The sequence below is a fragment of the Schistocerca nitens genome, chromosome 7 (assembly GCF_023898315.1).
Source record: "Schistocerca nitens isolate TAMUIC-IGC-003100 chromosome 7, iqSchNite1.1, whole genome shotgun sequence".
NCBI lineage: Eukaryota > Metazoa > Arthropoda > Insecta > Orthoptera > Acrididae > Schistocerca > Schistocerca nitens.
In genome coordinates this window covers 500,519,121-500,591,209 of record NC_064620.1, presented here as the reverse complement: position 1 = coordinate 500,591,209, position 72,089 = coordinate 500,519,121, and positions in this window count along the sequence as shown.

Genomic DNA, 72,089 nt, shown 5'->3' with positions numbered 1-72,089 from the left:
AATCTTTTATTTAGCTGGCAGTAGTGGCGCTTGCTCTATTGCAGTAGTGGGAGTAACCAAGATTTTTGTGAGGTAAGTGATTTGTGAAAAGTACAGGTTAATGTTAGTCAGGGCCATTCCCTTGTAGAGATTATTGAAAGTCAGATTGCGTTGCGCTAAAAATATTGTGTGTCAGTTTAAGCACAGTCTCGTGTATAATTGTTCATAGGGGATGTTTCACACACTCATACCAAGTGGGAGCCTGAAAAAAACAGGACGTTAAGATAAACGAACACTGAAAAACAGAACGTTTGGCAACATCTATAAATACACTCCTGGAAATTGAAATAAGAACACCGTGAATTCATTGTCCCAGGAAGGGGAAACTTTATTGACACATTCCTGGGGTCAGATACATCACATGATCACACTGACAGAACCACAGGCACATAGACACAGGCAACAGAGCATGCACAATGTCGGCACTAGTACAGTGTATATCCACCTTTCGCAGCAATGCAGGCTGCTATTCTCCCATGGAGACGATCGTAGAGATGCTGGATGTAGTCCTGTGGAACGGCTTGCCATGCCATTTCCACCTGGCGCCTCAGTTGGACCAGCGTTCGTGCTGGACGTGCAGACCGCGTGAGACGACGCTTCATCCAGTCCCAAACATGCTCAACGGGGGACAGATCCGGAGATCTTGCTGGCCAGGGTAGTTGACTTACACCTTCTAGAGCACGTTGGGTGGCACGGGATACATGCGGACGTGCATTGTCCTGTTGGAACAGCAAGTTCCCTTGCCGGTCTAGGAATGGTAGAACGATGGGTTCGATGACGGTTTGGATGTACCGTGCACTATTCAGTGTCCCCTCGACGATCACCAGTGGTGTACGGCCAGTGTAGGAGATCGCTCCCCACACCATGATGCCGGGTGTTGGCCCTGTGTGCCTCGGTCGTATGCAGTCCTGATTGTGGCGCTCACCTGCACGGCGCCAAACACGCATACGACCATCATTGGCACCAAGGCAGAAGCGACTCTCATCGCTGAAGACGACACGTCTCCATTCGTCCCTCCATTCACGCCTGTCGCGACACCACTGGAGGCGGGCTGCACGATGTTGGGGCGTGAGCGGAAGACGGCCTAACGGTGTGCGGGACCGTAGCCCAGCTTCATGGAGACGGTTGCGAATGGTCCTCGCCGATACCCCAGGAGCAACAGTGTCCCTAATTTGCTGGGAAGTGGCGGTGCGGTCCCCTACGGCACTGCGTAGGATCCTACGGTCTTGGCGTGCATCCGTGCGTCGCTGCGGTCCGGTCCCAGGTCGACGGGCACGTGCACCATCCGCCGACCACTGGCGACAACATTGATGTACTGTGGAGACCTCACGCCCCACATGTTGAGCAATTCGGCAGTACGTCCACCCGGCCTCCCGCATGCCCACTATACGCCCTCGCTCAAAGTCCGTCAACTGCACATACGGTTCACGTCCACGCTGTCGCGGCATGCTACCAGTGTTAAAGACTGCGATGGAGCTCCGTATGCCACGGCAAACTGGCTGACACTGACGGCGGCGGTGCACAAATGCTGCGCAGCTAGCGCCATTCGACGGCCAACACCGCGGTTCCTGGTGTGTCCGCTGTGCCGTGCGTGTGATCATTGCTTGTACAGCCCTCTCGCAGTGTCCGGAGCAAGTATGGTGGGTCTGACACACCGGTGTCAATGTGTTCTTTTTTCCATTTCCAGGAGTGTAATCCTGGTAAATCCCAGACTCTCGTAAAATGCTGTCATTTACAATGCAAACCAACGTGGTCTTTAGAACCCCAAATTCAGTACCGACTTTAGTGAGAATTTGTTCTAATGTTAGTTTTGGTAGGCCTTAACGTGTTCCACAACGTGTTTATAGACTGTTTCCAAAGAGTTACGAAAGTTTATGTGCTAAGAGCATGTTGACCTAAATCATTGTTGTTAATGGGTATGAGCTGTTTGGCACATATATGCATTATCATGATCCCAGATGCCTACGGGAATTATTTTAATTCCGAATTTCTGTTACTGTATTCAGACGGTCAAGATTCATTGTTACACTTCGTTGTGAATTGCTCCATTATCTTATAAATTTCTAAATATGTGATTCAGGGAGCTCTGTAATTCCCATGAACTTTCTAATAAAATAGCGAAGAGAGATCACCTAGTTCAAAGAAATCGTAGTGAGGACATTTAATCATCGTTTGTGATCTTTCTATGACCATTATTCTGGACATCTGCCCTACCGTTTATTAGGGACTCTAAGATGTGGGGCTGTGTGAGGACTGTACCATGGCCCACATTTTCGGAATATTCAAGTATAAGAGTGTAATGCGAGAAATATTTCTAGAAAATTTCACTTCTCAATTTAATTGTTATTTCTGATTTATAAATACGAATACGACAGACAATAGACTGCGTATTTCAGGAAAAGTGATCTTAATTTAATGTGTAATTGACGACTATAACTGCAGTGCGACCGTGGTTGCGCTAGCGTTGTGACATACCTCTTCAGGGAGCGAGGCACCGCACCAATGCGACATGGCGATGTTCATGCTCGGGTCGCAGATCATCTCGTCATCCTAGTCCTCATAGAAGGGCTGCCTACGCCTGAGGAACACCCAGAGGCAGCATCCTCCGTTCTTGCACAGCAAACTCCGGACCAAGCTCCGAAACATCTGTTAAAAGCAAAGGACTTTGTCACATACTGTTTAACGGCGAACGACGCGTAGATATCGGTAGCAAAGCAAGAGTATTTGAGATACAGGAAGACAACAATTTCCGAAGCTATTGTGATTAACCTGTGATTACTTTTTGTCATTCGGCGTTAGTAGTAACTTGGGTAAATGAAGCGATTCATAATATTTTTTCGAAGTTCTGCCCTTTTCTTCGACTATTTATGTAGTCAGCGTAAACAGAGAGACAACCGTAATGCCTAGACTTGAGTGGAACGTGTTTCAAGCAAAGCACTGTTCGTCACAGACAGCTTTACTTTAATTAGGATATTTCAGTGCCTGTGTTATTCCGATTACGAAGCATTACTGCTTCTACTACACCCGTTGTGAAATATATTAAATGTATTTGCAATTGCGAATGATAACAACCATTAGCTGTAGAACAGATTACTACAATGAGAATTTGTGCTGGACCGAGACTCGAACCCAGATTTCCCGCCTGTCACGAGCGGTCGCCGTACCATTCGGCTATCCGCACACGACACAGGCATTGCAAGATCGTGTTACTATGCCGATACGGGGCAAGCGACTTTCAAAGTACAACGTCTGACCAGTGTGGGAATATACATAATACATCTAGGAATCCAGGTCGTAGACACGTGGTTTATGACATCTGGAAGTTTGGATATGGCCGTGAGTGGTACACGGATAGCCCAATGTAAGGCGACCTCTCGCGATAAACGAGATATTCGGTTCGAATCCTGGTCCGGCACAGATTTTCATTGACTTCATATTCTATATTCTGTAGCTGAAGGTTGTCATCATCGCAACTGGGAATACATTTCATATATTACTTTTAATTATGCGTCTAGGCTTTAACATTACCAATCATGACATATATAGCTTTTACTTCAAGTGCCACCGGATGCCAACTCTTCTAGACTCTAGCGACGAAAGCCTTGGTATCAGCCAATTTCGTCGAAGTTGTATCAGACGAATAGGTCTGGTGTCGTATATCCGTTGCTTCATTCTCATAGCGAGATTGTAGATAATTGACTTCGTATTTTTTGCTACCAGGTATACACTAACAACAGTGCCACGCAGCTCTTTTTCTTCAATTCAATATTTTCTCCTGCTGCGAACAATTTTTGCCGAGTAACTTAATTCTTTCTTGAATATAAACTGTAATGTTTGGGGTGCGGCGTTCCCATATTCAAATTACTACAGCAGTATGGTATCGATACTTTCTCTGTAATTTAGTTGCTACCATACTGCTTACATCCAAAACAGATCACAATTACAGTTATTAAATAGAGATGAAGTAAATAAAACTATTTTCTATGAGTTTCCTCCCCTAAGGAGATAAGAAATCAACCTATTTTTTTATAGACACAGCTTTCTGTTCTGATGTTGCTACAAAGGTACTAATTTCTTATTTTTCTCTTTGTTGTAAAACAATGTGCTTTGTCGCTTTTTTAGCGCACGGTTCTTCCAAGACTCTGTACGGTTTGAAAAATGATTATTTCGCTTCTAGGTTTCAACCATTCATTTCCACTTCCTCTACGTAGGTAATACACGGGAGGATGAACGTAGCCAATGAGATAAATGTCTTCAGTGCTACTTTTTTGCTAAAATTAAAGTTGGATTAGTATAGTATTACCTTGCGACCTGGAAGGCAGCGGATCCAGGTCCAACCTTGGAACACGCGACGTTCACACGTCTTTTCTGAAAGTGTTTGTGTGGAGTATAGACATGTATGGAAGTGAAACATGGACGATAAATAATTTAGACAAGACGAGAATAGAACCTTTCGACATGTGGGGCTACAGAAGAATGTTGAAGATTAAATGGGTAGATCACGTAACTAATGAGAAGGTATTGAATAGAATTGGGGGAAGAGGAATTTTTGGCATAAATTAGCTAGAAGAAGGGATCGGTTGGTAGGCCATGTTCTGAGACATCAAGGGATCATCAATTTAGTATTGGAGTGAAGCAGGGAGGGTAAAAATCGTAGAAGGAGATCAAGGCATGAAAACACTAAACAGATTCAGAAGGATGTACGTTGCAGTAGTTACTCGGAGATAAACAAGCTTGCACAGGATAGAGTAGCATGGTAGCATGGAGAGGTGCATGAAACCAGTCTCTCGAATGAAGACGACAACAACAACAACAACAATAACTGTGGTTGCGTGAGTTTTCATTTATCTTCGAAGACAGAGTCGTATTATTGTAGCATATCCGTAATCATGCAGGATTTAAGTTCGTTCCGGGAAGTGATTTCGATTCATCACCAAAAAAATGGTTCAAATGGCTCTGAGCACTATGGGACTTAACTTCTAAGGTCATCAGTCCCATGTAACTTAGAACTACTTAAACGTAACTAACCTAAGGACATCACACACATCCATGCCCGAGGCAGGATGCGACCGTATCGGTCACGCGGTTCTAGATTGTAGCGCCTAGAACCGCTCGGCCACCCCCGGCAGGCGATAAACAAAAGAATTACTTCTTGAACACATCGAATCGAAGTAATGTACGGAAATGCATACAAAATTTAAAAAATAAACGCTTCACTGTGGACAGCGTTTTCGAGTTTTACGTTTTCATTTCAATTTTCTAAGATGCCATAATATTACAGTAGTGAGAGTTACATTTTCCATTAGCCTCCTTAAAATATTACAGCTGCCATAATACTACAAGAGTGGGAGTTAGATATAGTCATTACTTTCATTAGTTTACTTAAAATACAAGTACACTGCACGGGAAAGGCTTTGAAGCATTATCTGCGAGAATTTTAGTGCACCGATACAGGTTTGTTGCACTGCGTACCGTATATTGTTGTCCTAAAATTAAGTTTTCATTTATTCAATTTATAACTATTATAATTTTACTACATTATAAGATGCGAATGTTCACATCGAAGTAAAAACCTGGTGAGAAAAAAAAATTGTACAAGTACTTACTGCGAAGTACTTAACGCGAACACGTGATGATGAAGAGATACGAAATGGCATACGTGCGTAACGTACATAAATATTAGGAAAAATATGGACGGAAATGTAATATACTTCAGCAAACTTTACAAAGCTATATCTCTCATCCTGGCGGATTACAGCTCCCACCTCCGACAGTAAAGGAGTCCCTCGTGATCACGGAAACAGAGGAATCGTCTTACATGCTGGGTCCTGGGAATTGAAGATTATCTAACACTCTATAATGTCATTACAGCATCATGATATTTCTTTTAAACATGCGCATTTAGAAAGGAATGGGACACTACCTCAACATCTGCCTCTGCTAACACAAAGCACGATGACATTTTCATAAGTTGTTTCCGAACAAAATCTACAATGCAACCATTATAGTTCAGTACAATTTCGTACATCTTACGATACACAAGTTCGCATCTACATGAGAGAGGGTAACGGGACTGGTTTCGTCTTAGCTACCGCATCTCTTTACTCCTTTGCTTAGTCAACGGCTCCAATCATGCTGATTGGCGGTCACAAAACCTAAAACGTATCGCAACTAGCAACATGCGCCGGGAATTATCACTCAGTGCTATTTTAAATAGTAAGTACGCAATAGCTAAATTTTCGCTGATCCATATACTCCTGCTTTGTGCCTGTTTCGTCTGAGTTAAATCGTAAATTATCTACGTGCGATCTGAAGAAGCGTATTCAGAACTACGTGTCGTGCGATACCAATTTAGGACTGATGGCATTGGTCGCCTGCTATCAAACTATATTATACTTCACATCTGACAATGAATACACTGTCGACAGTTTAAATAGACAAACGAGAAATGTTGATGTTTACCTCGCACCAGAAGAGCCTTCACTGGCAAGACAAGAAGAAATTTGCTACGAGCAAACGGCTTTCTTCTTAATGAAGCCTCACACTATTTCTAGGCAACGACACACGTCGTTTCCTACCAGTGCCCATTGCTGGGATCTTCGATCGTCAACGATGGTTAGCACATGGAAAGAGACTGTAGCTTTAACTAAGATATAAAATTTTAATCGAACTATTCGAACGAAAATTCTGACACTTTTCAGCACTGCGCAGTTAGTAATTCACCTGTAAAATTACTCAGTAGGTACGTGCGTAAGGTGCAGACAGCGTAACAATCCATAGCGGCCACCATCTGTACAAAATGTGCAACTCGTCTCACACCAAGACCGACTGACTGCAAAACAACAATTTCTGTATGAGGTCTCTGGTGACAGACAATGAGCGCACATTCTTATTTTGCTGATAGATGCTGAGAATTAGAAGCACTCCGTTCCGGACCGAGACAGCGCTGAACATTGGTGACCGATGGTGAGCACTGTTCAGAAGTCAAGCCGATCGACTGAGGCTCTGGATAGTAGACTTACCATGACTAGTTTTGCGGGAGGCTACTTGGGCAGTAACATGGACTTTCAAAACGGTATAGATTCTTCTCCCCTTGTGTTCGTAAAAACAAATTTAAGAGAGCTGGTACCGGAATTTAAATGAAATTTTAACGGAAATATGTCATGTAGTCAGATTATGAGAAACATAGTGAAAACACGAGCACCAAACAATACCCAAGTACTCAGATGTGTTTTCAATCACGCAAACAGTAAAATTAAGGTGTTTACTTTACTATAAAACCATTGTGGATATTGGATGGTTATCAAACATAAGTACTGTTCGGTGCTAAGAATTCATATTAATACACGACAGTAACCACACTCTGAAAAGCAAATGCACATTCTAAAGTCGGTCATAAGTTTTCCCCATGGATATGTTATGATGTCGTAGATGTGCATTAAGTTTTACTGGGCTCATCGTTAGAAAGTCGACGTTTCTGTCCTCTGTACACAGACATGGAGAGATATATTATTTACAAGCATTATAGTGCCGTCTGTTAGTTAGGAATTCCATAGTTCATTCGAATATTACTATCGCTAATTCGACAGCCATTGTTCGGCTCAATTTTACTTAGAATATCTTCCGGTAGTGGGGATCTAGATCATCAACACAAACTCCAATATTTACAATATTTTAATACCGGTGGACTTTTTTCACTAACTCCAAAGTCGTCGACACCTTCGAATGACATGTTACAGAATTTGAAGGACATATGATAGTGTTGCACTTACATAGCCTGGGACCTCTATAAAATTTTTACCTTGGGTATTTGTGTTGTCATTTGTACTGAAGAATCTCGCTTCCTTGGAAACCCACTCCCAAATGAAATAAATTTTTTGTATCCTTCCTGTGAACTGAGTAACGTTTCATTTCACATCGATGGTTTCTTCCTATAAGCGAGTTCGCTTCATGACCATAAAACTAGCTTTTGATGTTTTCGAATCGGCGTAAATGCGTAAGTGATTTTTGATTTTGAAAAATAAACAGATTAATTTTCAAAACTACGAGTACTTTTGCAAAACTTTTCTATTGAATATTCAGAAGCTGCAATAACAGAGTAGCCCTGTGCGTTACATTCTTCCTTTCCTGTTTGTTAGTATGCCCACAATAGTAGTACAATACACCGAAAAAAAAATACTGAGTAACTGCTTTCTAGAAGTACTGCAAGTGTGTCTCGGCCATAGGTACTACCTCAGTTATATGACTGTCCTAAAATACAGTTTCATTTTATTCCTAAATTATTGTAATTTGATGTGGTACAGTAGGAATGTTTATAGTGATGGAGCTCGTCTGATACAAAAATGGTGAAAGTGGGGTTTGAAGTGAATAACAAGTTGTGGCGAGATGATTAAGATAAACGAAATAACATACCTACGTAACATATAGAAATACAAGGAAAACTAAGGTAGCAAATGTAATGTACTTATGTAAAGCCTCGGAAACGAAAGCCCGGTGGAAATACAAACTCAAAATGCACTCGTAAAGGAGGCTCTTCTCCTCAACAGAACTCTGAAATCGCCCTTTTTCATGAGATATGGTCGCAGCTTGAAAGTAGTAACAGCTCAAGATATTCTTCTAAATATGTGCAGTAGGAAATAAACAAATCACTCCGTCAACACCTGCCTCTGCTGCCACAAAGTGTGACTACGACTTTTCACAGCGTACCCGAAGAGAATATAGAATGCCACTAACGCAGTACGCTTAACAATAGACGTGATCGCAGTGATGTAAGAGGGAGCGTCAGGATTAGCTTCGACTCCGCTACCACATCTGTTTACTCTATTTCTTAGTCCACAGCTAAAGTCTTGCTAACTGATGTCACTATACATCCATTGCGTCGTAAGCCGTGACATGTGACGTGAATGCGTGGTGTGCCCTATGAATCTTACTCCACGCAGAACTATAACATTATACTGAACTGTCACCGAATACTATTTTAAGAGGTAAGTAAGTAATAGTTAAATTTGCACTGATCTATGTACGCCTCCTTTGTACCTATTTCCTGAGAATTGCATTGAAATTAACTACATGCGATCTTCAGAAGAATATACACAACTGCGTATCGTGCGTATCGATGTCGGACTGATGTCGCTTGTATCTGAGATGCAACAGTGAAAATTGCTATCGACAGCTTAGGCAGACAATGAAACTAGAAGTATTTGATGCTTACCGTGCGGAACAAGAGTCTTCACCGGCAAGGCAGGAAGAAAATTTGCTACGAGCAAATCGCTTTCTTCGTTAGCAAGCCTCAGACTGTTTCTAGGCAACGTCGCAGGTCGTTTACTGCCAATGCATATTGTTGGTGCCTTCGCTTATCTGATCGGGAATGGAGGGATTGTCTTTTTAGTTCAGTTGTTACAGACAATTCACCGACGTTACTGTTTAGGACAGCAATGTAGATCGCAACAAGTAGTTAGATCGTCAAAGGCAATTTCCAACACATTCGTATTTCCGAATCAGTTTTGCACTTATTTACAGACATAGTGAATGCACTTAATGCGATCACATTAACTGACACGTCAGGCTTGGAAGTTTTCCCCATTGGTAGCCAATCCATTGGTTTCAAATTTCAGGCTTAGCGCCCATATCATCTTTTTCGTCTAATGCTGTAGACATTTATGTTCCTGAAACACAAGGGAAATGTCCGAGAAAATAGATGAACTAAATTTATTAGAAAGCTGTTGTTATACACTCCTGGAAATGGAAAAAAGAACACATTGACACCGGTGTGTCAGACCCACCATACTTGCTCCGGACACTGCGAGAGGGCTGTACAAGCAATGATCACACGCACGGCACAGCGGACACACCAGGAACCGCGGTGTTGGCCGTCGAATGGCGCTAGCTGCGCAGCATTTGTGCACCGCCGCCGTCAGTGTCAGCCAGTTTGCCGTGGCATACGGAGCTCCATCGCAGTCTTTAACACTGGTAGCATGCCGCGACAGCGTGGACGTAAACCGTATGTGCAGTTGACGGACTTTGAGCGACGGCGTATAGTGGGCATGCGGGAGGCCGGGTGGACGTACCGCCGAATTGCTCAACACGTGGGGCGGGAGGTCTCCACAGTACATCGATGTTGTCGCCAGTGGTCGGCGGAAGGTGCACGTGCCCGTCGACCTGGGACCGGACCGCAGCGACGCACGGATGCACGCCAAGACCGTAGGATCCTACGCAGTGCCGTAGGGGACCGCACCGCCACTTCCCGGCAAATTTGGGACACTGTTGCTCCTGGGGTATCGGCGAGGACCATTCGCAACCGTCTCCATGAAGCTGGGCTACGGTCCCGCACACCGTTAGGCCGTCTTCCGCTCACGCCCCAACATCGTGCAGCCCGCCTCCAGTGGTGTCGCGACAGGCGTGAATGGAGGGACGAATGGAGACGTGTCGTCTTCAGCGATGAGAGTCGCTTCTGCCTTGGTGCCAATGATGGTCGTATGCGTGTTTGGCGCCGTGCAGGTGAGCGCCACAATCAGGACTGCATACGACCGAGGCACACAGGGCCAACACTGGGCATCATGGTGTGGGGAGCGATCTCCTACACTGGCCGTACACCACTGGTGATCGTCGAGGGGACACTGAATAGTGCACGGTACATCCAAACCGTCATCGAACCCATCGTTCTACCATTCCTAGACCGGCAAGGGAACTTGCTGTTCCAACAGGACAATGCACGTCCGCATGTATCCCGTGCCACCCAACGTGCTCTAGAAGGTGTAAGTCAACTACCCTGGCCAGCAAGATCTCCGGATCTGTCCCCCATTGATCGTGTTTGGGACTGGATGAAGCGTCGTCTCACGCGGTCTGCACGTCCAGCACGAACGCTGGTCCAACTGAGGCGCCAGGTGGAAATGGCATGGCAAGCCGTTCCACAGGACTACATCCAGCATCTCTACGATCGTCTCCATGGGAGAATAGCAGCCTGCATTGCTGCGAAAGGTGGATATACACTGTACTAGTGCCGACATTGTGCATGCTCTGTTGCCTGTGTCTATGTGCCTGTGGTTCTGTCAGTGTGATCATGTGATGTATCTGACCCCAGGAATGTGTCAATAAAGTTTCCCCTTCCTGGGACAATGAATTCACGGTGTTCTTATTTCAATTTCCAGGAGTGTATTTCACGAACGTCAGTATCTCACGTAACATAGTCCTCCACAACTTCAATAGCAGGCGCTGCCTACAGAGTTCACTCGGTGTTCTCAGCCGTAATATAAATACAGTTTACGTGGCTTTGGGGACAATGGTTAAACGAAAATACTAACAATTTTTAGCGGTAAGTACCTCATACTCACCAGAACTTGCCGTTTTATCTTCAAATATAATACCTTTTTTCGTCTTCGTAACATATGCCTTTATTTTGTTTATGCGCTTCGCTGTACGATGTGCTCAACGGGGTAGTGGAAATAAACGTGCAAACGAGGTTCTCAGCATATTAATGCCTAATATATAGAAAGCAACTGCGAATACACGTAATAAATCTACGTGTCTGACATTTTGAAAGAAAATGATGAATCGGGGAAGGTGGAATAAATATCCATCTACCCCTCGCCAAACACATACTCACATAATGACTCTTTCTAAAGTTTAGGGAACTGATCAGTAAGCCTAGCAATAATTGTAAATTTTGTACGGTGTGAGTGATTGGAATGTTCAGGTTCAAGTTGGTTTAATTCTTTTCTTCAAAATACTAACTCTTTTATTTCAAAAACTGTCTTTAAAGGAAACGAAATATATTCGTCTGTTCAGCTTCCTCAGTATTTAAAAATGAATCTTCAGCAATTTATGGAATACAAGATAATAATACAAATTTAATAAAACAAATTTATAATTCCTTCATTACTGATGTTTCAAAAAGTACTGCTGTGACATGTATGGAATTGAGCCCTGTTACAACTTCTTCCAAAAGTGTGCAACAACAAAGACTGTAGTCACCGCAGTCATCAACCTCAACCTCCCTTTGGCCAGCCACATCAGCGGTTTCTGAATGACAAATAGGGCAGTTGATCACAAATTGTCTTCTCACAACTTCCGTGCACTCATCGAAGTACATTAGGGTTCACAACTCCTAGCAGGCGACCATTAGCAAGCTGTGTCACTTGATGTTAGGCACCGCTGTTGCCAATGAGGAGGCAGCAAAAACAAATGTTTAAAGCGGACATCTACGGCGTGACGCCCGCAGACGGGCGATGCTCGTTCACAGCTGGTGATGGAAGAGAACACGTGTTGTCACTCCACAGCAGACAGCAGGCGGCTTCGTCTAGGAGGATGGGGACGTAGCTGGAGTTCCAGTGCACCGGAACATTGGCGACTTCTGTGTCGGATCCCCTATATCGCCTAAACTGTAAGCGGTGGCGGTGGGGGTAGAGAGGGAGTACCCTATGGAAACTACGGTCCCCACAATTTAGAATAAACAAAAAACACTAATCAACATATTTTATTGATCTGTTTTTTCGGGTAATGTTTTTGGAGGATACGATATATTAGCTTCAGTCTTGCTTATTGGTGTTCATTGCTCTCCAGACTTCCTTATCCCTCGAGAGTGTCGTTCCTTTTCTTTCTGGATCCACTTTCTTTCTTTTTCGGACCTCGGTCTTTCCTGAAATCCTGCATTTGTGTTGCTTCTCTTAAAAGTATCCTGTTATTTATTGTGTTATTTCTAATTTCTGTGTTTTTCATGTCTTTCACAGTTTCTGTGAACCATACGGGTTTGTATTCGTAGTTATTTAGTAAGTTGAAAATCTGCTTTGTTAATTTGTTACTATCCATTCGGTGCATATGTACATAAAACTTCTTTTCTGTATTGCATTAGATGGCTTTTCCATTTCAATATACAGCCGTCTCTTTGATCTTAATTTGTATTTAATATTAATATTATTTCTAGGTCTCAGCAGTTCCTTTACAATTTCTCCTACAACTTTCTCCAGTTATTCGAGAGCTCCAACTCTTATTCGTTCAGGGGTTTTTGTTGCATGCAGTGCTTCAGGCTTTACCACTGTTTCGTATTGACTTAGTTTGCGCTTCCAGGAACAATTATTTGATTCGTATTTCTTTTGTCATTTGGAATATCTTTCCCGTTTTATGTACTCTGTTTTCTACGGCTACCTTGTCCTTTGCGTTGCTTGTTACAGATTCTCCAAGGTATTTAAAACAGTTAGTTTTAGATATTGTGTTGTTAAGGATTTTCAGATTTGGAGGGACTTCATTGATATTTGTTATGAAATGAGTATTTTCAAACGATGTTTCCGACCTATTGTGTCTCCTTGTTCCCGTAGTTTGTGTGATACATTCTTTGCCACTATCCAGTGAGTCAGCAATTAGTGTCATATCATCTGCAAACTATGGAGTATCCACTGTGATTATACTTGGGATTCTTCGTAGTTGAACACCCTTAGTAGGACGAATTCCTTCATTCTTTCACAGCTTCTCTAACGCGTAGCCGGATGCTGTGGCCGAGCGGTTCTAGGCGCTTCAGTCTGGAACCACGCGATCGCTACGGGGGGCAAGTTCGGAACTTGCCTCGGGCATGGATGTGTGTGATGTCTTTAGGTCAGTTAGGTTTAAGTAGTTCTAAGTTCTAGGGCACTGACGAGCTCAGATGTTAAGTGTCATAGTCCTCAGAGTAATCTGAACCTTTTTTTCTAGCGCGCAGTTAAGAAAGAACGGTGGTAAACCATCCCCCTATATTAATCTTGATTCTATTTCAAAAGGTTTTTGAAAGTTCCCCCACAGATCCTATTTGCGTGAATTTGTTTGGTAAAGTTCCTTTAAATATTTCTGTAGTTTTGTTTTGGAATTCATATTTCATTGTAACATTGGGTAGCATATTTCTATCATTTGAGTCACATTCCTTTTTAAAATCTGCAAGAATTATCAAGTATTTCAGGTTTCTCATTTGCCCCATTTCATTTGCCTTCTCTAGACGATGTGTTTGTCTATTATTCCTTAATCTAGCTCGATGTTGTCCTAGGTTTGGGTCGGATATACTTTCAGCAACTTTTAAAAGTGCCATATACATGATATTATGTGTCAGTGGCGAGAGGGAGATACCCCTATAAAAGTTACGATCAATTTTCTTTCCACTTTTATGCAGTGGCAGTATTAATATCGATGTCCATTCTCATGGTAAGCTGTTTATCAAAATTTCATTTCTGATTTCTGTTAGGCATAGAATAAAGATGTCGCTTTAGTTTTTCCATGATTCAGCAACTATACTGCTTCCTCCAGGTGTTTTGTTATTTTTAAATTGCTTTTATGATTTCTCCGATCTCCTCTAATGTAGCATCGAGTCTGATTGTTCTAGGATTATATTATCAAAACGAAAATGTACTTTCGTTGGGTCGCAGTTGGGTAGTTCTTTGAGGTAGTCTGCAAGTATTCTGCCTTTCTCAATGTCACTATACAGGCAGTTGTATCTGTGAATTGTAAACTTGGCGGTGTGTACATCTTTAAATTGCTTTCCAATGTTTTATAAAAATTCGTTTTGTTGTTGTTCTGCTTAACCCTGCAGTAGGCGCGTGCTGTATCGATAAGGGGTCAGGCGTGTGGGGGACTCCTGTCGCCATTTGTTTATCTTAATTACTTATTGAAATGAGTATCAAATGTTCTTTAGTTGCTTGTATGTATAGGAATGGAAATAAAACAAATATTACCAAAAGAAGAATTTCAATAATTTCTCCCAGAGACAGTCAACACATACGGTAAGCAAATGAGGCAAACACATCGACCTTTTACGTTTATAACACCATTTTCTAGTTGACTTGTCTTTCTGCCTTCCAAACTCGTAGCAACGTTCTTTGGAGCCTTCTCTGAAATTGTGTTGTGGTGTAACTGTTGAATTCATGCCCAGCAGAATACATAGACGCCGACGTAATTCAATGGGAATTTCAGGGACAGCATATCTGTACTGAATTTGAGGTTTCATTATTTCCCAGGCCAACTTCAGCAGAAACTCCGTTCTTTTCAATGACTGAGGTGTTGTAGTATTTGCTCGGTATATGCACAGTGCGTTCATAGCAGAAAAATTAAGGAAATTATACAAAACAATCATAGGGCACCTATGAGTGCTTCGCGACACATCATTGTTTTTTAATTAGTTGATCAAGTAAATCAACTCCAACCTTTGTCATACTGTAAACAGTTAAAATTACTGGTTTCAGTGAATCTCTTGTATCTTATTATTGGTATTATCATGACGTAATGTATATATCAAGAGAACAGCTTGATTAATTATAGGGCAGTATGAAACTAGCGTACAATTCTCTTGGAAGCCAGACAAAGAAGGATATTGAGGTCTTTGCTTATTAGGTAAAAACTCCTTGGGGATTTCCTTCTTGTTTCCCCGGAGCGTTCTTACATATGTCAGTCCCCAGTCTTCTAGTAGCTTATTAGCCAGTGGTATACTGCCGAAGCAGTTGTCACCAGTAACGTCGTAGTGAGTCACGCTGACAGGTTCCACTAATCTTATTGCTACATCTGTAGAATTACTGTGCTTGGAAGGACCCTCTGGCTGAGTGCCAGCATAAGTTTCGAAGTTGGAAGAATGGGCAGTTCTAGCATATAACAAAGAAAATGTCTTAATGCAGTATTTGGCGGGCTTTTTAGGAAGATACTGTCTCAACTGGCATTTTCCTCGAAAAGAAAGTAACTGTTAGTCGACAGTCAAATATTCACTTGGAACAAAGTGTTCTGAAAAATTATGAACGACAGTCTAAAAAATGTCTCTAATTGGTGCTAATTTATCAATTTATTCTCGAATGCTCCTGTCCCTTACGTCATCAAAACGTAAACATCTCAGAAGAAATTTAAATCTTTTTTCACTCATGGGAAGGCAACAGGATTCTAAACCGTCTTCTCTAGAGTTATCCCAGAGCATACTAGAGGCCTTTTTCTTTCCTTTTTTTTTTTTTTTTTTTTTTTTTTTTTGCTAGAACTTCTTAGGTTTTCTGTTAGGTAGAGTATGACTTAAACTCCATTTATTTCAGTCTCATCAGTGAGTCTAGCATATTTATGTCTCTGAAATTTGTTTTTCAAATTTCTTTCATATATATTTGTACAGTTAACTATAATTTTGTAGGTTTTGATATCTATGAATAGATCTAGTAACTTATCTTCAGAAAGTATTGATGATGTTTGCATCGAGGGTCAGGTAGATGAGTTATTATACTCTCTGACCTTGTTCTCACCTTTCTTTTAGGGAAAGACGTAGACCATTTTGTTTTACTGTCCTTTTCTAGATACTAGGAAACACTAGACTCACCGTTCTCATTACCGTATTCACCAGCTAATTGTTCAGTTTCAGTATCATGATGACTTTCCGTTATTTGATCATCTTCATTTGAATCAGACTCTTCACAAGCAAATACGATATTTTCATCACTCTCTGCACCTTCTTCGAGCCACCTCATCCACACTTCAGGGTCGGAAGACACATCCACTCTTCTTTTCTTCGGATCTGACATCACTAAAATAAAAAAAATGTTTATGAGTAGCAGTTTCTGTAAATTATAGTACATGTTGAAGACTGCATAAATGATCACTTTAGTTAACATAGTTATTTTATTCAGATTAATAAAAAATTTAAATATTGTTCTTACAACGAATTTAGTATGAAAAATGTCTAAAAAAAGAAAAAAACCTACCTTAAGAAATTGTTACGTAGATAGGCGCGTGTTGGGCAGTTGTACCCCAACTCACTTCACCGTCCTGGTGTTCTCCGTTTAGCTGTCCAACTGACGTTAGCTGCAAACGAATGTTGAGCAATGCACCCTTAGAAAGGTACTGAGTGTGGAAACGCTGCAACTTTAAGCGTAACGGAAATAATCGCAATGTAAAACCGATGGGTAACAAGTGTACCCCACCCTCCCACTCCACGGAAGTGTGACTCTGTTGATGTTAGATGATTTTTTTTATGTTCTGCTGTGATCTTTTTGAGACCTTATAATGCATGTTTCCATGCTTATATGTAATTTTTCCGGTTCCTATCACTTTTGTTTACGTTCCAGACACTCAAAGCTTGTTGCCTGTTTATAGTTAACGTCTCACTATCATCATGCCAAGAAGTATGTATCCATTCTTTAATACGGGATAACGTCTTATGCAGCCTCAATAATGTCTTTTGTGGAGATGTTCCCAAAATTTAGGTATTCTTTTCCCAAACTGCGTTTATCAATAATCTTCTCAGGTAACTTCTGTATGCACATACATAAATATTCAGCTTCAAAAATTTAAAATATAACGCTCTAAGTACTTGGGCTTAACCTTAACACTACCTAGCTACTAAAAGTGTGGGAGGAATTCATATTACCACTGAGTAGTTTACGAAAGCATTTAAGTTAGGTTTATAGAGTGACAATACTTGTTGAACTGCATTGCATTTAACCTGTGTATTATTTTTGTTTGGGGAATTATCTACAAAGAAGGTGAATCGAGTCCTAAGCCTAGAATCTAAGCGTGCCCTAAAAGTTTCGGCAAGAGCTTTCCCATTACATTGTCGTCACCTCATCTTACCACGCCACAGTTGTTTACACAATGCCCATACCCTGATTTCAGTGACATTGGCCTTCTCCCAACAATACAACGCAGCTCCATCCTTTCACGAGTTTCTTGTAAATTATTTTCGACGAGCTTCTAATCGGCACATTTCCGTGCAGCATCCCTCTGATGCGCAAGTAGGCCTATTAACGACCGTAAATGCCTGATGGGGGGTTGGGTTTAAAGGTAATCACAAGACTACCAGGTGTTGTCTCGTGCTCTTCGTGCACCACACTATTAATGGCATACCGCAACCACAAAAAAGGACTATCGAATGTAGTAAAGGCGCTATGATGGAACACAATCAAAATAACTCCCAAGTTGTATTTCCAACACCACCATTTCAAAAGAGAAACTGCGAAATACATTGGATATAAACTTCTGTGGATTATGGGAAATGAAAGCGCACAAGGGCTGTAGATCCCAAATATCCCTTACGAGCAAATGATTCACCCTTGCGAGGTAGTATTGCTTGTCTGTATCAACCAGTAGGAACGTGTATAAGCATATACGCACCGAAAGACGTACCAGTTATTATTTTCATCATGGCAACGACAACAGCAACACTTATGAAGTTGTCATAAAGAGTCATGGGCTGCTATTATGTTGACAGTGGTTTATGTTGCGATGGATATGTTAATGTGCTCTTTGTCATCTTGTACCATGTTACCGCACTCATGCACTAGTGTGCTAGTCGTAGAAATAAAGTCAATTGTTGGTAGTGTAGCTATTTACAACGACTACGTTCGGCTGGTAGAATTAGCCCTATAAGCTATTAGAGCTTATAATGTAGCTGAAGTTATATTAGAATATGAGAGACTCGTTTCTGAATCATGGATCAAATAGTTATACTACAAACTTTGTTATATGAAATTGTTAATGTTCTACCACTCTAATGATCCTATGAAACAGTATTTAAACTGTTGGATTATTAGAATATGGTACGTCATTTGCACATATAAGCTTGTCATTAATTTATTGTCGTACATATTGACTAGTTGCCTGACAAACGGTGCGACGTACCTCACTGTGGTGGGCGCCACCTATGGTACGCGGGGTGCAGCAAATTTGACAACCGTGCGCCAAGAATAACAGTGGTAGTGGCGGACATATGGTGCCATAAGTAGTTTTACTTATATTCGAAACAGGCTTATGTCTGTTGAAGTTTATTTTATTGGTCTTGACGCTAAGACATTTTCCATTTATTAGTGTGTATGTAAGTAATATGTTATCACTTACCTAATTTTGAAGTTTATCACTGGTATAGATGTTATTTGGTCTTTTTAGGATTTCTGAAGAAGGCTATATTATTACAGCAGAAACCAAGGACAAGGTTTAAAATAACCAAAACTTAGTGCAACTGTGGGCTATTTTCCATTCGAGACGTACCAGTTACCCTCTCTAGAGCGTGGCAATTTCTGCAGATGCTCGTTAACCGTATCAGACGACACATCCCTTGCAGCGTATTCAATGCAGGTGTGCTAATAAAGTAAATTCTACACCATAGTAATAATGACATAATCTGTTACTCCATCCGTTTTCAAATGAAATTCTCTCCAATTTTAATCATCGTTTTGAAAACGCCCACTGGAGTTAGATGATAATATTTCAATACTAAGGAAACACAATCAGCCAACAGTACGACCTTATCTCCTCGGATCCCGCCACCCACCCGACACAATACGTTTCCCTTCAACAACAGGCTTCGCTGTCTCCCCATTCGTTACCCTTTCCTTAACCGAAATTTTCTCATGGTCTACAGGATGCTGCGCGACAATATCTTTAAAGAGAAGTAGAAAACCACTATGAATGACACAGTTTTGATTAAATGATTGTTCTCGTGAGCCCTTTCGCAGGAGGGTATTATCTCGCTGCCTGTTTGTCTTATTTCCCACGCAGCCGGGCACGGCAGGGCTGCTCTCTGTCGCTCGTAGTTTGGCCAGAGATCGCGGGTGGCCGAGTTTCAGTCTCACCAGCGCCACTCAGAACCCAGCTAGGGTGGCGCGACGTCGAAGCAGTTTGTCGGATGCACCGAAAGCTCCTGACATCTCTGGAGTGTAGCACCGCCACCGCAGTTTCGGTAAAGATTATGATTTCTATGTTGTTGTTCACGGTTGGTGGCCGTTAGTGTGTCACAGGGGCTTAATCATTATAGAGTTACTCTTGTATGTATTTGATTAGATATAGATTCTGATGGTATTTATTGTTATGGGACACCAAGTTTTACACAGAGATTATTGCTGAACAAAATACTGTGGGTTTCTTATTACTGTGAACATTTCTGGTCATGTCATTGGGTTCGTGTGTACTATATCTTATTAAAATAAATACTTTATTAAAATAAGTGTACGCCAGCATAACCTCAGGACCTAGTCTCTCTCCACCCAAAACCTACGACTTAGTATCTTCACGAAGTAGAGAAATAAATGAGCACCATAGGCTTGTTGCTTACAATATTCTGAATATCGGTATAGATTCTCCATCAAATTTTACAATATATTCGTAAGATCTTGTTCGTTGTGTTAGTCTTCATTTTTTGTTATTACTTTCATTTCGAATGTAGTTACCTAGGAGCACCACTCAGCAGAATACGACGAAAGTATGTTAGTGTATTTGTTGGAAAGAGTGTCCTCAGAGCACAGTTGCCTAATTGCTACATGACTTTGGTACAGTGCCCTTTCCTTAGTTCGTGAAATTCGACCATTACACTTACTTGGGACGTGTAATACATAGGCCGAGGTGCCCTCCACTGAATATCCGCCAATTAGGATACTCCAGTTCCCACTGTCTCCGTCAACCCTGCGTATTTGTGGCCCACCTTTGTGTGCTCTCTTGCCCTAACAACGTAGGTATACATGACTTTCAGAAATTCCCGTTACAGACTTCTAGGACATGTCGACGGGAATGAGTACATAATATTTTGAATGCGAACCTATGCCCAGAAACATACCGTTTACGTGCGACAGCCGTTTGAAGACATGTATGCTAGGTAGGTAGGTAACAGGGTAGACATGGTGGGGAGTGTTTACGTCTGATCGGATGATGTCACTTGTCGTCTGTCTTACCTCTGTGACATGGTTCGGACATCATTCACTTTTCTGTGGGTGTTATAACGACGTGGTGGAGTACATGTTCGCAGAATGCACCGCACCATCCTTCTGAACGGCGAAGCACACAATAATGTAACAGCTGCTTGTCGTTTTCGTCAATATATTTCTTCACAGCACACGACTCCATCGTATAACACTTTCGCCACAATTACGCAAGGACTACGAGAGAGGGTACCTTCATTGTCAGCAGACGTGACTGTCGTGCACCAAGGAGATGCCGCCCGCCCGAATTGGAAGAGGCCGTCCTGCATCAAATCCAAGAGAACCCTCCACGAGTATACAAGCACTTTCTTTACATCTAAATATTCATCTACACCGACAATCTGCGAGTGCCTGCAGATGTTTCATCCTACCACCTTCACAATGACTTCTTATTATTCTTCTCTCAAACAGCGAGGTGTTATTTCCCATATTTTATTATGAAGATCGATTCGCCCTATATAGGCCAGCGTCAGCAAAATATTTCGCATTCTGAGGAGAAAGTTGATAACATATATTTCGTAACAAGATACCGCTACATCGACAAACAGGTTAGCTTTAATGATTACCACCCAAAATCCTATATCATGTCCGTGAGACTTCCACCCGAAGTTTTCGGTAACACAAAACGTGCTGATCTCGATCGAACTTTTTCGAACGTGGTAGGGATCCCACACGGTGCAGCAGCACTCCCAAAGAGGATGGGCAAGCGTAGCACAGGAATCTTCACTAATAGATCCGAAGCATCTTCTAAGTGTTTTTCACAATAAATCGCACTCTTTGGTTCGTCCTCTCCATAGCGTTTTCTACATGTTTTTTTCCAGTCAAAATTGTGGTTAATTCTAATTCCAAAGTATTTAATTGAATTCATGGCCTTCAGATATGATTGAGTTATCGTGTAGCCGTAGTCTAGCACATTCCTTCACACTTTTCGTTATTAAGGGTCCACTGCCAGTTTTCGCACCATACAGATAACCTATTTTAAACGATTTGGAACTAGTTTTGATCTTCTGATGACTTTACTAGACGATAAACTTCAGCAACACCTGCAAACAACCTAAGACAGCTGCCCAGATTGTCTCCTAAGCCGATTACACCTATAAGGAACAGCAGAGGCCCTACAACACTACTTTTCGGAACGCCAGAAACAGCTTTCGTTATACTCAATGACTTTCCGTCAGTTACTAAGAACTGTGACTTCTGTGATAGAAAATCACGAATTCAGTCGCATATCTGGAACTATTTTCCACAAGCACGCGAATTTGATTAGAAGCCCCATGTGAGATATGGAGTCAAAAGCGATCTGGACATCTAGAAATACCGAATCAATACGAAATCCGTTGTCAATACAACTCAAAACTTCTTGTGAGTGGCCGGCCGGAGTGGCCGAGCGGTTCTAGGCGCTTCAGCCTGGAACCGCGTGACCGCTACGGTCGCAGGTTCGAATCCTGCCTCGGGCATGGATGTGTGTGATGTCCGTAGGTTAGTTAGGTTTAAGTAGTTCTAAGTTCTAGGGGACTGATGAGCTCAGAAGTTAAGTCCCATAGTGCTCAGAGCCATTTGAACAATTTTTTTCGTGTGAGTGAAGAGACCGTTGTGCTTTAAAGGAAGACATTTTCTAAATCAGTGTTGACTGTTTGCCAATAGACCATTACCCGCGAGGTAATTCATAATGGTCGAAATCCCGCTGCATATCGACGTTAATGATATGGGCCTATATTTAGTGGATGCCTTTCTCGAATATTGACGCGACCTGTGTAACTTTCCAGTCATTACGTGCGGAACTTCCGTCGAGCGAGCGGTTGTATATGTTGGAGCTTCACTACTCCGAGGACATCTACTACTCTTGTTACTCTTGTTGTCGGATGTCTTCATTCGAATTCTGGAATATTAACTACTTCTTCTCTTGCAAGGAATTTCGGAAGTCTGTGTTTAGCAACTCTGCTTTAGCATCTCTGTCATCCATAGTATTTCCATTACTGACGCGCAGAGAAGACCTTGATTGTGTTTTGCCGCCATCATACTTTACATGCGACAAGAATGTCCTTGGCTGTTACCTAGTAAGTGATGTACTAGGTCACGGCTAATCAGTTACGTGGAAAGTGGTCGCGTTAGCAACGTGTCTTCAAATGGTTGGTGCAAGGAAACTGTGCAATTCTAAGGTTTGTAACGGGAATCTCCGAGCAACTTGTATAAGTGAAAGCAGCTAGACGATCCAGAATTCCTACACTCCTGGAAATGAAAAAAGAACACATTGATACCGGTGTGTCAGACCCACCATACTTGCTACGGACACTGCGAGAGGGCTGTACAAGCAATGATCACACGCACGGCACAGCGGACACACCAGGAACCGCGGTGTTGGCCGTCGAATGGCGCTAGCTGCGCAGCATTTGTGCACCGCCGCCGTCAGTGTCAGCCAGTTTGCCGTGGCATACGGAGCTACATCGCAGTCTTTAACACTGGTAGCATGCCGCGACAGCGTGGACGTGAACCGTATGTGCAGTTGACGGACTTTGAGCGAGGGCGTATAGTGGGCATGCGGGAGGCCGGGTGGACGTACCGCCGAATTGCTCAACACGTGGGGCGTGAGGTCTCCACAGTACATCGATGTTGTCGCCAGTGGTCGGCGGAAGGTGCACGTGCCCGTCGACCTGGGACCGGACCGCAGCGACGCACGGATGCACGCCAAGACCGTAGGATCCTACGCAGTGCCGTAGGGGACCGCACCGCCACTTCCCAGCAAATTAGGGACACTGTTGCTCCTGGGGTATCGGCGAGGACCATTCGCAACCGTCTCCATGAAGCTGGGCTACGGTCCCGCACACCGTTAGGCCGTCTTCCGCTCACGCCCCAACATCGTGCAGCCCGCCTCCAGTGGTGTCGCGACAGGCGTGAATGGAGGGACGAATGGAGACGTGTCGTCTTCAGCGATGAGAGTCGCTTCTGCCTTGGTGCCAATGATGGTCGTATGCGTGTTTGGCGCCGTGCAGGTGAGCGCCACAATCAGGACTGCATACGACCGAGGCACACAGGGCCAACACCCGGCATCATGGTGTGGGGAGCGATCTCCTACACTGGCCGTACACCACTGGTGATCGTCGAGGGGACACTGAATAGTGCACGGTACATCCAAACCGTCATCGAACCCATCGTTCTACCATTCCTAGACCGGCAAGGGAACTTGCTGTTCCAACAGGACAATGCACGTCCGCACGTATCCCGTGCCACCCAACGTGCTCTACAAGGTGTAAGTCAACTACCCTGGCCAGCAAGATCTCCGGATCTGTCCCCCATTGAGCATGTTTGGGACTGGATGAAGCGTCGTCACACGGTGTTCTTATTTCAATTTCCAGGAGTGTATTTCAGCGTTGTTTCTGTACGATTCCCTCTGATTGCCCTCCATTACAGAGTCGGCATGCTTTGCAGACTGACCCTTCTTTGGCCCAGGGCTCTGAACCTGGAAAATCACGGACTGATAAGGATGCGGTAAAAGATTCGCCTACGTCACAGACTGTTACTCCTCGCAGTCGAATATATATATATATATATATATATATATATATATATATATATATATATATATATATATATACTGTCCCTAATTTGCTGGGAAGTGGCGGTGCGGTCCCCTACGGCACTGCGTAGGATCCTACGGTCTTGGCGTGCATCCGTGCGTCGCTGCGGTCCGGTCCCAGGTCGACGGGCACGTGCACCTTCCGCCGACCACTGGCGACAACATCGATGTACTGTGGAGACCTCACGCCCCACGTGTTGAGCAATTCGGCGGTACGTCCACCCGGCCTCCCGCATGCCCACTATACGCCCTCGCTCAAAGTCCGTCAACTGCACATACGGTTCACGTCCACGCTGTCGCGGCATGCTACCAGTGTTAAAGACTGCGATGTAGCTCCGTATGCCACGGCAAACTGGCTGACACTGACGGCGGCGGTGCACAAATGCTGCGCAGCTAGCGCCATTCGACGGCCAACACCGCGGTTCCTGGTGTGTCCGCTGTGCCGTGCGTGTGATCATTGCTTGTACAGCCCTCTCGCAGTGTCCGTAGCAAGTATGGTGGGTCTGACACACCGGTGTCAATGTGTTCTTTTTTCCATTTTATGTGTGTGTGTGTGTGTGTGTGTGTGTGTGTGTGTGTGTGTGTGTGTGTAAATCAACGAAGTGTAAAGTGTCAGTTGCATCTAGTACTGGCCCCTGGCTATCGGATTCGTTATTAGACCCTTCAATTGATTGTGGCGGCAGCCATCAGAAAAGTCATTCTGCTCTGCTGCTTTTTGTGTGTCTTTCTTCTCCTTTAATTGATGGCTCAAGCATACACAGTGATCAGCCAGAACATCATGATCACCGACCTAATATTTCTATAAACCCTTCCAGGCAATAGCAGCGTCACCTGGCGTGGAACGACTGCTAGTCAGACATAAGCACGGGGCATGTCGTATCAGTGAGCATGCTATCTGCGTGTGGAATGGAGAAGGCGTGCGATCTGAATTTGAGGAGAGCTGATTCTGATGGACCGGAAACTCGGCACTAGCATTTTGGAAACCGCAAGACTTGTCGGGTGTTCGAGGAGTACTTCGGTGAGTGTCTTCAACATGTGCTAAAACCACGTCCAAACATCTTGAGGTTGGGCGGTCATCCCTCATTACAGATGTCGGACGTGGTAGACTGGGCGGCCGGTAAAACACAGGCGGCGTACTTTACTAACGTCAGACTTTAATGCTGGGCAGAACGCAAGTGTTTCTGAACGCGAAGTGCACCGATTACTCCAAACAATGGACCTAAGCAGATGACGACCCATGCATGTGCCAATCTTAACAACGCGACATCGGCAACTACGACTGAATTGGGCACGTGACCATTGGCACTGAACGTTAGTGCAGTGGCAGAGCGTTGAATGGTCTGACGACTCTCGATGCCTTCTTTATCATGCCGAATACATCGCCTTCCGGTGCCACAGGTCCTTGAAGACCTAGACCGCTGGGCAGAGACAAGCTGTTGACAGCTCTGTTGTGCTCTTTGGAACAGTCACGTCGGCGTTGACGTTTGCTGCATCAGTTTATGTATGACTACTGTGCGGGTATAGTGTTTCAGCAACAAGTTTTATTTACCACTTGCCCATTCCCCGGATTTCGAACCGTTTGTAGTGTGATGCCTGAATTTTCGACGGGAACTGTCTTAGACTCTTCTTTGAAGGAGTCATCCCCATAGCTGAGGTATAGGTTCTTCAGTCTGACAGAGTGAGACACTGTAGGTTTCTTGTCCACACCTTGGTTGTCCTATACTGCCCTCTGGTGCTAGTCACACAATGTAACGTTCGCGCTTTTATAAGCTGGAGATTATTTAGCTTTACGTCGAAGTCCTCGGGCTCTATTTTTGGGTGGTGATTTTAGCTAAGTTCTGAGTTCTATTGACCAGTCTCCCCATTTTAATTATTGTCAGGATATAAGAGAGCTGATACGCTCTAGGAACTTGAAGGGTGTGTGGGAGTATAAACATACGACGTTGGTTAAATTTACGAATTGTTCTGCAACTTCTAGTAACTAGAATTATTGATCTTGCTTGTCGGATTAGATGGGCGATCGCCTTCTTGCAACCGATTTTAACCCTGCTAGATATTGTGAGCACCTTTGGCCGCCACTCTCCAACCTCATGGTCAGCCAATGAAACTATTCCGTTCCCTGAGGATGTAACACGTCATTCCGTTGATAGAACATCCTTTCTATTATGTGACACTCTATGTGTGGGAGCGTAGGCCTCGACCCGCTGGGAAGTACTCTGTGATTCTGGAACGGTGGAATGCCGTGGCTAATCTGAAGGTCCCTCAATGTTAGGAATTTTCGGGGAACTCATGAATGTTTATGATTCTCTCTACCGCGACTTGTACTACGGGTGCGAATCGCACCTCACTGCGGATTGCAGGTGTACAATGCATTAAAACAAAGTTTTTATAGTTGAAGCGGCGCCCGATGGAAGGTTTGTGTGTGCGATCGAAATTAAGATCACTAGTAGTGGAGTCACTGACTTCGTTATACCATCCGCTTCGACATCAAGTTCGGCTTCAAATTACTTCTCTTACAGCAGCTGATAGCCGCCAACTTACATCGCAAGCTGACGTAGTTGATCTCTTACCTCAGTGCTAAGTGTCTCTTTACGAAGTGGATACATCTAGCCCCTTTCCTTTCGATTCGGCTATTAGGACCGTAGGTGGTTCCAACACGCGTGGGCTGAACACCGATACCTTGGCCGCCTCTCGATGAGTTGGTGTGTATGATTTCATTATCACTTCTAGTTTTATGCCAGTTTTTGGCCACTCTTGGCGCCACTTTTACATCCGTGTGGAATGAGTTGATAAAGGGAGGAGTTGTTCCCGTGAGGGAAGTCGCGTTGATACCTAATCATCCTGGTCGTTTATACCGTTGATAATTTTCACCGTCTCACTTTACTGAACTCTGTTTACGAGACAGTGGAGACGTCGGTAAACCGCTAGATGTCTGCCACTGTTCTCCGCAAGAGACATAGTTGCCTTCGTCGTCGATTCCTTTTTACCTTTGTGGCCGAATACCGCCATGTACCGTTGAATTACGAATACACCTCTGTTGAAATGCCATCATTAATGATCAGTGCCATGTCTCGGGACACGACTTAACGAGGGCGAGAGTAATCTTCTCAATTTACTGAGTTTCGGTGGAGCAGTAATCATGTGGACGACTGCTGTGGATCGACAAACGTCTCTAGGAGTTGTTATCGATCCTTGTCCGCTCGAAACCTGGCTCTCAATACAAAATCGTTTACTGATCAGGGGATAATACTGAAACATGAACGACACACCCTTACTTATTGAGAAAGTGCGAATTATGTATACGTATGTATTGTGCAAGGCATATTACACAGCACAACTTTTCCCGCTAAGGAACACCAGCAGTTGTGCGGGTGTCATTTTGTGGAAGCGTCATATCTTTAAGTTGCGACAAGAGATTGTGACGAAGCTACTTTCTGCCGATGGATTGGTCCTTTCTGACATTAAGAGGAAGGCGTTCGTCTTATATGTTCGGCACACCATTTTGACAGTCGCTCAGGACTTGAAAAACATTTACGCCTAGGGTGTTCATGTCAGGGCCCATTCACATCAATCACCCCAACATGCTATCTTAGTTATTCTGTACCATCCAACAGAGAAAAATTACGAACTACAGAAGCTCCACTAACTTCATTCGATAAAGAACTCAGTAATTTTTTTACCGCATCTCTCTCCTTCCATGTATCGAAAACAGATACATGGAAACCTTCCTCGTTGTTTGAAACATTGTTCTTTTCTGCTGTAACACGCTTTGTGCACTGTCATACATTCATACATTTTGTTTTTTTCGCCACGACTTCCAGGTCTGTGCCAGGTTCTAAACTGCCATTAACACATTCTGATCCATGTCCTCTCTCAGAAAACTAGACGTCGCACAGTGTGAAATCATTTTGTTTCTGCTGCTACCGTAACATACCACACACACTCTGGATGACTTTAAATAAATTCCAGTTACAACATAAGGAAACTGGAAGAGTTTTGCAGCACTGTGCAGAGTTTCCACACGACAGTCTGAAGGTGATTGACGAGCTCTACATTTAGACTCATCTGTCACAGTGACAGGATAACGTATGGCTTTGCATTCCATTTCGACTGATTCCTCATACTGCAGTCAAGTATACGATCACTGTTTCACTGCTAGCTATCCCCAGAAAGTGTTAACCCTCCACAAGACTCTTTGTCCAACTCAAACAAGAGTTTTCGGTCAATTATTATGTGGTAACCAACAGCATAAAAATTACCCATTTCTTGTTCTTCTTTACTGTTGATGTTAAATAATCCCTCGCAGAACTGCGGGTGAGTTCTCTACGATACTGTGGCTTTCGTCTGGTCCCTGCTGGAGCGTCCTATTTGATGTTAAACAAAAGTGTTTTCCATCCCCGGACGAGAGGCGTTAGGAACCTGTCTAGTCCGTGACAGCGGCGCCTCTTAGAAGTTAGGGGCGGCAGCGCCACTGTAGATGACCAAGATACGTTTGGGGAGAGCCGCCCTTTTATCTCCTAGTTAACTATATCTGCTTTTCTGTTGGCAAAGCGTGATTGCATCAAGGCGGGCGGCGGCCAGTACGAGCCACGAGGCTGTCGGCAGAGTAGCTACATCATGTATGTTGATTTTAGGTCGTTTTTGATTGTACATGGAGGAGAACACACATTCAATTGCTGTCTTTCAGTACGACGGTTTTCCCCAGCATATGTGATCTATTATAGCCCGTTTAGTACGACTGCTGGTTTTTTCGCGACAATTTCGAAGAGTAATTGTAGCTTTGACGCATTTTTTCCATCAGCTGTGATAGCATGTATTGGCTTCAGTTAGCTTGGCTGGAGGGTGATTTTAGTAGGTATGTGTCGTGAACTCTAATGTCAAACAGCGAAAGATGCTATATGCTTGCAGGTAATACCCTTTTTTTAATCTCCTCTTTGTCCAACACCAGCATCTAGTCAGCTGAACATATTTCCACCAAAAAGGATAAAGATTGTACCTTACACACCAGCCTTTCCCCCCCTAGCTTGTAGGAGTAGGGTGTAGTTAGACTGTTTCTGTCGCTGGTTTCGAGTGGCACTTCGAGATTTTTTACCCAGCAGGATAACACCAGCTGTATGGTATTGTCAGTTTTTGTGGAGTATTTCAGTCCTTGTGCAGTGCTATGCATGTAGTCTGTTGTGTAATTAGGACCAAGTTTCTTTCCACGAACAATACGAGACTGGAATAGAAGGGTGAATCGATAGAGGTACTCAAGATACCCTCTGCCACACACCGTCAGGTGTCTTGCGGAGTATGGATGTAGATGTAGATGCAGATATAAAAGTTTCCTTATTAATTACGTAATTAGGATTGATATTTGCGTCAGTTTCGAGCAGTACTGCAAAATTTTTTTCCAATCACAGTAAGACCAGTTGTATGGTACAGTTAGTTATTGCCATTTTAAGCCGTTCTTGTGCATCACTACATATAATTGTGCAATGAGGACAGATATTTCTGATTAATTACGTAATTAGGATGGAAATTTGCGTCAGTTTCCCGAGCAAAATTAATAACTGTAGGAGGATACAAGATGACTTGGACAGGATTTGTGATTGGTGTAAAGAATGGCAGCTAACTCCAAATATAGATAAATGTAAATTAATGCAGATGAATAGGAAAAAGAATCCCGTAATGTTTGAATACTCCATTGGTAGTGTAGCGCTTGACACAGTCTTGTCGATTAAATATTTGTGCGTAACATTGCAGAGCGATACGAAGTGGGACAAGCATGTAATGGAAGTTGTGGTTCATTGGTAGAATTTTGGGAAGATGTGGTTCATCTGTAAAGGAGACCGCTTACAAAACACTAATACGACCTATTCTTGAGTACTGCTCAAGCGTTTGGGATCCCTGTCAGGTCGGATTAAGGGAGGACATAGAAGCAATTCAGAGGCGGGATGCTAGATTTGTTACTGGTAGGTTTGATCATCCCGCGAGTGTTACGGGAATGCTTCATGAACTCGGGTGGGAGTCTCTACAGGAAAGGAAGCATTATTTTTTTTAATCGCTACCGAGCAAATTTAGAGAACCAGCATTTGAGGCTACTGCAATACAGTTTTACTGCCGCCAACTTATATTTCGCAGAAAGACCACAATGATAAGATAAGAGAGAGTAGGGCTCGTACAGAGGCATATAAACAGTCATTTTTGCCTCGTTCTGTTTGGGAGTGGAACAGGGAGAGAAGATGCTAGTTGAGGTACGAGGTACCCTCCGCCACGCTCCGTATGGTGGATTGCGGAGTATGTATGTAGATGTAATGAAATACCCTAACCTAACCCTCCTCTCCCGCATCTGGTCAGTTTCCATGTGTTACGGGATGCACTTAGGCTTTCCATCCATTAGAATCAGGGTTAAAGTCGCTGATAAGTTGCGTTTTTTACGTGCATTGAGTGTTTGTGCACGGAATTATTTTCGGATGTTTAAACGTTGTGCGCGTGCTTGCATGCATTATTTCGGTGTTCTGCGAGTAGTTTGCACGTCTTTATGCTGTGTAATGGATTATTTCGATAATTTACGAGTTGTCTGCATCTCTGTACATTAGTGTACTGAATTATTTACAAGTAGTTTCCTAAACTGTATATTGCGACCCCAAGCATCTCAGGTTGAGTATGTTGTATCAACATAATAAATAAACTAGGTCAAATCCGTCGCTAACACTAAATAAAATGATCCGAAAATAAATAAAGTACACTCGCTCCTCTTTCCAGCAGCCCAGAACAGGCTGATTCCTTTTCCACTCCAGAATGCTGGCAGGGTAAGTGTTTTGTATCGGCATAATAAATAAATTGGGTGAAATGCGTCCCTAAATATATTGTTCAAAAGTAAATAAAGTACACCCGTTCCTGTCTCCAACAGTCCAGAACAGGCAGATTCCTTTTCTGCCTAATTAGCCCCCTCTAGACTGCTGGTAGGGTGTGTTTTGTATCAGCGTAATAAATAAACTAGGTGAAATCCGTGTTCAAATAAATTGTTCAAAAAATAACTAAAGTACACTCCTTTCTCTCTCCAGCAGCCGAGAACAGGCTGATTCCTTTTCCCAGACCCCCGCGGGAGGGGGGGGGGAGGGGTGCGGAGGCTGGGCCAGACGTGCAGCTGTGAAATGTGACATCATCATGATGCTGTGTTCCCACGGACAAAACTGCACAATTATGTGACCTATCAGGCGCCCTCTAGCGATGAACTCGCGAAGTAGGTCAGTTCTTTGGTCTGGTGGATCAGAGGCAGTTGTCTCTTGTGTGGTGGGAGCTTATTTGTAGGTTTTAGAAATGACAGACAATTCCAACGGAACAGATGTTTCCATGCACTGTGTAATGCATCTTTAATGCAAAACATTTATTTGCAGGACCCTATTCTTCCTCTTCATATGTTCAAGCATTAATCCTCGCTTACATTCTTCACGCAGTGAGCTGTGGATGCACTCCTCGGGTGATTGAGGTCATGTCATACCGCTATCAAAACTCCGCCTGTCTGGCACCAACATCTCGCTAATTGAACACCGACTGCTCAATAAGCACTGACATCTCAGCCGCTTTAGGTGGCAATAACAATCTAAGCCGCTACTCCTGTTGGTAGATAATAAATTTAAACAAATTTCAACAAATTTAAATAAATTTAAACAAATTTATACGAAATTAAACAAATTTATAAAAATTTCAACAAATTATATTCGTATTGAATGACATCATGAGCAGCCTGTAGTGGGGGCAACGCCATACCAACTCCCGTCAGCTGCGGGAGTAAGCTCTTAGAGCAAAATTCCCTCCAAAATTCGAAATTACCGCCCGGTTTCCAAGAGGCTGACGCACCATAATGCAAAAAGTCGGAAAGGGGGACCCGTAGAAGCACGTAATTCAATTTATGAAAATGTTATTCTTCTCACCATTAACCTTTTTTCCATGTGGTAGAGGGGTGTAAGTTGTTGTTTGAAGGCTTCTATTTGGGCAATCATGGCCCATTAATATTACTTAGCTGTAATTCGATAGGCGAATGGCTGCCGCCGAAGTGGTTGCCATTAGCTTTGATAGATGGCGCCTAAGACGTTTGTGTACGCGAGCTGATCACAGGGTTTCAGTTTATGATGGATAATGTTGGTTATATTTAATTTGGTGCTATTCTTTTAGAGATTTGGTAGGTTAAAAGGTTTATTCATGAAGGAACTCCCCCCCCCCCCCTATTGATTATTTTATATTGACATATGGCTTGAGTTGTGCTTAGTGCCACTACAGGCTATAGGTATAGTATGGCAATGCAAAAATTTTGGAGTTTTTAAAAATTAAAAAAAAAAAAATCCCTTAGTGTTAATGTGTACGGAAGTACCATTCCGGTTGCTAGTCGTAATTACACCATGTTAGGTGTTATATGATGAGTATACTATTATTAAATTTCATGTGAACGCATGGAGCACATGACCATGCAGCGCCCCTTACCGAGGGCGCTCCGCTGCTAGTTGACTTGTTTAGCGTCAGTATACGCTCTGCATCAAGACTGCATGTGTCGTAGTTATAATCATATGTTAAGCTCTACGCCTCGTTGGTTAGGAAGGAGTTGACGTTTGTGGTAGGTAACTCATATGACCCGATCTCATTTTCTGTAACGTTGACAAGTGTTGAGTGTGCTGTTCACTTATGTTTTGTACTTTTTTTGTAACTGGTGTCTGAAGATGGGTGTAATCGCGAAACACGTAACGTTGAGACGTTTTGAGTGTGCTATTCACTTATCTTCTGTACTTTTTTGTAACATATGTCCGAAGGTAGGTGTAATCCACAATCGCGTAACATGTTCTAATAAAAGACTCAATTGAACATCTCATGATTTTATTGCGATTGTACAGCATTGGTTGCCAATTATTAACATAAAAATGATCGCAGGCCTTAGACGGGATCCTGTATATCTCCCACAGCATTTGCCAACAAGAAGCTTAGGACACCTTCACCTCATTTTACGTCGCCAAATAACTCAAATACCCTTGAAACTGTCAATCAGCCGCCGATTTCACTCTTGTATCTGTGCGCTTGAAGAAGATCAGCATAAATGTGATGAAACTATATTTCAAGCCTCGTGAACTCTGTGCTTCGTGAACTCCGTGCTTCGTGAACTCTAATTTGTGAACGTGCAGAAGAATAAAAACAAACTTGTAATAATCACTTACTTTGATCAAGGTAATATTTACGCACTAATAAATTAAATTGTTTGAATATAATATTAAAGCTGTTCTATTGTATGAGCTGCATTGCTTGATAGTAAATGCAGTAACTAGGTCAACACCATGGCTACCCGGCTAGCAAACGGATATTTTAAATGTTATCTACAGTGAAAGATTGGTAATGCTTGACATTAACGGTACAGAGTAGTAACCGTGATATCTATGATTATTTGGTATTCAAAAGATTCACTGTTGCGTAAGACAATTAACGTTCTCCTGGCTTGTCTGTTAATTGGTGTTTACAAAAAGTTAGTCAAAGTGGCAAAATTCAAGAGTTAGTAATTTAATAATTTACTAACTAGATTGCACCGCATGTACTGTAAAACTGGATATTAATGGTGACATTCCAGTTTCCAACGTTGACACATCTCATTTAATCAGAGTGAGTAGCAGCGTCGTCTCTGTTCCCTAATCTAGTGTGCGAGCAACGAAGACAAGAGTATTAGCACAGCAGCCGTTATCACTAAGTTGGCCATAGCGATGACACTGTGGTGAAGTAACTATCAAGGGTCTTCCCCGCGACTGTTTTCGGTTACGGAAATTTTCATATAAAGTTACAACTATCTGTCGAAACCGTGCAAGCGCGCCACGCCATGTGCCCATGACCACAACACAGGCGAAGATATAGTTTACGCGTTACAGTTATATTTTTTCATTTTTGAAAGGGGGTTCAACAAGTACTGTCCTTATTTTTGTCAAAGGTAAATCATTTCTGTCGGTGTCCTGTGTACTAATAACACAAGCTAAGCATCAGAATATATTCGCTCATTGAACAACAACAGTGGCACAGTGTCAGAAGAGAGTAAATAATTCGGGAGTGCTAAAGAGTCAGTTCTGCTTATGTAAGAATGGCAGGTGCTGCAATCACAGTGCGTCGTTCCAACTGGAACCGTGCTGCAAAGTTGAAACACACGAGGCAGTACGATAGTTGTGGGAAACATGTCTATATCGCACACAGATTCACCGTGATATTCCGACGGTTTATCGACCAAGTGCTATGTCGCGAACGGACGCAATGAAATGGTGCCAACAGTTCAAAATGTTTCAAATGGCTCTGACCACTATGGGACTCAACTGCTGAGGTCATAAGTCCCCTAGAACTTAGAACTACTTAAACCTAACTAACCTAAGGACAACACACATATCCATGCCCGAGGCAGGATTCGAACCTGCGACCGTAGCGGTCGCGCGGTTCCAGACTGTAGCGCCAGAAACGATCGGCCACCAGCGGCCGGCGTGCCAACAGTTTGACCTAAGCCTCGCAGGAGTGTGCGATGGTGAAGCACATGTTTTGCTTAAGCTGGAAGAGCATATGAGAGGACAGGAATGTTCCAACGTTGAGGACCATGCAACTTCAATTCTCGAATTGCTTATTGTCCAAACAGCGAAATTCTATCATCGAGGAACTGATTGATTGGTGTAATGATCCGACAGCAGTTAACAGAAACTTGGGGACTATGTTGAGAAATAGCATCATGTGTTTGTGTCACTTCTAAGTCTAGTGAAGCATTCAAAATATGATACTTGTCTTGTCTTAATAATGTGTAACTTGCTTCTTGGAACCGCTCATCGATCGTTAGAGAATAGGTTACAACTCATTGTTGCGGGCGTATTATATTGCTGCAAATAACACAAAAGAGGGAAACAACAAGGCGACAGGTACGGATTGAGGGAGTAATGCGACAGAAACTGATGCCAGAGCGTCTTAGATCCCGTAGTAACTAACACATTCAAATTTTCAAACGTGGTGATTTATACACACATCAAAATAACGCTTTGGATCACCCCTGTTCCCAGAACTCTTGAAGATAGACGTTCACTGTGAATATTGTATAACAGAGATAGTTCTTTTGACTGTTCAGGGATGTCACTAAACCCGCCGAAAGATGTAAACAACAATGCATGAGCAGTGCCTATTAGACGGAGGGGGGTCCGACAGCCGATCAGTTCCAAGAATTCCACCAGGAAGGAGGTACACGGGTCGTGTTGTCTGTCGTTCAACCCTGCCTAGACCATTGATACTGCTGTTCGATCGCGTCCGCATTGTTACTTTGTGCCAGGAAGGGCTCTCAACAAGGGAAGTATCCAGGCGCCTCGGAGTGAACTAAAGGCATAGAGGAGAAACGGAGAGACAGGAACTGTCGATGACATGCCTCGTTCTGGTCGCCCAAGGGCTACTACTGCAGTGGATGACCGCTACCTACGGATTATGGCTCGGAGGAAACCTGATAGCAACGCCACCATGTTGAATAATGTTTTTTGTGCAGACACAGGACGTCGTGTTACGACCCAAACTGTGCGCAATAGGCTGCATGATGCGCACCTTCACTCCCGACGTCCATGGCGAGGTCCATTTTTGCAACCCCGACACCATACAGCGCGGTGCACACGGGCCCAACAACATGCCGAATGGACCGCTCAGGATTGGCGTCACGTTCCCTTCACCGATGAGTGCCGCATGTGCCTTCAACCAGACAATCGTCGGAGACGTGTTTGGAGGCAAGCCGGTCAGGCTGAACGCCTACACACAATGACTAGCGAGTGTAGCAAGGTGGCGGTTCCCTGATGTTTTGTGGTGGCATTATATAGGACGGGCGTACGCCGCTTGTGGTCATGGAAGGCGCCGTAACGACTGTACGATACGTGAATGACATCCACCGACCGACAGTGCAACCGTATCGGCAGCATATTGGCGAGGCCTTCGTCTTCATGGACAATTCGCGCCCCCATCGTGCACATCTTGTGAATGACTTCCTTCAGGATAACGACATCGCTCGACTAGAGTTGCCAGCATGTTCTCCAGGCATGAACCCTATCGAAGATGCCTGGGATGGACTGAAAAGGGATGTTTATGGCTGACATGACCCACCAACCAGTCTCAGGGATCTACACGAAATCGCCGTTGAGGAGTGGGACAAACTGCACCAACAGTGTCATGATGAACTTCTGGATAGTATGCCACGACGAATACAGGCATGCATCAATGCAAGAGGACGTGCTACTGGCCATTAAAATTACCGGTGTGTATAGCAATCTGGACTACGACCTCTGAAGATCTCGCTGTATGGTCGTTCAAATGTTTCAAATGGTTCAAATGGCTCTTAGCACTATTGGACTTAACATCTGAGGTTATCAGTCCCCTAGAACATCGAACTACGTAAACGTAACTAACCTAAGGACATCACGCACATCCATGTCCGAGACAGGATTCGAACCTGCGACCGTAGCCGTTGCGCGGTTCCAGACGGGAGCGCCTAGATCCGCTCGGTCACAACGGCCGGCTAGCTGTATGTGTGGTTTTCATGAGCAATGAAAAGGTCGGAAATGATGTTTATGTTGACCTCTACTCCAATTTTCTGTAGAGGTTCCGGGATTGTCGGAACCGAGGTGATGCAAAATCTTTTTTGCTGTGGGTAGAAATGCGTCAATCGACATAAACCTGTGAGAGCACTAAAGGCTACTTGTTACAAGGAATGTTAACGAGGGTACAAAATTACCTGAGAAGTCAGCTTCAAATGTTCATTTATGAGCGTGAAGACGTGTGGAAAAAAAAAAAAAAAAGAGATAGATAGAGGTAGAGCGATGTGAGCGAACACCCTGCATATTTCAAGTAATGAAAATAAAGCTACGACCCTCGATATCAGCGAAGTCAAAGATTAATTGGCAACTAAAGGAGAGTAATTAGTACAATATGAGAAACATTCAATGAATTCTAAATCGAAATTTAGCCCAACTATTTGAATACACATCATAACACGTCTCAGTATTAGGCAGAGATAGTAGTCGCTTATCAAATTTCTCAGTGACCATACCGGCATGAAAACGGAAGATGGCAGTAAGAATGCCGGTACACTGTCTTCGGTCATCCGAAACTGTTTCGCTTCCGAGTATCGAAATGGAGTGCCTCTTTTCGACCATTACAGCTTAATTCATTGCGCTATATTTCCATGGAGGCTTTCCTTGCTTGAGTTTGAAAATTTACAATTTAACAGTGTGGTAACTAGTAAATGCAAAAGAATTATATAGTCTTTAAGTAGTGTCCAACACTACGAGAAACAAGTGTTTGACATCCGTACATCATTAATGCTGTTTGCGATGAAGAACCAAACTTGCCAATATGGATCCTCCACGTATTTGTAAGGGAGTAAAAGTGTATGTCTGCATATGCAGAGTTTCTTACATTTAAACAAGGCGACTAAAATCGATGTCGCCTCCAAGCGTAGCCCAGTCTGTAAACATGAACGGAAGTTGTAGAAAACGATTTAGTGTGCGTATTAGTTAAATACCACTTTATGTACCTTATATTCCAGTAACTTCTCCAAAATAGGTCAGCATGAGAAGCATAAAATTTCACATCAGCTTCTTCAGCTATATCAGTCAACACAGACAGTGCTATTCTTCGCACTAGCATATCCTCGTCTTTACACAGACGAGGAAATATGACCCTGGTGTCCTGCAATGAAAAGAAGCGTGAAAATTAACTTCATTTTAATAAAATAGTTGGTTACGAAGGTTTATTTTTCGATGAGCTTCAAAAATTCATTTCGGCGGATTTGGTTGACTGCCTTTAATTGTGGGAGTAACTCCTCCATAAATGATGTATAGATTCTTGAGTGCCAGTAGCGGTGACTCTTTTCTTCTGCCACAAACTTTTCCATATTTGTGACAGTGTCGTCATAAACGTGACCTGTTACCTCCCTGCCGGCCGTAACTGGGAGTTAATTTGTGCTCAGATATTCCTCCAAGAGCACTCTTATTCCAGATGGATTCCTGAAAAAGAAACGAGACATCGAGGAAAACCAACACCCAATAATAAAACATGTAATCTTTTATATGTTACTGACAAAAGCAGATAAATATTAAAATATCGGAAAATTGCAGACTATCATAGCCAAAGCGAATCGGCCTGATCATTAGCACAGAGTTTAGTGAGAAGTGTGCATGTCTACAGTTTACACAGAACGTGGTCTAATTTCAGTTCCGGGAGCGTTAACGTATCAAATAACGTGTCAGTAGAACGTGCCCAAAAGCCCTCGAAAGTTAATCTGCTGAATACATATGTTTGTATATATTTTGCTGTTGTTAATATTTATAAACTGTTGGGAACTTAACGTGTTATCGTGTATCCACTCTCAGAGGACAATTTAAGTTATTTTAACTATAATTTCCTATTACTAATACAGACAGTCAAGATTCATTATCATCCTTAATAGTGAATTGCTCCATTATCTTGCGAAATTCAAAATACATGAATCACTTGGCTCTGTAATTCTCATAGACTGTGTGGGGAAATAACTGAGAGAAATCAGCTTGTTCAGCCTTTTCAGACAGACGAGTATGTCGATGGAGACCTTTAAAAACCATGTAAGATATTTCTACGGCAGTTTTTGGAGAAGGTTGAGCTGCCATCTGATGCGAGCTTTAGACATCACAGTACGTGGAAAGTGCACGTGGGTTGCATATTTGACGTATTCACATGTGAGAGTGAAACACAGGGTTTGCATACTGCACTAAATGTAGTCATCAACGTGTGGCGTTAGCTACTCGTGGTGTTCATAGAAAACGTGTCACGTGCTTCTACCGGAGGTAATCGGACCTAGAAGAAATTCCTGCAATAATTTTACATGTGAGAAGGAATTTGTAGTATTTACATGTGAGGTATTTCCATAAGGTAAGACACAGTAAGCCACTACATGAGAAGCACATCTTCGGACAGTCATTGATGTAAGGTATCAAGGTAACAATGTATGATTCGAAATTTATTCACTACTACTTGTTCGACATCATCTGTGTGTACTATAGACGTATTACCTTTTAGTGAGATATAAAAATTTGTGCCGGACCGGGACTCGAACCCGGATTTCCTACTTACTGGGGGCGCAGTCGCCTTAAAATCTTCGGCTATCATGCGCGGAGTGGTCGCGCAGTTTCAGGCATCACTTCATGGACTGCGCGGTCCCTCCCGCTGGAGGTTCGAGTCCTCCCTCGTGAATGGGTGTGTGTGTTGCTCTTAGCATAAAGTTAGTTTAAGTAGTGTGTAAGTCTAGGGACCGATGACGTAAGCAGCTTGGTCCCTTAGGAATTCACACACAATCTTGGGCTATCCACGCACGCTCCCCGGACCGACGCAATCCTCGCTATGTGACGTTTCCACTATATTCATCGCCTTATGACCGCACCGAGCGAGGTAGCGCAGTGGTAGCACACTGGACTCGCATTCGGGAGGACGACGGTTCAATCCCGTCTCCAGCCATCCTGATTTAGGTTTTCCGTGATTTCCCTAAATCGTTTCAGGCAAATGCCGGGATGGTTCCTTTGAAAGGGCTCGGCCGATTTCCTTCCCAATGCTTCCCTATCCCGAGCTTGCGCTCCGTCTCTAATGACCTCGTTGTCGACGGGACGTTAAACACTAACCACCACCGCCGCCTTATGACCGCCAACTTGGATTCCTGTGCAAGGGAGAAAGATACAAACAGGAATCGAGACGCTATTGTTATCGTTGTATGCCCTTCGAGGCTAGTAATACTTACATGTGAGATATGAAAATTTGTGCCGGACTGGGACACGTAACCGGATTTCCTACTTACGGGGGCTGCAGATGCTTTAAAAACTTGGGCTATCCACGCACGCTCCCCGGACCGACCCAATCCTCGGTATGTGACGTTTCCACCTCAATATGGAATAGTTCACTATATTCATCACCAACCGCCAACTTGGGTTTCTGAGCCAAGGAAAATGAGACGATCAGGTATCGAGACCTGTTGTTATCGTTGTGTGCCCTTCGAGGCTAGTAATACTTACTTGCATGTCCGAAAACACAGACTCTTATGGTGATCCACAGCTGTACTAAGTTCATTCGCTGACTACGAATTCTCTGTCATCAGCAGCATTAGGTACAGATGTACAACATATTAGTGACATACAGGCGTACGACGATAACAGCATGGTGTCGATTCCTTATAGTCTCGTTCTCCCTAGCGCGTGAATCCAATTACTAACGTTAGCGAGCGTTAGGTGGCGAATATGGTGGATTACGACATGAGGAAGTAGACAAAGTGCCATGGTGTGAGGTTAGGGTCGGTCCGGAGACGTGCACCGTTAATCAAAGAGGTTAACGCGACCGCTCGCGATGAAAGGGATATTCGAATTCGAGTACTATTCCGGCACGATATTTCATATGTCACTAATACACTCCTGGAAATTGAAATGAGAACACCGTGAATTCATTGTCCCAGGAAGGGGAAACTTTATTGACAGATTCCTGGGGTCAGATACATCACATGATCACACTAACAGAACCACAGGCACATAGACACAGGCAACAGTGCATGCACAATGTCGGCACTAGTACAGTGTATATCCACCTTTCGCAGCAATGCAGGCTGCTATTCTCCCATGGAGACGATCGTAGAGATGCTGGATGTAGTCCTGTGGAACGGCTTGCCATGCCATTTCCACCTGGCGCCTCAGTTGGACCAGCGTTCGTGCTGGACGTGCAGACCGCGTGAGACGACACTTCATCCAGTCCCAAACATGCTCAATGGGGGACAGATCCGGAGATCTTGCTGGCCAGGGTAGTTGACTTACACCTTCTAGAGCACGTTGGGTGGCACGGGATACATGCGGACGTGCATTGTCCTGTTGGAACAGCAAGTTCCCTTGCCGGTCTAGGAATGGTAGAACGATGGGTTCGATGACGGTTTGGATGTACCGTGCACTATTCAGTGTCCCCTCGACGATCACCAGTGGTGTACGGCCAGTGTAGGAGATCGCTCCCCACACCATGATGCCGGGTGTTGGCCCTGTGTGCCTCGGTCGTATGCAGTCCTGATTGTGGCGCTCACCTGCACGGCGCCAAACACGCATACGACCATCATTGGCACCAAGGCAGAAGCGACTCTCATCGCTGAAGACGACACGTCTCCATTCGTCCCTCCATTCACGCCTGTCGCGACACCACTGGAGGCGGGCTGCACGATGTTGGGGCGTGAGCGGAAGACGGCCTAACGGTGTGCGGGACCGTAGCCCAGCTTCATGGAGACGGTTGCGAATGGTCCTCGCCGATACCCCAGGAGCAACAGTGTCCCTAATTTGCTGGGAAGTGGCGGTGCGGTCCCCTACGGCACTGCGTAGGATCCTACGGTCTTGGCGTGCATCTGTGCGTCGCTGCGGTCCGGTCCCAGGTCGACGGGCACGTGCACCTTCCGCCGACCACTGGCGACAACATCGATGTACTGTGGAGACCTCACGCCCCACGTGTTGAGCAATTCGGGGGTACGTCCACCCGGCCTCCCGCATGCCCACTATACGCCCTCGCTCAAAGTCCGTCAACTGCACATACGGTTCACGTCCACGCTGTCGCGGCATGCTACCAGTGTTAAAGACTGCGATGGAGCTCCGTATGCCACGGCAAACTGGCTGCACTGACGGCGGCGGTGCACAAATGCTGCGCAGCTAGCGCCATTCGACGGCCAACACCGCGGTTCCTGCTGTGTCCGCTGTGCCGTGCGTGTGATCATTGCTTGTACAGCCCTCTCGCAGTGTCCGGAGCAAGTATGGTGGGTCTGACACACCGGTGTCAATGTGTTCTTTTTTCCATATCCAGGAGTGTATGTAGCACATCTATACCTAATACAGCTGATGTAAAGGAATACGCAATAAATGAATAAATTTTGAATTTTTTCGTACAGCTGTGAATCATCATAATGTGTGTGTTTTGATATTTAGTTGTGTGCTTTCTAACACACAACTAAGAATCAATTCATGGGCTGGAACTGTCGGTGGCAAACTAATAGGACCATACACGCTACGAGACTGATTAGCAGGTACTGCGTATCACAAACTTATGCGCGATGAATCACCAGTGTTGTTGGGGAACATTACCATTACAGAAAGACAACGATTGTGGTTTATGCAGGGCGGAGTACTCTCTTACTTTCTATGCATCGTGCGACGCTACTTAAAGGTCTTAATTCAATAGTGGTACAAGTCCATTTTTGTTCATTCTGAGATGCACAGTCCTAAAGTTAAGTGAGCGCTGAAAAATCTGCAGTTGAGATACCAGAAATATTCAAGTATATATACTGGAATATTTCTGGTATCTCAACTGCAGATTTTTCAATGCTCATTTAACTTTAGGACTCTGTATCTCAGAATGAACAAAAATGGACTTGTACCACTACTGAAATAAGCCCTTCACATCGTCCCAATGTTTCACGGGTAATTGATGGTTCGATGGGGTCTGGTAGGATGGCTTCGCTGTTGAGCGGATGTGAATCCGTTAGAATTCTGGCTATGTGTACAATTACGGTGGTAGACCAGAGCCATACCGATATTAGTGACCTTTTTTCATAAAATAACAAAACAAAATACAAAACTCACTCGAGACTTATTGAACACCCTTAAGATTGTATTATATACATATATTTTTATTTATAAGTAAGAACTTGCACCGTGATGGCAGTACATGACATCGACGAAAGGCATTCGCGGAGTGCGAAGGCGGTAGGTGGGAGCCCTGATCGCCACAATTTTCAGCCTAGAACAAAATTTCTAAACCTTCTTTGACCATTGTCTAACGTTGTAGGTAGAAATGTTTAAAAACAATGCTTTTTAACAAAATGGAGAAACTCTGCATTAAAATTATTTTTTTTCGTAAAAAAAAATCTTATGAAAACGTGCACAAAAATTAAAATTTGCCCCAAAATGTCGACGTAATACAATATAAAAAATGCTGACTCACAAATTACAATAAGGTGTAATGTAACTGCATGTATGTTTCATGAGTCATAGCTCCCGACGCCACGTAAAAAGTTGTTTTGAAAAAATAAGCGTTTTAAGTTTCAACTTTTTTTTTTGTGCGCCTATGTGGAGACACTCGCATTTTGACTAGTTTATATAAATTAACTGGCGTAAGTTTATAAATCGAAGCGTTTATTGCTCGTCTGAAATTACATTTAGCATATTTCTATCCGTATATATACAATGATTTTATCTTGGAACTCTTCCGTTTGGTCCGTGTTTGCATAGAAAAACAGTAATATCAAAAAATTGAGTCCGCCTTGATGAAAAACACCTTGTTATTCATTTATTTCTTTATTCTCCCAAACTCTTTCGGCGACAAATGTCACCATCATCAGTGGTTTTTTTTAATCTAAAACATGGAGGAAATAGCATGGTTATACAAACACAGTAGCACGTTATTACATTTTTATTATTCGTTTTTTGAAATATAGTTTTCTATGGACACTTTTATACTATCTTATTTATTGTATGTTACAGCATGTTTTAAGAAATTATTGTCGCTGTCTGCGACATGTTTTCTGTGCGCTTTTTTCTGTTGCCGTTTTTTACTTAGCGAACATCATGTCATCTGCAACCATGTGAGCGGCTTTTACTAAACAAAATACTAAAAGGTGAACTTCGTATGTCAGCAATATATACTTGGAGTTGTGGTAGCGTTGTTTACTAACAGCCGCTCACATGATTGCAGATGAAATGATGTTCGTTAAGTAAAAAACGGCAACAGAAAAAAGTGCACAGAAAATATGTCGCAGACAGCGACAATAATTGCTTAAAACATGCTGTAACATACAATAAATAAGGTAGTATAAAAGTGTCCATAGAAAACTATATTTCAAAAAACGAATAGTAAAAATGTAATAATGTGCTACTGTGTTTCTATAACCATGCTATTTTCTGCATGTTTTAGATTTTTAAAAAACCATTGATGATGGTGACACTTGTCGCCGAAACTAGTTTGGGAGAATAAAGAAATAAACGAATAATAAGGTGTTTTGCATCAAGGCGGACTCAATTTTCTGATATTACTGCCATGTAAATACGTTTGTTTGTCATTTTCAAGCACTCACGTTTTTACTTTGGATAAAAAACAAGCGAAATTACATGTTAAGTGGACGCGAGACAAGCGCGTTTTTCAGACATATTAAGAACATAAATCTTGTTCAGGATAGTATTTTAATTGATAGTAATGTCCTCTGTGATAGTATACTAAATCAACATGACGTCCATTCTTTAGGTAAGTGTTATCCTATTCCATCAGTTGCATTTGAGCGCTCGGACGTGCCGTGGAGTAAATTTGCAGTTTGTACATATTTTAACGTTAATGGCTTACTTTACATCAATTTATTTTAAAAATAGGCTGTTCAAGAAACATTTTAAGATAATAACAAAATTAGGCTTATCCCATTAGAGACATTGGGGTAAGTCCAACTCATAGATAATGTCCAGACGATACAGGAGTATGTTACCAATGTACTTGTATGTGACACAGTGGGAATGAAGCCTGGTGTATTCGACAGAATTGCACGATTTACAGCTAAGGATGTGTCAGGATGCGTGGTAACTACATGCGGCACTGTCTATTTTACCTGCTCCTACGTAGACAGATGGGAAAGAGAAGAGAGTACGACCCATGTGCCAACAGGTATTGGTTTACAGAAATATCGTTATAGCAACTTTTCTTTACCTTTGATCCAATTTTTTTTAAAAACCTGTACGTGACATACCTGAAGGAACCAGTACACTCTCTTTTTCCCCGAAAATGGAGGACGTTATCGAGTTTAAAGAGGGTGTTACACTGAATCAGCGTGATATTTCCTGAATTACCTATGCTCTCCAGTATGCTTGTGTCTGAACGCTGCACGGCGCAGGACGGGAACCTTCGCAGGCTCGATATTAGCCGCTTTTGATGTTGTCTTCATGCATCTATAGCGCGTGTAGAGCTGTAGCGGCAGTATTTGGAAAGCTTCCAAGCACTACAGCCACAAAATGCGGGCCCACTCGTCCGGATACCCCGTAATCTGCCAAAGTACCGCGCGGTCCGAGCCGCTTACTGCGGGGAATCTCGCTGTCTCTAATACCACACTAAACCACAAACACACACAGCGCAGAGTTTTTAAACCAACTCCATCTGTAGAGGAGACAGGCTTTAAGAACCACAAAGAAATATCAGTGATTTGCTTCCGAATAAAGATGCATTACGTTATTAATTGAAATTGTTAACTTATTAGCTCATAATGGAGACGACTTCAACATTTAAGGTAGACCTTTTGTTTCGACATAATAATATGAAAATATTAGTACACTCATTTTCAGCTTTTTAGATTAATAAAAAGCTTTCAATACTGCAAACGGGAATCAGGTCTCTCGAATTTGCAAAACTAATAGGAATAAAATGCTAGACTCAAAAGTTTGTCTAAAACTTGTTCAGAAAGCAGTCTGCAAATGAAAGAGTAGGGCACGTAAGGGAGAAACCCTCTACAGGGGCACCGCCTTGTAGAAGCACTGTTTGTACGGGTGCAGAGGCTTGCGTTAGCTTCTGAGGACTATATCGGCAGTAGCACAGCTACTGCCAGAGTATTCACACTACATGTGCTTCAGCGGGTGAGAAATACGAAGATAATCCCACAAAGTCCATTTTCTCCTCATTCAGTCGTATAGTCCTTTCTCATTTCCTCAGACACCCAACCAAAGGTGTGATGCGAAACATGCCGAGGGTTGCATGGCATACGGGAAGATGTGTCATAAAAGGAGCCCCAGTAATAACAGGCGATCTTCCTGAGTAACTAGTCCTAATGTTGAGAAGAGTTGGGATGTCCCTGTTCTCTTGGGTGAAAACACATATCCTACATATAAGGACACAGCGTCAGTAAACAGATTCCAGGATATAAGGAGAATAATAAAATTCGATGTGCAGGTGCCCTGTGGAGCTCAATCTGTAGACAAAAAAACGGGGCAGCTGTTCGTTATGTATGGGAACTGTTTCTTGACAAATGCAGGAACAGAATGATTCCTAATGATTCGCTCACAGTTGACGAACAGTCACTCGCATTCCCTGGAAAATGAGGCTCTATCCAGTATATGCCTACTAAACCCGCTAAGGATGGCACAAAAAATCTTGGCCTTCGGATGCTACCTCTGTTTATTCTTCAGACGGAACTGTGTGCACAGGAAGGAAGACACGTTCAAAAGATTCAAGAGAATTTGCTTTGAATATGGTGGAATACCTTGCTAAGAGCGTAGAAGAATCACACAGAAATATTACTCTTGACAACTGCTTCATTAGTATCCAGCTGGTGGAGAGGTGTTTTAGAGGCAATTTTTAGTGGTGGGTACAACAAATAAGAGGTTCTGGGGGCTACAGTCTGGAGCTGAGCGACCGCTACGGTTGCAGGTTAGAATCCTGCCTCGGGCATGGATGTGTGTGATGTCCTTAGGTTAGTTGGGTTTAATTAGTTCTAAGTTCTAGGCGACTGATGACCTCCGACGTTAAGTCGCATAGTGCTCACGGCCATACAACGAATAAAAATAAACCAGAAATTCCCAATGAGATGAAGTCGTCCAGGTCAAGAGCTAGGTATTCCTCGTTATTTTTCTTCAGGGACTAAATTATACTGCTGAGTTATGTTCACAAAAAAAAAAAAAAAAAAAAAAAAAAAAAGAGAGAGAGAGAGAGAGAGAGAGAGAGAGAGAGAAAGAAAAAACAAAAAGTGAACCTCTCATTAGCAAAATGCATCACGACAAAGACGTCGATCAAACTCACGCAAACAGAAACGTTACAACAAAGTGCTGTAACTCCATAAAGTTTGAAGTAAATTAAGAGAACATAAGATTCGACATTGGACCGGCAAGAAACAGACAAGGAGGTGGCCATTTTCACTGTGGATGAATTCGATGGACGTCGCAGCAATGACAAGTGAAATTTTATTTTTTGTCCAACATTCGACATACAGTTCATTGCTAACAGTTTTGGGGAGGAAACGGTAAGATCGCACCGAATTGGGATTCATAGACTCTCAAAGAAAACAGCTGATTCCATGTAAAGATGAGCGCAAAAAGGTTTCTTATCTCTGAACCATTTAGTTGCATTAGGATGGAGAAAAAGGTGCATCTATTGTCCATAAAATATAGAAAAATCAGTATGATAGGTATGGAATATGAAAACGAACTCTATAATGAACATAATGGCATTTTTCGGGCTTATCATTTGAAAAATTTTGTAAACTAAGAAAAATTCAACTTTTGCCATAATGTTTACCAATTATTTGTCAACATATACACTCATGGAAATGGAAAAAAGAACACATTGACACCGGTGTGTCAGACCCACCATACTTGCTCCGGACACTGCGAGAGGGCTGTACAAGCAATGATCACACGCACGGCACAGCGGACACACCAGGAACCGCGGTGTTGGCCGTCGAATGGCGCTAGCTGCGCAGCATTTGTGCACCGCCGCCGTCAGTGTCAGCCAGTTTGCCGTGGCATACGGAGCTCCATCGCAGTCTTTAACACTGGTAGCATGCCGCGACAGCGTGGACGTGAACCGTATGTGCAGTTGACGGACTTTGAGCGAGGGCGTATAGTGGGCATGCGGGAGGCCGGGTGGACATACCACCGAATTGCTCAACACGTGGGGCGTGAGGTCTCCACAGTACATCGATGTTGTCGCCAGTGGTCGGCGGAAGGTGCACGTGCCCGTCGACCTGGGACCGGACCGCAGCGACGCACGGATGCACGCCAAGACCGTAGGATCCTACGCAGTGCCGTAGGGGACCGCACCGCCACTTCCCAGCAAATTAGGGACACTGTTGCTCCTGGGGTATCGGCGAGGACCATTCGCAACCGTCTCCATGAAGCTGGGCTACGGTCCCGCACACCGTTAGGCCGTCTTCCGCTCACGCCCCAACATCGTGCAGCCCGCCTCCAGTGGTTTCGCGACAGGCGTGAATGGAGGGACGAATGGAGACGTGTCGTCTTCAGCGATGAGAGTCGCTTCTGCCTTGGTGCCAATGATGGTCGTATGCGTGTTTGGCGCCGTGCAGGTGAGCGCCACAATCAGGACTGCATACAGGGCCAACACCCGGCATCATGGTGTGGGGAGCGATCTCCTACACTGGCCGTACACCACTGGTGATCGTCGAGGGGACACTGAATAGTGCACGGTACATCCAAACCGTCATCGAACCCATCGTTCTACCATTCCTAGACCGGCAAGGGAACTTGCTGTTCCAACAGGACAATGCACGTCCGCATGTATCCCGTGCCACCCAACGTGCTCTAGAAGGTGTAAGTCAACTACCCTGGCCAGCAAGATCTCCGGATCTGTCCCCCATTGAGCATGTTTGGGACTGGATGAAGCGTCGTCTCACGCGGTCTGCACGTCCAGCACGAACGCTGGTCCAACTGAGGCGCCAGGTGGAAATGGCATGGCACGACGTTCCACAGGACTACATCCAGCATCTCTACGATCGTCTCCATGGGAGAATAGCAGCCTGCATTGCTGCGAAAGGTGGATATACAGTGTACTAGTGCCGACATTGTGCATGCTCTGTTCCCTGTGTTTATGTGCCTGTGGTTCTGTCAGTGTGATCATGTGATGTATCTGACCCCAGGAATGTGTCAATAAAGTTTCCCCTTCCTGGGACAATGAATTCACGGTGTTCTTATTTCAATTTCCAGGAGTATAGTTTATAATTCCTCCATGAACCCTGGGGCTTGTCGTCGGTCGGGCGTCTTGCTTGCGTCAGGGATACATAGAGTCGTACTGTAGGTACAACTGCAACGGAAGGGTGCCTCTTGAGATGTTTCTTGCAGAGGCGCCTGTTCAGTAGTTGCATTGGCAATAGCCAGTGTGATTGACAGATCTGTTATTGTAACATCAACAAAAAGGCCTTGCTGTGCTGGTACTGCGAACGACTGGAACGCAAAGGGAAACTACATCCATAATTTTTCCCGAGGACTCGCAGCTCTACTATATTGTTAACTGATGATGGCGTCCTCTTGGGTTAAATATTCCGAAGGTAAAATAGTGCCCCATTTGGATCTCTGGGTGGGACTACTCAGGAGGAAGACGTTATCAGGAGAAATAAGATTGCCATTCTATGGATCGAAGCTCGTAGGTTAGAAAATTTATAAAGGGAAATGCATAGTTCAAAGTTAGATATAGTGGGAACTAGTGTTGTTAGGCAGCAGGAGGAACAGGACTTCTGGTCAGGTGAATACAGGTTTACAAATACAGGGTCAAATACGGGCAATGCAGGAGTGGGTTTAATAATGAATAAGAAAACAGGAATGCGGGTAAGCTACTATGAACAGCGTAGCGAAAGTTTATCATAGCCAATATAGACACCAAGGCCACGCTCACCGCAGCAGTACAAGTTTGCATGCCGACTAGCTCCGCAGCTGATGTAGAGATTGAAGAAATTTACGATGAGATAAAAGCAATTATTCAGATAGTTAAACGGAACGAAAATTTAAATGTGATCAAGGACTGTAATTCGATACTAGGAAAACGAACAAAAGAAAAAATAGGTAGTGAATATGGACTAGGGGAAAGGAATGAAAGAGGAAATCTGCTGGTAGAATTTTGCACTGAGCATAATTTAATCATCGCTGACAGTTGGTTTAGGAAACATAAAAGGAGGATGTACAGGGTGTTTCAAAAATGACCGGTATATTTAAAACGGCAATAAAAACTAAACGAGCAGCGATAGACATACACCGTTTGTTGCAATATGCTTGGGACAACAGTACATTTTCAGGCGGACAAACTTTCGAAATTACAGTAGTTACAATTTTCAACAACAGATGGCGCTGCAGGTGATGTGAAAGATATAGAAGACAACGCAGTCTGTGGGTGCGCCATTCTGTACGTCGTCTTTCTGCTGTGAGCGTGTGCTGTTCACAACGTGCAAGTGTGCTGTAGACAACATGGTTTATTCCTTAAAACAGAGGATTTTTCTGGTGTTGGAATTCCACCGCCTAGAACCAAGTGTTGTTGCAACAAGACGAAGTTTTCAACGGAGATGTAATGTAACCAAAGGACCGAAAAGCGATACAATAAAGGATCTGTTTGCAAAATTTCAACGGACTGGGAACGTGACGGATGAACGTGCTGGAAAGGTAGGGCGACCGTGTACGGCAACCACAGAGGGCAACGCGCAGCTAGTGCAGCAGGTGATCCAACAGCGGCCTCGGGTTTCCGTTCGCCGTGTTGCAGCTGCGGTCCAAATGACGCCAACGCCCACGTATCGTCTCATGCGCCAGAGTTTACACCTCTATCCATACAAAATTCAAACGCGGCAACCCCTCAGCGCCGCTACCATTGCTGCACGAGAGACATTCGCTAACGATATAGTGCACAGGATTGATGACGGCGATATGCATGTGGGCAGCATTTGGTTTACTGACGAAGCTTATTTTTACCTGGACGGCTTGGTCAATAAACAGAACTGGCGCATATGGGGAACCGAAAAGCCCCATGTTGCAGTCCCATCGTCCCTGCATCCTCAAAAAGTACTGGTCTGGGCTGCCATTTCTTGCAAAGGAATCATTGGCCCATTTTTCAGATCCGAAACGATTACTGCATCACGCTATCTGGACATTCTTCGTGAATTTGTGGCGGTACAAACTGCCTTAGACGACACTGCGAACACCTCGTGGTTTATGCAAGATGGTGCCCGGCCACATCGCACGGCCGACGTCTTTAATTTCCTGAATGAATATTTCGATGATCGTGTGATTGCTTTGGGCTATCCGAAACATACAGGAGGCGGCGTGGATTGGCCTCCCTATTCGCCAGACATGAACCCCTGTGACTTCTTTCTGTGGGGACACTTGAAAGACCAGGTGTACCGCCAGAATCCAGAAACAATTGAACAGCTGAAGCAGTACATCTCATCTGCATGTGAAGCCATTCCGCCAGACACGTTGTCAAAGGTTTCGGGTAATTTCATTCAGAGACTACGCCATATTATTGCTACGCATGGTGGATATGTGGAAAATATCGTACTATAGAGTTTCCCAGACCGCAGCGCCATCTGTTGTTGAAAATTGTAACTACTGTAATTTCGAAAGTTTGTCTGCCTGAAAATGTACTGTTGTCCCAAGCATATTGCCACAAACGGTGTATATCTATCGCTGCTCGTTTAGTTTTTATTGCCGTTTCAAATATACCGGTTATTTTTGAAACACCCTGTATAAGTGGAAGAGACCTGGAGACATCAGAAGGTTTCAGATTGATTATGTAATGGTCATACAGAGATTTAGAAACCAGATTTTAAATTGTAAGGCATTTCCAGGTGCATATGTGGACACTGAATAAAATTTATTGGTCATGAACTTTACATTAAAACTGAAGAAATTGGGAAAACATAGAAAATTAAGGAGATGGAACCTCTAGATAAGTTGAAGGAACCAGAAGTTGTTGAAAGTTTGAGAGAGAGCCTTAGGCAACGGTTAACTAGAACAGCGGAAATGAATACAGGAGAAGACGAATGGGTAGCTTTAAGACACTAAATAGTAATGGAGGCAGAGAATCAAATAGGTAAAAACACAAGACCTAGAGGAAATCCTTGGATAACTCAACAGATATTGAATTAACTGATGAATGGAAGAAATTTAAGAATGCTGTAAATGAAGCTTACGAAAGGGAGTACGTACGTTCAAAAACTAGGACTGATAGGAAGTGCAGACTTGCTAAGCAGAAACGGATAGGTGGACTAGTGTAGGGATTTAGAAGCATATTTCACTAGGGGAGGTAGAAAAAGCTAGAGAAAAATTGAAGTGGACTTCAGCGAAAGGAGAAGCAGCTGTATAAACATCAAGAGCTCAGATGGTAAACCAGTCCTCAGCAAATAAGGGATGCTGAAAGGTGGAAGGGGTATATAGAGTGCCTATACAGGGGAGGTAAACATGAACGCAATTTTAGAGAAAGGGAAGTGGACATAGATGAAGATGAAATGGGAGATATGACACTACTCTGACAGATCTAAGTCCAAACAAGGCCTAGGGTTAGACGAGAGCCGGCCATGACAAAACTCTTCCATATGATGTGCAAGATGTATGGGACACTTCATGAATAATGTAGTAATTCCAATTCCAAAGAAATCAGTTGCTGCCATGGTTGAAAAATACTAAAACTAATTCATTACAGAAGAATGGAAGAACTGGTAAATCTGACGTCGGGGAAGATCATTTTGTATTCCGGACAAATGTAAGACACGCGAGGCAATACTGAGTCCGACGATTGTTCTTCGAAGAGAGGTTAGGGAAAGGTCAACCTACATTTACAGCACTTGTAGACTTAGAGCAAGCTTGTGACATTGTAGACTCGAATACTCTCTTTGAAATTTTGAATAGCAGGGGAAAAATACAGGCAGCGAAGAGCTACAGTATTTACAACTTATACAGAGACCAGACGCAGTGATAAAGCTGGAGGGGCATGAAAGGCAGTAGTTGAAAAAGAGAGTGAGGCAGGGGTGTAGCCTACCCCCGATGTTACCGGATATGTATATTGAACAAGCAGTTTAGGAAACGTAAGAAACATATGGAATAGTTCAGTGAAAAGGAATAAAAACGTTGAGGTTTGCCGATGACAATATAATTCTGTCATAGACAGCAAAGTACTTGGAAGATCAGTTGAACGGATTGGACAGTGTCCTGAAAGGAGGATATAGGATGAACATCAACAAAAACAAAATACAAGAATAATGGAATGCTGTCGAACAAAAGCAGGTTATGCTGTGGGAATCAGGTTAGGAAACGAGACACTGAAAGTAGTATATGTGTTTAGCTATTTTGCCAGCAAAATATATGATGATGCTCGAAGTAGAGAGGATATAAAATGTAGACTGGCATTAGCAAGAAAACTCTTCCCGAAGAAGAGAAATTTGTTAACATCAGATATAAATTTAAGTGTTACGAAGTCTTTTTCCTAAAGGTATCTGTCTGAAATGTAGTCAGTCATGGAAGTGAAACATGGGCGATAAACAGTTTAGATAAGAAGCTTTTGAAATGTGTTGCTACGGAATAATTCCAAAGATCCGATAGGGCGATTATGTAACTAATGAGGAAGTACTGAGCAGAACTGATTAGACGAGAAATTTATGACACAACTTGACCGAAAGCGGGATCTGTTGATAGGACACTTTCTGAGACATCAAGAGATCATAAATTTATTATTGGATGGAAGAGTGGGGCGTAAAAATCGTCGAGTGAGACCGGGAGATGAGTACAGTAAGAAGATTCAGAAAGATGTAGGTTCAGAAATGGAGAGGCTCGCACAGGATAGAGGAGGGTGGAGAGGTGCATCAACCAAGTTTTCGGACAGAAGACAACAAAAACAGCAACAGTGGTTTATAATTCCTGTTACTGTGCAAAATAAGGACGCTGTAGTTCAAGGAATTGAACTTAATAACTAGTATCGCATGTAGAACTGATTAGTTCATTAATATAATTATTTGCGGCAGTTGCATGTAAGTAGTTGAAACTGAAAAAATTAAAATTTTAGAGCAATTTTAAAAAATTAATGCGATATTACTCGGGGTCACCAGATTCTCTTAGTATAACTTAGTAACATTTCAATACGTAAATAAATTTGAAGCAAATAAAATCAACTCCGAAAAATGGGAGAATGCAAGGACAACAATATGAAATGGGGATATGGCCTCGCAGGCACTGCTTATGGATTCAAGTTTGATTTCAACACCATGCACCATAGGGTCAAATATGGGAAGTAACTCGATTCCTTTACGATGTTCAGAATCTCACACCAATAAAGAGAGGCCGGCCGTTGTGGCCGAGTGGTTCTTGACGCTTCAGTCTGTAGCCGCGCGACTGTTACGGTCGCAGGTTCGAATCCTGCCTCGGGCATGGATGTGTGTGATGTCCTTAGGTTCGCTAGGTTTAAGTAGTTCAAAGTTCTAGGGGACTGATGACCTCAGATGTTAAGTCCCATGGTGCCCAGAGCCAATATGTACGTACACACGAGGTGATTCCGTGATGATGTTACAGACTTTTTAGAATGATGGAGAACGATAAATGTATTAATTTGAAGTTAGGATCCCTGTACCGGAAACGAACGAGACAAAAGTTATAAACAAACACCGTTCTGATACCTCTGACAGTTGAATGCATGTACCGCTTCTTGTGTTGCGAGGAATGTAGGGCTGGTAACTTTCAGTGGTGGTAGTGTGGACAAAAACGAGAAAAAATGTCCACTAAACGTTTGCTCTAAATTGCATACATGAGGAGCTATGACCATTCGTTCATCTTCGCTAATATGAAACACATCTCCTCTACTGAGCAAGTGTTCATAGTTGTTAAGGTACGCACTTTAGAGCCCACGTTTACTGGATATTTTTTCTCGTTTTTGTCCATACTACCACCACTGAAAGTTACCAACCCTACACTCTTCGCAACACAAGAACCGGTACATGTATTAAACTGTCAGAGGTACTGGACTACGCAGAGCAGTATCTCTACGGAAGTTGGTCACAGTATTCCAGACGGAATTATGCGCTATCAGGGTGTGCGCGCAGAAGAATTTGTGTAGATGCTAGAAGGGTTGTGGCACCTACATTCATTCTGACACTCAAACATCTCGGAAATCTCCGTCAGCCCCTGCAGCGGCATCAATGATTGTTGCAGAATCCCACAAGCCCTGGTTGGGGAAACAAAAGGGTAAACCTGCTGTATGTTCCTGGTCACTCAGTGATTAGTGACAATGATAGGGCTGACAGATTGGGACAAGACAGGCGCGATGACTCTATTTATTGGACCGGAACCTGTCTTAACTGTCACTAAGGTGAGTATAAAATCAAAAGGACGTAACACGATCTGTAGGCAGCACATAAAATATGGGACTGCTCTATAAAAACGAAAACCATGGCAGACTAACGATATTGAGGCCATGTTTCAAGAGAAGTTCTATAATCCTGAACTCAAACACGAAACAGATTAAAGTCATGGTAGAACTCTTTACTGGCCATGGTAACTTTCAGAAACAACGACAAACGATGGGTATGTAGGAAGAACACCCTAAGTGTAGGCAAAGTGGTGAGAAGAATGAAATTGCACCACATCTAATCTTCCAGTGTGAAACTCTGGAGGGTGAAAGGCAACCGGAATTAACTGTGTCTAATGAGGAATTAATTAAGGGTCACCTGCCACTTATGAAGGGTACCGATTGGCTTTACTGGAATCACAGGGAGTGAAACTCTGCAAGCTTTGGTGCAGGCAAAAATGGGTAGAGAGCACTGTTGTTTATGTCTCTCTTCATAAATCAAATCAAATAAAATCGAGGGAGGAAGATATGGGAAAGAAGTCAGACACAGTTATTTGTAGCCTGCCCTCCACCTTACTCATTCTACATAGTAAGCAAGCAGTAAGTTAATTAAAAGAGAAATGTCGAGCGGAAATTCAAGTTCAGCAGTAATGCATGACACATTTGACTTTCCTCACTGACGTATTTTTTCCAGTGACATTAAAGAACTTGGAAGATCAATTTAATAATTGCATGAGCTATTTACAAGAGGTTATGAGGTGAATATCAATAAATATAAGGTAATCTAAACTAATTCCTTAAAAATTGGATAAGGAAATGAATTGCCTACAGTAGTAGATGAGTTTTCACAGAATAAATGATGGTATCCTACAAGGTTCTGTTTTAGCCCCACTCGTTGTATGCATACGACCTCTCAGTAACAAAGCTCAGAAAATTTGCTAATGTTGCAGATATTCCTGTGCCCGCTCAGAATAAAATTTTAGGGAAACTGAAGCAACGCCAACATCAGACCTGAAGAGGTTGGATTAATACTCTCACTAAACACATCATCAAACGACCGTTACATCAACTTTCCACCTATGAAATAAACGTACAAACTACAAAGCTACCATCATTTTTACAGATCAAACTCTCCAATGTAGCAACGCTTCAAAATACCTAGGTTTGAAGCTAGAGAGATCTTTGAGATACAGAATCTATCTCTGGAGTATGGCATCTGAAATCAAAACTCACAATACCATGCTCCAGAAGTTAATAGGAACAACCTGCGGTGCCACTGTAACAGCTCTCAGACCATTAGCTTAAGTAGCTCCATACTCTGTCGCAGAAAAGTATTGTTCCAATGGACACAGTACTCACACTAAAATAATGGACACACAGCTCAATCAAGCAGTGCATCTCATCACCATTAGAAGCACTCTTCGCTTTATAAAGTCAGTAACACACTGTAAGGTGACAGTGGTAGCAGCTTCTGATAACCGCGAAAGAGAACATCCAAACTAAGTCACACTTTTTTGCACGTTTATCATCGGCTGAGAAAATACATTCTTTAGAAAAATGGTAAAAGCTTTTGTATTTGTTATTGAAACAATCTGTAACTTGAGATTCGCTCTACCAATATATTTGTCTCTAACCCAATATAATTTCATTAACATTGGACAAATGTGTTTTAAGACACATGGTTCTAATGTGAGCAGTTCGTACAGAAGACGCCCGAGAATCGGGCAAGCAATTCTTACTGTAACCATAAATAGTGGTTGTTGAAGTTTAAAAACAAATTGTCTCTTATAGTCTGACGCAGAACCAAACAAGGAAAATTTTGGTAGAACTCAGCTTGCGGTAAACCTATTGGATAGTTCTTTTTTATTAAAGCCAAAGCTCGATTCTCTAACAAAAATTCGACAGTAAGATTGTACCTGCTTCCTGCTCGTTGCTTTCTGTTTCCGTTTGCCACGTTCGGCCTCATTTAGTATTATGGTTTCCCATCCTCATTTTTGATGCAGCTTTTGGACTGTCTCTGAGTTAAAAATTTCATTTAAATTTTTTCATTTTCTTTATTTTTATTGTTTTTACTTTTCTTTTCTTGAAGCATACACACTTACTGAAATCACCTAATATTTCTTTAGTGTGTGATATTTTTTCAAAAAATAGCATAATTCAAATGGCAAGACTACAGTTTTTGCGTCTTATGCTGGTTATTTTTCACTATGAATTAACAGCATATACTAAATAGCATCTCCGGGGAGCTTCCTTTTACTACGTTGCTTCAAGGAATCCTGGATAACATCCTTCTCTATTTTGCTTCGTTGTCCGTGGTATCTCGGGTTTTACACGTTTGTCCACGAAATCTATCCTGCAGTTGGCGGATTAGCTACAAATGGAATTTCGCCAGTGGTTTTTTATGTTTCTTTTTTCTTTCATATACTGCTATTCAATTCAGCAATGAAAGTCAGTCAAGTGAAAGGATATTTTCTTATACCACTTCATTGTCCTTTGAATGCACTGAACAGAACTTAACATCATGTCTGTCTTATCAACAGCAGCCATTGACTTATTTAGCTCACTACACAAGCCAGTTCCAGTTTATTTTGGCTCGTTTTATGTTCCTTCTCCTCGATTTCAACAAAATCTGGTCCATTTACGCTTTCAAACGTCCAGACTTCTTTGTTGCCCATTCATTTTAGAGCCAACAGTATTCTACAGGACTTTTTATTTCAGCTTTTTTCAGTTTGTGGAGCAACTGTGGCAAGTATTTACTGTTTTTCCCTACTGTTCCAATGGCACTGGTACATTTCTTATGGCACCATATGAATTATTTGGGGCTCGAATAGTAATTGTATAAATAAATGGAGTGACCTTTGTTGAGGTATGGCAATATAAAAGTTTCAACAGCATCATCTGATTTTCCGTAGTCAGCATTTCCGCACTCGATTTCCGTGGCGGCTCTAGTGCAGACATTGTAATGTGGAATGTAATTGTTTTGTACATCAAAAAGAACGAAACTTTTAATACGTAAAAGTCTACGCTTCTTTGATTTATACTGATTAAATCTAACGCTTCCTTTGAAAAAAAATCAGACTTCCATCTATTACTAAATTTTTGAAAAGGGCTACGGAATTTTTTCTTTGTGTACTCTACAATGGCCAAAGGTCTTGCCGCCGTGGTAACAGCGGATCCCTTCAGATAACCGAAGTTAAGCGCTTTCGGACTTGGCCAGCACTTGATTGGGTCTCCGTCCCTGTCTACCGAGTGCTGTTGGCTGGTGGAGAGCACTCAGCCCTGGCGAGGTCGACTGAGGAGCTACTTGACTGAGGCGTAGCGGCACCGGTCGCGAAAACTTCTCCCGGACAACGGTATGCTGACAACATTCCTCTCCGCATTCGCCGACGCCTAAGGACCGAGGATCTCACGAGAGCCGTCGGTACCGTTGGATCTTCAATATCACTTCGGACGATGTTTGTTTTGTGCTGTACAATCAGGCGTATTTCCACAAGAATATCATGAGATACTGCCGAATTGCCACGAAAGTACGATAAACGCAAAATTGGTTTGTACCGGACCCTCGGCATTAAGTGTGAAAATGTTGGTGTTTGAAGCAAAGAATGTGACTGACGAATATTTATTCACTTCTAACGTTTTAGTTCTTGGCATAAGCGGGAAACATGCCAAGAAGAAATAAAATTGTGCGAGCTCTTTATTCTTCCATGGTGACAACCTGTTAGGTACTGTCGTCATTTTTTCGATAAAAAATGTGTAAGTATTATTTATCGCTACACAAATGGCAGAAACAAATTCAAATGACATAAGTATCAAAAAGACTAAATGATTTACTGAATCGCTACTTTTATCGCTAAAGGTGTTCACGAAATGATGGCGTTTCGTCACAGGATCATTATTTAAAGAATCATACTTTTTTTCTGTTTTTTCGTGAGGAAGTTGGGTGTACCACTTCATCTTCGTTTTTCAATTTCAGAAGAAGAGTTTTCTGGCATAGTTCCTCGTGATGTTAAAGAATCAGGAATAAATCCTGACACATCGGGATCTCCGTCCGAAACAAGGTCCCAATTAGCACTACCGTCTTCGTCACTGTTATTCATGAAGATTTCCATGATTTCGTTGTCCGGCAAGTTACGCCCCGACATCGCAAAGGCAATATAGATAAACGTTGTCTCACCAACGTGGAAGAAGTGTGACCTAGCTCACGACTCATAAGCGGAAGGGATCGGGGAACAGGTAAAAACTGTAGTTGTACCTGACGTTACCAAGAAGAGCAGGTAACGACAGCACTGGCAGGAATGTTACATCCCGACAACAGCGAATCGCCGTTCTATTGCGCTTGTCTACCTGGCGTACAGGAAGTCGTCGGAACAATGACGTGCATCCGAGCGTTGAGCGCTGAAAGTGTTTCTGACTTGATAGCGTAGAATAGCACGTTGGCGATTCTTTCCGAAATTGCAGACCAATATCGAGCTTGTCAGATGTTCTGAACGTGCGTTTGAGCGTTGACCAATGAGCATTGGATGCCGATATGTGCTTTATGAAAACTTCTCAGGTATCCGAGATAGGGAGCACTCGGAAGTCCACAAAACGAGTCTGCCAAGAACTTCAACATTCTCAAACAATGGTGCCGCACGTTCTGAAATGACGCCTGCATATGGAACCACACAAGTTGCAGATACTGCATCAACTTCGTCCCGGAGGACATAACAGGAGGTACGAATTTTGGATTTCATATCTCCAGGATGTGGGAGAGAACACTTTTTCCGAACGACTCATCTCTTCAGACGAATAGACGTTTCATCTGTAGGGTAAAGTCAGTCGCCAAGGTGTCAGAATTTAGAGGTCACCAAATACTGCTGTCATCACCGAAAATGACAGAGACTCACCAAAACTGTTCCGTTTATGTCGCTTCTGATCGCAAAGTTTATTGACCTTTCTTTCTCCCGGAGGGTACTGTGATAGGAATGTCATAAGTGGGTATAGAGAAACACTGGCTGTTTCCTCAACATCACGAAGATTACAGTGATTTCATTTTTATCCTTGACGGCATCCTGCTCCCTCACCCCTCCCCCCCCCCCCTCCCCAAACAAAAAAAAAAAAAAAGAAAACCACTTTCACGTTGAAGTGCTACGTTATCTTAGTAACACAATCCCACAGCGTTAGATTGGAAGAGGTAAACAACAAAATCTAGTTAATCGTTTTTGGCCTCATACGTCACCAAACCCTACACCTTGCGACTTTCTTCCGTGTGAGTAGATAAAAGATAGAGTCTGTTTCACATGTAGCAGCTTCTCTTGAAGAGCCGAGAAATGGAATTTATGAAGTAGTCGATTCAGTAAAATGATACCTTCTGATTCGTGTGTAGAATGGAACGGAATACCGTTTCGGTGCTTCTCGAGAATCGTATGGCGCTCGTTTTAATTGTATGATATAGTCTCTCTGTGAACATAGCACTTCGAACCTTCCTCTATCTAGCGACATGCACAATGCGTTTACATTTTTTATTGTTTGTAATAAACAACTGAATCTGTTCTTTCTCTTTGTATCACCTTGTATTCGTGCAGCCATTCCTGATGGGAATTACCACATTCTGTTGGAAATTAGTATAGCACAATTCACCTCCTATCTTTGGTCATCACTTCTTTTCGTTGTGTTCTTATTTGCAGTTGCTTAGCGTGTAAACACCCTTGTACCAGCATTTAAAGAGTTGAATTATAATAAATGCAGTCTATACATTTCTCTACGATTCAGTTTCAAAGCACTCTGCTAAACTTTCTCAGTAACGATAAAAAGACATGTCTTTTTCAGTGTCACTTAAGTTGAAAGTAGATCCATTTGGCAAGTATCTATTTGCCCGCCAACTACTCGCCATTTACGTGCAGATTTGCACACATTAGACAAGTCGACTCTTTGCAATGTAAATTTAGTTTACCCATTCCGACTTCTATTATTCCACAATATTGAAAATTATTTGTTGCATCACCATTAATACAAGCACAACCCAAAGATCTGAAATTATTCTGCTTGCCAATAACGTTTTGTCACTTGATTACCAACACATCCTGTAAACCAGTCGCAAAACGACTATCCGCAGTAGAAATTATAATGTATCACCATTACATGATTTAACTCCGACTTATATACAGGGTGGTCCATTGATCGTGACCGGGCCAAGTATCTTACGAAACAAGCGTCAAACGAAGAAACTACAAAGAACGAAACTTGTCTAGCTTGAAGTGGGAAACCAGATGGCGCTATGGTGCATAGGTGTTACGGGAAATTGATGGGTTCGCTTATAAGCTGGATATGTTACAACTTACGAAACCTGTGCATTCTCTCCCTCGCCGGATTTCGCCCATTATAGATGCGTTGCTACTCAGTATTAGCATCCTGTGTCTTGTGATGACTAACTTTTCATTGGCTATGCCTGTGACGTCACGTGATCTCCAGTGAAGTGCCTATGAGCTTATCTTATGAACAGGGATGTAAAGGACAGGAAAGATAAGTCGTCAAAACATTTACAGTTACGACTCGTTGACCGACATGAATAAGATTTATGACCCTTTCACTCAAGTAAAGACGGCTGCTACAAGAGCTGGCAGAGTGGTGTGAAATGTCGGCTCTAGATGTCCTACAGACAGTTCGCACTGGGTAATCCACCTCCTCGCGAGAAAACCAATTCCCGGAGGGCAACCATTGTATACGGTAGCGACAGAGCAGCGCTACTGAGTGTAAAGCGAAACAAATCGTTACATACTTCTCATCAACAAAGGCACATTTTTTTTGCAAAATATAAGTGAACCTGCTGCAGGTTGAAAGTTAAGTGTGCATTTTGCTTTACGTTATGCGCGGAAGCAAGTTGATCAGCGAAAACAACCTTACGTTCCGTAAGTAAATGCTGCTGAAGCCGTAATTGAAAATTTTTATTGTTTCCAAATTCTATACTGACATAAAATTTTTGTAGACATAAAACAAAAACTAAGTTTGGAATGAAAACCTCATGTTTTGGAACGGCCCGCTCTACGCTGACATAATGGTTCAAATGGCTCTCAGCACTATGGGACTTAACTTCTGAAGTCATCAGTCCCCTAGAACTTAGAACTACTTAAACCTAACTAACCTAAGGACATCACACACATCCATGCCCGAGGCAGGATTCGAACCTCCGACCGTAGTGGTCGCGCGGTTCCAGACTGTAGCGTCTAGAACCGCTCTGCCACTACGGCCAGCTCTGACATAATGTGAAAGCATGAAGTGTCAAGTACTTGGAACTGGGAGTTGCTTGAAGCAATGTATTAATAATTTGCGTTCGACTGGCGTCATAGGATGCTACTCATAGCAAGATGTTACTGTATACGAGTGAAAAAAAAAATAAAAAAAAAACGTAAGCTTCCCCACAACCGCTACACAATGGGTATAGTACAGTGAGGGCGGTCATAAAAATGACGTAAATCTATTTTAACATAATCAGTACGAAGCTGGACATGTTTTAACTTTTTTTCTGTAGGAATCATACCAAACACTACATATTACTCACTATCAGCTGATTTCAGCCGCAATGACCATTTATAAGTGATCGCCAAGTGCACATATTTCAGTAGTGTGCGCATATTATGAAACAACCCGGACGAAAGTAATCATCCCGGCACACATTACGATGATACCGCTTAACGCCGCATAGAGCCTCAATATAGTTATATTTCTACAGGTAAGATAGCATATCCAGCACACGCCCACTCGTCGACGAATGCCGGCCCTGTGGCCGAGCGGTTCTAGGCGCTTCAGTGCGCAACCGCGCTGCTGCTCAGATCGCAGGTCGAATCCTGTCTCGGGCATGGGTGTGTGTGATGACCTTAGGTTAGTTAGGTTTAAGTAGTTCTAAGTCTAGGGGACTGATGACCTCAGGTGTTAAGTCCCATTGTGGTCAGAGCCATTTGAACCAATCGTCAACGATGCCATCGAGAAGAGGTGCTGAACTGCAAGGGATGTAGATTCTCACGTTTCGCAAGCTGTTGCAAATAACCCAGACATCAGGTTACATAATTGGACAGTAGAGGTGGGGTAGTGTGTCTGACTATTCATCGAAATAGAAACATTAGCATGCAGACCTGTGGCAGTATTCCCATCATGATGAGAGAGAAGAAAGTCAACATTTGGCCACCGAGAACGTTGATATACAAACGCTGGTTCATGTCCGCGGTACATGGGTGGGCCCAAGTCGTAGTACGAAGCTGACCACTAAAACATCACGGAAGCTCCTGCGGCATGAACTACTTCCTCCACACAATGCAGATCAAACGCCTTGCACCATCTGGAAACAGGAAAAATCGTAATTATTCGAACCACAGTGACGCCTCCAAATAGTTATTGCCCTCTTTTTGTGTAGTCGGACCCAATGGACAAGTGGAGATGTTTATGTCTCTGAGAGTAATAGTCTCTTGTGATATACACGACTCCAGATAACCATTACTTCGAGAGGACTTGCAAATGTTCGATCGGAAACTGGTTGTCATTTTCTAAAGGTGTTAATCTTTTCGCTTTGGAGTTGTCTGTTACTGCCAAAGTGGAATTTTCTTCTCTGGTCCCCGTTGAATAGAAATTCTCTTACCGCCACTGTCCTTACGGCGCATTAAGTAGCCCCTATATTTTGCAACATTATTGACCGTCTATCAAGACTGCTCAATAACATTGTGAATAAGACTATGCAATAATACTGTGATTCTGAACATGGACAATATAGACGCTTCGGTTGTTATAATTGAGCTAGTTTGTTTCCAGGAGAAGAAAGAAGCGGATGAAAAATTGGTTCAGGAACGACAGAAATCACTGCCCAAAACTTGACAGAACTTGTGTTGAACAAAAAAGAATTCTATCATAAATATTTGTGTGTTGGTTTCAACATTCGATACATTTACTAGAAACGGTTCTACCGGTACATTGGTAAGTCAATACGTAGGCACTTCACCCCCCCCCCTCCACACACCCAACAACGCCGCAAAAATTTCTGCGTACGCCCTTATCGCCATTACGAAAGAATAAAATAATACAATGAGCGAGGCAGTTCGAAGAAGTCAGCGCTTATCCGATAAGCTACCAGGCCTTGCTACTGGCAATTCTTTCGAAGACTTAAAATTTGAAAGTGCTGTTTCACCTTACAGTATCTGAGAGGTGGTTATAGAAACGTGTCATGCATGTAATACGTGCACTAAAGGATTGTATTCGTGTAAGTAGTGTATACGCCGAGATTATATCACTTCAATTAAATTATTAAATAATACATTTCTACGTGGCTGTTCCCGATATTATCTGAGCTACAAATCATCCCATTCACCGTTCTAAATATTCATCTGCTCTAAAAACCCATAATGTCGACACCGATTTAGGCATTTCGACGCAGTCTAATAAAAAAAAAGCTCTTTCGTCTTGTTTTGAAATGATTTTCCACGTAACAACAAACCTAACCTTACCTTTTCAGTCTGTGTAACACGTGAGAGTCAGTAAAAATGTTGTCAATACTATCCACAGACGACACAATATTTGTAGGCAGCGCAATTTATTTTCAAAGCTTCTGACATTCGCAATATTACTGCGCTGCCTCTAAATTTCATTCCTAGACAGTCAGTGTTACGACGCATATCCGCACTAATACAAACAAGGCGGGGGAAAGTTGTGATGGCCGGTGGCAGGAATGCAAAGTGGTCTGTACATAACACTTTTCAATTACTTGATCACTTTATTTCTAAACATGAAAGAGATATAACTTCTTGTTATGAGGTGGCTCGGAGTGCTTTCTGTGAATCCTAAATGTAGTTACTTTCATGCACTACTACTACTACTACTACTACCATTAAGTCATCTTTGACAGAGGACGTTGAACGCTGTCACTGCGCACTCTTTCCATTGGCGAGCGGGTCAGCGCCTTCTTGATGCCGTTTCGCTGCGCAGTGCTGGTCGGTGTGCAATCGATGCTTTACGCCTGCACAGCCCTGCCCAGCAAGTTCCACAGATCCGTTACCTTTTGAAATCATTTGGTTTTGAGTTGTTGAGGGACTGAAAAGCCACTATTTGCCAGCCATTAAGAATGATAAACACTGATGGAGCATGGAATGAAGTACCCCTAGTCTATCGGTCATCGAGACTCAGTTCTACAGTGAGATACCTTATTATAGAGGATACACTTCTGTATTCTAAATATTGCGCTATATAATCTCCTATCTCACCTACAAGTTTAATCACATACTCTAATTCCTGTACTGTGTAAACAGAAAATGCAATATTTTCATGATTTCCTATTCTTCTTTGTGCATTAGTTTCAACAGCCAGCAGTATTTATACCAACAAAACTACGCTAAAAATCGTTTTTTCACAGCAGCTGGTTTCAAAAAAATGGTTCAAATGGCTCTGAGCACTATGCGACTTAACTTCTGAGGTCCAGTCGCCTAGAACTTAGAACTAAACCTAACTAACCTAATGGCATCACACACATCCATGCCCGAGGCAGGATTCAAACCTGCGACCGTAGCGGTCGCTCGGTTCCAGACTGTAGCGCCCAGAACCGCACGGCCACTCCGGCCGGCAGCTGATTTCCACTGTAACGTCAGCGTCTGACAGATGTCACAGCTTATAAGTTTGTGTACATCAGTACACTACATCTTCACTCTTGCAAAACAAAAAAAAAACATTGCTGATTTCATACTGATGCTAATGGACCTTATGTACTATACAATACAATCCTTATAAAGCATACAATAATAATAATGTAAATAATGTAAATGTCACGTGACTACGGTCTCCAGTCGGGTAGACGGTTCGACGGGTGCAAATCTTATGATTTGACGCCACTTCTGCGACTTGGGCGTCGATTGGGGTGAAATGATTATGATTAGGACAGCACAACACCCAGCCCGAGAGTAGAAAATGTCCTACCCAGTCCGAGAGTAGAAAATGTCCTACCCAGCCGAGAATCGAACCCGGGCCCTTAGGATTGACATTCTGTCGCGCTGACCATTCAGCTATCCGGGGCGGACGTACTACTACTACTACTAATAATAATAATAATAATAATAATAATATGGAAAAAAGAGGTTCCTATAAAAATCTAGGATACAGACAAAAAATATGAATAGATAATACAAATATTAAAGAAGAACTAAAAGAAAAATATAGACAAAGACTAACAAAAATACTGAAAACAGAATTGACAGCAAGAAACAAGCTATAAATAAATACCTATGCTATACCAATATTGACCTACTCATTTGGAGTAGTGAAATGGAGTAACACAGACCTAGAAGCACTCAATACACTTATACGATCACAATGCCACAAATATAGAATACATCACACACATTCAGCAACAGAAAGATTCACATTAAGCAGAAACGAAGGAGGAAGGGGATTTATCGACATAAAAAAACCTACGTTATGGACAGGTAGACAATTTAAGAAAATTCTTTCTAGAACGAGCAGAAACTAGCAAAATACACAATGCAGTCACTCATATAAATACATCAGCTACACCATTGCTATTTCATAACCACTTCTACAACCCATTAGATCACATAACATCAACAGATACGAAGAAAGTAAATTGGAAAAATAAAGCACTACATGGCAAGCACCCGTATCATCTAACACAGCCACACATCGGTCAAGAAGCATCCAACACATGCGTAAGAAAAGGCAATATACACAGTGAGACAGAAGGATTAATAATTGCAATACAGGATCAAACAATAAACACCAGATATTACAGCAAACATATTATTAAAGATCCCAATACCACAACAGATAAATGCAGACTTTGCAAACAACAAATAGAAACAGTAGGTCACATCACAAGTGGATGTACAATACTAGAAAATACAGAATACCCCAGAAGACATGACAATGTAGCAAAAATAATACATCAACAACTTGCCATACAACATAAACTAACAAAATAGCACGTTCCCACATACAAGTATGCACCACAAAATATACTGGAGAATGATGAATACAAATTATACTGGAACAGAATCATTATAACAGATAAAACAAGACCACATAACAAACCTGGCACATACTCACCAATAAAAAGAAGAAATTAACACAACTAATCGAAATATCCATATCCAATACAACAAATATACAGAAGAAAACAGGAGAAAAAAATTGAAAAATACATCAAACTGGCTGAGGAAGTCAAAGACATGTGGCATCAGGATAAAGTTGACATCATACCAATCATACTATCAACTACAGGAGTCATACCACACAATATCCACCAGTACATCAACGCAATACAGCTACATCCAAACGTATATATACAACTACAGAACTCAGTAATTATAGATACATGTTCAATTACCCGAAAGTTCCTAAATGCAAAGTAACATATACCGTACAATTAAAAGGAAGTCACGCTTGATCAAGGTCCACGTCACTTTCCATTTTTAACCAGACATAACGTCTGAGACAGGAAAGAGAAATAATAATAATAATAATAATAATAATAATAATAATAATAATCCCCGTGGAGGCCCGGGAAAAGAATAGGCCTCCGGTATGTTCTGCCAGTCGTAAAAGGCGACGAAAAGAACAAACCACTAATAGGGCTAACCCCCCTTTCAGTGTGATTAGTTGGTTCAGGACAGAACTAAAGAAGCCTCGGACAAGCGCCGTCATGGTCGGGGACGACGCTTGAACCCTATGCCCGCCCACAATGGTAACGACACTGCTAGCCAACTGGAAAATGATTTAAATCCAAATAGAGGTGTTTTGCAGGATATGCTTCCTGCAACCACCCTAGAAGGAAAACAAAGACAGAGGATGAGATGGTCAGATGAAGTTAATCGACACCTCATGTTCTGTTATTACCAAGCAACAAACCTAGGAACCAACACAACTGGATACAGATCACAAGTATACACAACATTTATTACCAGATACCCAGAATTAAAATTTTTAACAGAACAACGACTAGCTGATCAGATCCGTGTAATAATCAAAAATAACAGGATACCCCAGTCAGAATTAGAAAACATCAAACAACAAGTACAACAAATACTGGAACAAAATAATGTGCAATCAGAAGAAGAAGAAAATACAGTAATGGACTCAAACATCCCAGAGCAAACAAACAAAGAACAACACGCACCAATTAAACAATCAGAGGAAAACGAAATCTTAAGACAGCCACCAGAACAAGCACAAATAGAACACGAAGTGACACAGATGCTAGATATAGAAGAAAAATTTCAGCTAACATATATAGAATACAAAGACACAAATACAGACATTAGACCATTCTTGCATAGACCACCAAATAACCCACAAGTCGAAACAACAATAAAAACTATCAACACAATTATACACAACAAAATAAATGAAAACACAACTATGGAAGAGTTACAACTACTGGTTTATATAGGAGCACTCACTACACTAAATATACACACTAGACAGAGATCAGAACCAACCAACACACAGAAGAAACCCACAAAACCAGCATGGCAACACAGGCTACAGATCAGAATAGAAAAACTGAGAAAAGACATCGGACAGTTAACACAATTTATAAGAAATGAAATATTAGACAAAAAACGAAAAATGTTAGGTAAAATCTCACAACAAGAAGCAATAGAGCAATTAGATGAAAAGAAGCAAAAATTACAAGCTTTGGCGAAACGACTTAGAAGATACAAAAAAAGTGAAAATAGAAGGAAACAAAACCAAACATTCAACACAAACCAAAAGAAATTTTACCAGACAATAGATAACACACACATTAAAATAAACAATCCACCAAACATAACAGACATGGAACACTTCTGGAGCAACATATGGTCAAACCCGGTACAACATAACAGGCATGCACGGTGGATACAAACAGAAACAGACACATACAAGACGATACCACAAATGCCTGAAGTGATAATTTTGCAACATGAAGTCACCCAAGCAATTAATTCTACTCACAATTGGAAAGCCCCTGGAAATGATAAAATAGCAAATTTCTGGTTAAAGAAGTTCACCTCAACACATTCACATCTAACTAAATTATTTAACAGTTACATTGCAGACCCATACACATTCCCTGATACACTTACACATGGAATAACTTATCTGAAACCTAAAGATCATGCAGACACAGCGAACCCAGCTAAATATCGCCCCATAACATGCCTACCAACAATATACAAAATATTAACTTCAATCATTAAACAGAAATTAATGACACATACAACACAGAACAAAATTATAAATGAAGAACAAAAAGGCTGTTGCAAAGGAGCACGAGGATGTAAAGAGCAACTGATAATAGATGCAGAGGTGACATATCAAGTTAAAACTAAACAAAGGTCGCTACACTACGCATACATTGATTACCAAAAAGCTTTTGATAGTGTACCCCACTCATGGTTACTACAAATATTGGAAATATACAAAATAGATCCTAAATTGATACAGTTCCTAAACATAGTAATGAAAAATTGGAAAACCACACTTAATATCCAAACAAATTCAAATAATATCACATCACAGCCAATACAGATTAAGCGTGGAATATACCAAGGAGACTCATTAAGTCCTTTCTGGTTCTGCCTTGCTCTGAACCCACTATCCAACATGCTAAATAATACAAATTATGGATACAATATTACTGGAACATACCCACACAAAATCACACATTTGCTATACATGGATGATCTAAAACTACTGGCAGCAACAAATCAACAACTCAACCAATTACTAAACATAACAGAAGTATTCAGCAATGATATAAGTATGGCTTTTGGAACAGACAAATGTAAGAAAAATAGCATAGTCAAGGGAAAACACACTAAACAAGAAGATTACATATTGGATAACCACAGCGACTGCATAGAAGCGATGGAAAAAACGGATGCCTATAAATATCTAGGATACAGACAAAAAATAGGAATAGATAATACAAATATTAAAGAAGAACTAAAAGAAAAATATAGACAAAGACTAACAAAAATACTGAAAACAGAATTGACAGCAAGAAACAAGACAAAAGCTATAAATACTTATGCCATACCAATATTGACCTACTCATTTGGAGTAGTGAAATGGAGTAACACAGACCTAGAAGCACTCAATACACTTACACGATCACAATGCCACAAATATAGAATACATCACATACATTCAGCAACAGAAAGATTCACATTAAGCAGAAAGGAAGGAGGAAGGGGATTTATCGATATAAAAAACCTACATTATGGACAGGTAGACAATTTAAGAAAATTCTTTATAGAACGAGCAGAAACTAGCAAAATACACAAAGCAATCACTCATATAAATACATCGGCTACACCACTACAATTTCATAACCACCTCTACAACCCTTTAGACCACATAACATCAACAGATACGAAGAAAGTAAATTGGAAAAAGAAAACACTTCATGGCAAGCACCCGTATCATCTAACACAGCCACACATCGACCAAGACGCATCCAACACATGGCTAAGAAAAGGCAATATATACAGTGAGACAGAAGGATTCATGATTGCAATACAGGATCAAACAATAAACACCAGGTATTACAGCAAGCATATTATTAAAGATCCCAATACCACAACAGATAAATGCAGACTTTGTAAACAACAAATAGAAACAGTAGATCACATCACAAGCGGATGTACAATACTAGCAAATACAGAATACCCCAGAAAACATGACAATGTCGCAAAAATAATACATCAACAGCTTGCCTTACAACATAAACTTTTAAAACAACAAGTTCCTACATACAAGTATGCACCACAAAATGTACTGGAGAAAGATGAATACAAATTATACTGGAACAGAACCATTATAACAGATAAAACAACGCCACATAACAAACCTGACATCATACTCACCAATAAAAAGAAGAAATTAACACAACTAATCGAAATATCCATACCCAATACAACAAATATACAAAAGAAAACAGGAGAAAAAATTGAAAAATACATCCAACTGGCTGAGGAAGTCAAGGACATGTGGCATCAGGATAAAGTTGACATTATACCAATTATACTATCAACTACAGGAGTCATACCACACAATATCCACCAGTACATCAATGCAATACAGCTACATCCAAACATATATATACAACTACAGAAATCCGTAATTATTGATACATGTTCAATTACCCGACAGTTCCTAAATGCAATATAACACATACCGTACAGTTAATAGGAAGTGACGCTTGATCAAGGTCCGCGTCACTTTCCATTCTCAACCAGACTTAACGACGTCTGAGAAAGTAAAGAAATAATAATAATAATGGGCACGGGTAGGGCATTGGGCCATCCAGTACCACTAACACAACCAACTCCAGATTAACACGTATCGCCACGGTATCGGTGTACTAAAGTGCAGGAAAAGGAACAAAGACATGATCATAGCGTTCTGGCCGACAGGAATAATTGAAGGTCATTACGCTTTGTCAATAATAATTGCTTCTAAGCCCAACAGAAACTGCTGCAGTCGGTGAACGTATGTCAAATTCAACCGGTTACGAGCGAACATTGTGTGGGCGACTCCATGCAATTGTCATTTTGAATCCTCTAACCCCCAAAGTGTCTGTGATCACCATGCTCCATGTCTTTGATGGGCTAAACAACACAGACACCTGATCTGATGGTGTCGTCTGACGGGCAGTGGTTTTCTATCTTTTCAAAAGATGAATGCCTTCGAGTGAGTAGACGGCACAGCGAGGCCATTGACTTGGAGGGTGTGGACTAACAAAGTGATTGTTGGGTGCTGTTTTGGGGAGACACATGGGTCTGCTTCTCGTGGAAATGAACCAAAATGTTTATTTCATCATTCTCGGCGGACAAATGTTGCAACTTTCTTTTCATCCTCATATTACGTGTTACCCGTTCCGTGCCGCATATTCCCTCTCTATCGCTTCACCCTCTACCTGTGACGTCGGCATGTGTACTGTAATGTTCATGGTATGAAACATGATAAATGTACAG